Below are 72,089 nucleotides of genomic sequence, written 5' to 3' on the forward strand. Positions count from 1 at the left end.
GATATAAAGAAAGATTTGCAAAAATGTAAAACAGTGCCATTCTTCCCACTAACTTTGTTATTTATGTTAGTATGCAATGGGGTTATTAATGTAATTTTTGAAATAATAAATATATATTTTTTAATTTTAAAAAGTTTCAATAGCTATAACCCACATCAACAAGCTCTTTTGGGGGTACTCAATAATATTGAATGTGATATTGATTCCAAAAACTTAAGAACTGCTACCTTAATAAATTATTCTTGGGGAATTTTGCATGCGAATACCAAGTAAGTTAATGTATTCAGTAATAGAATAGGATGACCTGATTTGAATGTGAAATTGGGTGTAATGATCAATAACCATCACATAAATAATTGATTAAGAGAAGTCAAAGGAAAAGAACAGCTTGCAAAAGCCTCTTCAGTACTTTGTTCATGTGCACTGAAGACAGCGGCGAGCTTGGTTACTGCCATGTGATAGTGAAAGCAGCACGTGGTTTCCCAGTCAAGCTGTTTGCTTTGCTATGTCACACACACGCTTTTTCAATCCTAGCTTCTAGTCTTCTGTCTGGCTTCCTTGTGTTTAATACATCTGACATATGGCCTGTTTCTCTATCTGCCTTTTATTATGTTATTTCATCAGGGTACTTTGAAATTGGTATGAGGAATAATCAGCAGACTACAATTCAGTTTTAAGTGCCTTTCCTTATCAAAGAACATAGAATTATATGGCAGTCTTAGGACTCAGCACTTTAACTGATGACATATAATATAAAGTTGAATAAAACTATACAGCCTGACATAGTGAAGTCTATTATTACCTGATACAGAACATAAAATCAGAAAAGGGGAAAAGGGACAAGATTTTAATAGATAGCTAAGCAGCTGGGTGAACATAGCCAGAGAAAGAAAAGAAAGATGTTTCCCACTGCTTTTTTGATGTCAGTATTTCCCTTGCTGAGCTTTGAATGCTTCCATTTCCTCTCTCCCTAGGACTCTGGATTCTCAGAGTTTGACATAACTTAAGGGTTTAGTGAAGTTACTTGTGTCCCAATGCATCTTCACCACCTACTAGCTATGTGGCCTTGATCAGGTGACTTCAGCTGTTTGTACTCTATTTCCTTTTCTATAAAATGGGATAATAATAAGTGGGTCTACCTCATTGAATGAAGATTAAATGAAATAATCCATGTACCATGCTCAGCCTTCTGCTTTACACCCAGTGAGTCCTCCATGAAGATCAGCTATGACTATTCTTCTCCACTTTTACTCATTGGCACTTTTATCTTAACTGCACTTTAAACAGGTGGGAAAATAAAGAATAACATTAGATAATTCAACAAGTACATATTAAACTATTATATACCAGGTACCATACTAGAGCTGGGGATACAATGATGAATGACAGCAGTGTCTGTGAGGGCAGAGGCCATGTCCATGTAGCACATGACTCTATTTCTGGCCTCTGGCAGACTACCTGGCATATAGTAGATGTGTAACAAATATTTGCCAATAAGCAAATAACCAGCCTCAGGAGATAAGTATAGTTACCCTCACCATTTTACAGATGAAGAAACAGACTTTGAAAAGAAGAGTAATTCATTCAGTGTCATTTGGCTAATAAGCCACAGGATCAGACTTGAAACCACCTGGGCTTGACTCAGTCTAGAGCCCATACCTGTGCAGCCTCTCTAGGAAGGGTGTGCTCACACCAGCTCTCCATGCTGCTTGAGAGGTGTGCATTTGGCTGCCAATTTCTCATTTCTAAAGTGTAACATTGTCCTCAAGATAAACCACATGCTGATTAAATATTCCCCAAGTAAATATTGAATACTCACCGTCTTGCACATCATACGGTTCTAATTTTTGAGGGTTTAGCAGTTAACCTGAGAGATGTTAATGGAACTTACACTCTATCCAGAGAAACAGACGCTAAACAATTAATTATATGTGTGATCGCCCTTGTGATGGATGCTGTATGGGAGCAGGTGCCAGAGGTTCCGACTGAATCTAGTGCAATGGTCAGAAAGGCTTCCACAAGGAAGGGATTTTACAATTGAGCTCTGAAGAGTAGGTAAGCAAAAAATTAACTAGAAAAGAAATGAAAGAAGAGAATTTCTTGCAGAATAGTGTGTTTTCAAGACTAACTTGAGGCATTTCAGTAAAAGAAAAAAGGGAGGGAGGGAGGGAGGGAGAGAGAGAGAGAGAGAGAGAGAGAATGATGACATGAGACATAAAACTATAGAAACAAGTTAGAACAAAAATTTCTAGGGCTTCCAAAACAGGTTAATAACTTTGGCCTTATCCTAAGTACAGTGGATTTTAAAGAAGAAAATGGTGTGAAACATACACAATTTAGAAACATCACAATATGAAAGGAGACCAATGAGAACTCTATTGAAAGAAGAGTGCAGTGGTCCAGGATAGTAGCATGGGAGATGGAGATAAGTGGATAGATTTGAAAGATAGAGTCCATGGACTTGGTAACTTAGATCAGGGAGATGAGCAGGAGGCAGATCTAGGTTTTATGGGACCTGAAGCTTATGAAATTGGGGAACTCTTCCAGAAATGATTTACTGTATAAAGGAAGGTCCAAAAATGGCCAGCAAAGTCCTAGACATTGTTTACAAACCCAAAGAGTCTGGATGAAGAGGAGGGGCTTTCTTCACTGCATCTCTTTATATAAAGGAGAAATCCTTCCCCAGAATCCTTCCCACATTTCTCTCAAGTATAGGAGTTTGGTAAAGAAAATCGACAACCCCTTCCAATTCCAAGACTTTCTGCTTGGAATTTAGGCAAATGCATTTTAATCTGTAAGCCAAGAAGGCAGTCCATACTTATGCTCTAGTACAGCCGTGGGCAAACTACGGCCCTCGGGCCGGATCCAGCCCGTTTGAAAATGAATAAAACTAAAAAAAAAAAAAAAAAAAAAAAAAAAAAAAAGACTATACCCTTTTATGTAATGATGTTTACTTTGAATTTATATTAGTTCACACAAACACTCCATCCATGCTTTTGTTCCGGCCCTCCCGTCCAGTTTAAGAACCCATTGTGGCCCTCGAGTCAAAAAGTTTGCCCACCCCTGCTCTAGTAGCAGGGTATAATTATTGTCCAACAAGATACTTTTCAAGTAATAATTTATTCTCAGAAAACAGAGATAAACTGAGCTCCACTCAACAAAATGAAACAATAGCCACTCTTCTATTGTGAGCATGAGTGACTGGGTGGGTTCCCTCTTTCTTCCCACATCTCCGTTGTCTTCCCTCTTGAAGATGAGGTCCAACTCAGCCCTGTAGCACTGTTGGTGGGCTCTGACGTGTCTCCTCTTTGATAATGGTTGGTACCTGTTTTCTGTCAGCAGTGTGGTGCTGCAGCATTTTGTACTGAGGCAAGGAGGAGGCATGAGCTGCTGTCACAAATCATCAGGCACATGGCGATTACAAGTCTGACTTCTGATAGAACCCAGAATCGAGCTGGGGAATCATTAACTGAAGAGAAGTGGGACAACCTGCTCAAGGGCACATAGCTAAGAGATGGTAGAGCCAGGATTCAGATTCGCTTGTGGCTGATTCAAGAACCCACACCTCTAGCCACTTTTTGTTGCTGTTACATTTTCAGACCTTTTTTCCCCTTTAATGATTGGAACAATATAATTTATATCAATTAACCGACAAGCCTAAATCTTTTTCGTCTCTGGAGGTAAAAAATAGCATCAGAGCAAGATGGCATCAGATTCATGTCCTGAAGCTTATTGATTACTAGTAAAGAATGACTAGAAACAGGGCGTGGATGTTCAGATAAACAAGATGGGCTTAATCCACTGTGGGAGCCCTGTTGAGATGGATAAGATCTCACAGGTGGGCTTTCTGCATTCTAGTTCCCTCTGACAAGAGAATTTGAAACAACCCATACATTTCTCTTTCATTACAAATCCCTCTTATCTTAAAATTTTTTGTTCAAAATTTATACTCTCCAAGAAGTAGTTTGTAATAACTATAGTCACATCCTTGTCCATACATTGATGATAGAGCAATATTTATATAATATCTATATGTAACAATACAGGCATTACACATTGTACAATTGTATAAATTGCAAGCCAAACTCCAGGTAAACAAAAATTACTTCTTTTTTTATATAACAGAACTTTGTTTCTGTTAAAAGTTGCCATTCTAATAAGTGTTGTGAACTTGCTATCTGCCAATAAGTTTTCTTCCGTTACCCTAGGGTTGCATCTAGCTTTTGAGAGAGGCTAATGGAAGTACCAAGGCACTGGATTGGGTGGGGATGGGGGAGGGAGGAAAGCATGTCTGTTCTGAGTTATCTTCTACCAATGCCTTTCTTAGGTGAAATGTCCATTCTAGTCTTTGTGTAAGTCCTGTACTGATCAGTGTTACTGCATGCTACTTGTGTGTATATGTGAATCACTTCTGCTCTCTACTATTACTTCCTAAATAAACTACCCATACACAAGTTATTCCTTATCTGCAGCTCTGCGTACAGGAGGAACTAAGCTAAGACACACCTCTAAAAATGAAAATGTCCAGGCTTGGACAGGGTCTTTGTTTAGCTATGGGATCAGCATGAAGAGGTATATGGTTAAATACTGGCTTCTTTTTTTGTATTCCAGAATCAGCAAGGCACAATTTGAAAGGGGTGGTATTATTAGCGGGATGAAAAAATGAAACTTTTATTTTATTATTGAGTTGTTGACATAGTAAGGCTATGTAACAAACTACCCCAAAACTCAGTTGCTTACAACAAGCATTTATTCATTCTCACAAGTTGCCAAGATAACAAATGCAGCTTATATAGGCGGCACTTATCTGGACAGCTCTGTCTCGGGTTGTAAGTTGGCTGGGTTTGGTTCCAGAATGTCAATCTGCTACATATACATTTGTTCTGGAAACAGGCTGAAGAGGCAGTAATTCCCCGGGGCATACTCTTCTCAGAGCACTGAATCACTGAAAGCAAGAGCCAAGCCACACTGTGCAAGCACATTTAGGCCCTTGCTTACATCACATCCACTAATAATCCACTGACCAAAGCAAATCACGTGGTCAAGCTCAACATCAATGGGCCAGGAAAGTACACTCTCTCACAGGGGCAGAGGGAGTGGAGTGGATAATAATCGTTATCCTGTGTGTTAGTGCTATAGCCTTGCACAATTATGAGGCAGTTAGAAAACATTACTCTTCCTTCTTATGGGTTTAATTTGTATATAAGAGTTAATGTTTATCTTCGGGACATGTATATAGGTGTGTTTGTACTCTCGGCTTGCACGTGGTTAATCCAACAGTTACCAAATAGGCATTCAAAGGAAAGCTGAGGCATATCTTGAACCCTTCTGGTGGGAAGACTTTGAAGATGGCTGCATGTGGAGGACAGAGCTAGTTAGAACATTCTTTCTGGAATTCTTGAATAGAATATTTCTGTTTGACTGAATAAGTATGACTTAGAAGGAAGGAATAGAGTCTGAGGGAAAACCATCCACCCAGGTTAGGAAGATAAGTTTCAGACGTGGGGGTGGAAAGTCAGGGAGGCAGGTTTGGAGCAGGAGAGGAAAGTGGGCCAGAGGGCAGGGTGACAAGTTGGGAATTGGGGACTTCTGATGGGAAAGAAGGATTTGATGCTTAGCTGCTATAATCTGGCCTATAAACAAAGTCATGTAGTAAGACCCTTTCTCTCACAGGTAGTAAGTCCCTTTAGGTTTTTGTTTTTTTCTCAATACTTCAGTTAAGGCTCAGTTATAGAACTTTTTCTGTTGTCAAAAAGTGAAAGACTGAGTTACAAGGGAAAATAAAATATACCTATTCAAATAATTCTTAAATTGCCTTTAAGAAAGCCCATTATTCTACAAAGGAATTACCTTTTTAATGTAAACCATCAACTATTTTTTTTTACAGTTCATTGGGAAACACAATAAGAAAAAGAGACCCTATTTTTGTTGGAAACATGAGCTTTTTTCTTTTTGACTTTGTGAGAAATCATTTATTCTTCTGATTTATAAGCATATTTTACATATTCTGGTTAATACATCAAGTGTATAATGTGGGAGTTCCCTTAAGAATGCTAAAACCACACATGTTAAAGTCAGCTACACATTATGTTAGGCTATTAGATGTCACTTTTTAATCACAACACATACATATTATATTTTTTATTTTTACTAACAGAGGAACATGCCTTTCAAAAATATTTTATTGGACGAAACTTTCTTATTCTCAGGAAAATTTTTGTTCTTTAATATAATTTATTATACCTTTTAAAATTCTGTTTGATAAAAGCATTGCTACATTATAAATACCTGTAAAGAAAATATAATTTAAATTTTTGAGGGAAATAGTATATGTTTCTTCTCTTACATTTTCACAAAAATTCACACAGGCACTAAGAAAGACTGACAAAAATATTTTTTGTCTGAACAATATACTCCAGGTTGGAAACATTCAAACATGACTTTATTTAAATATCAAAGCTTCTCTAAAGTGAACCTTGGCTGCAATCCAATGAGCTAGTTGGGGGTTTAATCAGGAAAAGATTCTGTTAGAAGGATAAAAAAGAATGCTTCAGACAATTAGCAGTAGGCTAGGAATGGGGAAAGGATGAGCTTTCCTTTATGATTGTTTATTGTCCCCTCTGGGCCTTAGCTTTGATGTTGTTTTTAGTTGAAAATGTATCTCATTACTCCTGATCCTTTTCAGTTTTAGTACTTTTTGATGGGCTGAAATTTTAAAAATTCTATCTAACAGTTCATATCGAAGAGCATGTGAAACTTCCAAGAACATACTGATACTGTAATTCTTTTAGGAGAACATCCTTAAAGCTTTATGGGTACTGCTCTGGAGATAACCTTATTCTGCACAATTTCATATGGTGGAATAGGGGGTGAAATTTTGTGTTACAAACCATACTTCAAACCAAAGCACTTGAGAGACTCTAGTGTTCTCTTCTTGGTCTAGTTTATGTGTAGCCTGATAAAGTTCAAACTTTGTGGAAGAACAGCAAACAGCGAGCCCACTGGGAGAATGCCATTGTAGGTGACCAGAGCCTTTGTGAGCACAGAGAGAATGGGAAGCTAAGCGGTAGGAAGTTAATGAATTAGTGTAAATGGGCATCCAGGGAAGGGGAGGTTAAATGAACATGTCAGATTAGATATCAGAGGTACTTGCAGGAGTCTAAAATACCATTTGGGGGCCAATAATTTAATTAAGTCATGGAAAATTCTCATAATTATTATTATACAGATCCTGCCTGAAAGAAGTTGAAGATATTTTTTCCTAGTGCATTTACACTTTGAAAATGTTCATTTAGTTCAAGAGTGGGGCCAAATAAAAGGCCTATTGAGTGCTCATCAGTAAGGTGGCTGCCATAAGTAGCATGAAGCAGAGAGCCTTGGGGACCTGCCACTCAAGTTTAGCTACTTAGCTCCAGGCAACTGTTGCCATGATGGAAGATGGGTCTGAGTATCAGGTTTTATGTAAAATCTCATATTTTCAATAATCACTCACATTTAAAAAACATTTTACATGTCAAAAAGAAAAAACCTACCTGAAGGACAAATGTGGCCTGTGGGCTGCCACCTCGTGTCCTCTGAGTTGAAATTTGGAAGCCATTTGATGAGAATTTGGATACTATCAGCTATACCATTACAGAAGAGCCTTTAGTGTCAAGGAATGAATACTCAGTTTCAGGGATCCAGAAAAACCTATTCCAATGAATACAATTTTCAAAACAAACAAAACCTCCCATTGGCTCTCCCCTGTTATTATATTGGTTCTCCATGTTATGAGTGGTTTTCTGTTATTATTAATAATAAAAATTATGACTAGGAACTTGCTGAGTGCCAAGTGTAAGTTTATTCTAAGAAAGTAGCATAAATTAGTTCTCTCAGTATGCAGTTTGTGGCTAAGACAAGGGAGGAGGAAATGGAGGAAGACCAGAACACACAGCATGGGTCTCAGTCACCGTTGGATCAAAGAGGCCTCTTATGTGGCACACCAAGCAAGGAATGTTCTAACACAGCCCAAACCAGATCACACAGATTCTGAGGTCTGTTTATGGATCTAAGTACTACTCCCTGAATAAGTAGTACTTTGGAATAGAAAAGATGGGGTAGGGGTCTAATTATGAACACTTTCATTCGAGACTTTCCAAAGCTGTCTTTGGCATCAAAATTCCAAGAACCACAGAGCAAAGACAGGAGACAAGCTATCAGAACAGATTTCCTTCCTCTCATTCTTTGCAGATTACTTTTCAAATTTATCTATTGCCCCAGGTTATAACTTTTCTTTTGAGAAATGAAATGAAAGGGCTCAGGGAGGCATTCTAATGTGGCTTGAGGACCACGTGTGAACTGTGGCTCTGGAAAAAACAAACGCATTACTTGTGTAGGCAGGAAGAGGTGCTTGAAAAGATCCATGATCCATTCAGGAAGTTGGATTTACTGTTGGAGCTCATCTCTTTCAAATATCCATTTTGGGGAGAAAAAGAAAAAGTATAATAAAAGATATTATAAGCATAAGAATCAATGGCAAAAACAATCACTTCAGACACAGGCGAAATCTATGGGTAAGGAAGGAGCATGAATACTTCCAACTCAGGATCACAGACTCCTTTAGTTTTCCTCCCTCAGAATGTCCACCAGAGCTTGCAGCAGCCGGTCATCTCTGTGCTTGTAAGGTTTGGTGTTATAGAAAACATCGGCATAGTCGTTATACAGACTGTCCTCAGTGTCTTTAAGGTGGGAAGGTTTGTTCAGCTTTTCCAGGGCTTGGTAGAAATTTTCGTAAGGGATGTTGGGCTTTGCACTTGGAGACTTCTTTGGTGATTGCTTTGGTGGTGAGTTTCTTCTGAAGGCGCTTTGTAGGAGTCGCAGCATGGCCTCGGATGCGGCTCCCTCCACCTGCTCCTCCTCTCTGTCTCTCCCTCTGCTGCTGCTGAGGCTTTTTTCAGTCAGGGGCTTCTCATTCAGGTTCTCTTCTGTGAGCTGCTCCTGAAACACAGAAATCCACCCACAAAGGGAAGAAGGCTCATTATTTAGAGCTGGGCAGGCCAGCTGTAGTTCATGCCCACTGCTTCCCCCTCCCCTCCCCCACCCCCCCCGCACCCCCACCTCCTCCTGGCAGTTGGGGAGCAGAAAGAGCACAAGGCTTAGAGTTACACTAACTCAGTTTTCAGTCCTCAATTTTCCTCTTACTGTTATATCCCTGGCACCTTTTAATCTCCCTAATTTCACCTGTAAAATAGGAATAAGAATACCTCCACTTCTGGTGGATTTGAAAACGGAATAAGATGATGTATTATAAGTGCTCATACTTATTGGTCTCCTTCACTTTGATAAATGAAGTAGAATTCATGTTAGTGGATTCAATAATTTTGAATTCATTAATTTTAATTTCTAAATATGCAATGAATGAATGAATAAAACAATAGAGTTTCATCCTATGGAAAATAAACAATTTACCATTCCCACTCCCTTTCTTCTTTACCCATGTTTGACTCACTCCCCGCCTAAAAGTTAGGGGCAGCTTCACTCACTACATTGTCAATTTACAGTTCAAAAAAAGAGCATGCCAAGAAGAATCCAGCCACACAAACCTCCCCTGAGTCCACCACCTTCTCCACCCCTCTTCTGTCATTCTGCACGGTGTTGTAGGACGTGTACACGCGGGGCTGCTTCATGTGTTCTGGCTGAGAGGAGGTCCCGTGCAAAATCAGCTTCCAGTTCACAATTCTCCCTTCATTTTGCATTCTTCCAGACTGATGAATAAGCATATATATTTTAAGCAGGAATCTTTACAGCTGCCAATACTAAATTGCAACGTTAGCTGTCTTTAGGAGAAAGGCATTCTCAGAGAAAAAAGCAACAGTGTGTGTTCTGAGTAACATAAAACAAGATCCTTCAGACTATCAAAAAAGGATTTCATAGTCTAAATCTAATTTTAAAATTTTGTGCATTCCATATGTAGAGCTCTGTGTGAAAAGAAATATATCACTGGTAGGGGATAAATGGTGATGGAAGGAGGCTTGACTTGGGGAGATGAACACACAATACAATATACAGATAATGTATTATAGAATTGTACATCTGAAACCTATATAACCTAATTAACCAATGGTACTCCAATAAGAAAAAAGAAAAACACACATTTTAAAAAAGATAATAAAGGAAAAAACAAGGAAAAAAATCACTGGATTTATTCTTGCTATGAAAATTGACAGTTTACAGGCTCAAGGATTTAAAAAAATGATTAATTGCTTCATCATTTAATTAAAAAATCAGAACTCTTTATATTAATCTCTATATGGAATGTATTCTTGAAAAATTGACTGTACATCTATAAATAGAATTATATTAAACAATTATCAACTTTTAGAAACATTCCATTGGGGAAAAAAGTCAGCCTCAATGGAGTATTACAAATAGCCTTCAGCATTAATCAACCCTTAAAAACTGTACATTTATGGGAATAATACTTTTCAGAAGCTCAAAAACTATGTTTAAAATAATGTGCTGAAATCTAAAATGTCTAAAAAATATTCAAAAACATAAAGTCAAATTTTGCAGATTTATCTTGGTAAACAGTTTTTCTTAGCTTCCTGATGGTGAAACTGATTTAAAGAGTGGAGTCCACATTCAAGAACAAGACAATCTACTAAGAACATTTCCTGTTCTCCCCATGAGAGCAGGAATTTTTACAGATGCCAATACTAAATTTAGCTGTCTTTGGGAGAAAGATATTCTCAGAGAATAAAGTAACAATAACTATAGAATTTGTATTAATTTAATTGACATCTTCAGGAATAATTTCTTTTTAAAAAGCTATTTAGGCGGGTGTGGGTTAGAAGGGGTCAATGGGGGAAATAGGAGGACAACTATACTACTTTCAGCAATAAAGGTAAATCTCTCTATATAAAAGGCTAATATGCTAAATGTCCTTCCAACCATCTTACCAATCGCTATGAAACACACTGACAACCAGGGGGCATATGCTCAACACAGGAGCTGCCATGATGCACATTGGCCATTTACAAAGAAACAGCACCACGAACCTCCCCACCACCCCAGAGCGACAGCCCACCAAATTGCAGCCAATGCTGCCAAGACTCCATGGCACAATATGCAGCCCACAGCCCACCCCAGCCCAGAAATGGTCGCTGTGGGCACCAGGTAATGACATCACATAGCAACGTACGACTTCCTCTCCCTAGTGACTAGCCTCCTTGGAGTTTCTTCAGTCCAGGAACATGATTTGTTTTATAGCCAGGTGCAAACATTTTATACTTTAACCAAATGTCTGTGAAGCATTTTCCCGTGCCTCATCTCATTTGATCCTCACAGAAATCCTTGAGTAGGTAGGTAGAAGACTTGGTAGAATCCTATTTTCTTTTCATTAGCCGGAAAATGGAAATTTAGAAAGTTTAGAAACTTGACCCGACTGAAAAGAAGTAAGAAATGGTGGACCTTGAAAATTACTTCAGTTTTTCTCACTGTGCAGAATATAGTCAAATACTGCTGCAGTTAAATATTTTACCCTTTGTTCTCCCTGCGTGATCTACAATAATAATCTGCTTCATGTTGATATTTACTACTGTGTTGCTGACAATTACCTGAAAGAGAAGTTGTGGTGCTTCACTGGGCTGGAAAAAGTTTAGCCAAATCAGAAAGCAGGTCTAATTAAGCAAGTTTATTCTATATATATAAAAGGCTAAGTTGACTCGCACGTGCACAATACATATAAAGCTCTCGCTGGCGCCAGTGTGTTTCGATACGTTATTATCGAATGTGAATTTGGTTGACACTTGTATTATAGAGAAAGGGCAAATAGAGATATTAAAATATTTCTTCTAATTAATTTTCTTTCAAATGTGCACGAATCCGTGCACTGGGCCACTAGTTTTAAATTAAAAAATTATTTAGACATTGAAATCTGGCACTGCTGATACTTATAACATATCTCTCTCAGGAGGACTCAGACCAAAACCCCATTTATTTATATGCTCACCTTTAGAAAATGCTGGAGAAATGATGCAAAAATAAATAATTCAGCTGTATAAATCAGTGTAATTCAGCTGTATGAATAATTTGGTTTTTTGCTCTGACACCCCTTTATTTTTGTGACTGTATGTTATAATTATAGGAAGATATCAAAGAGTGTTAGTAAACATAGTGAAAGAACTGAGACAAAACAAAGTCATATTAAATAAGTCTTCTCTAATAAGTAAGCTACTTCTAAATGGCCACTGTAGTAAATATTTGTAAAAGTTCCTTCATGTGACTCCAGTGGAGTGTCATAAGCAAAGCTGGTCTAGCATTTCTCTATGGTTTTTTTTTTAAATATATTTTTATTGATTTCTGAGAGGAAGAGAGATGGAGAGAAATAGAAACATCAATGATGAGAGAGAATCATCGATTGGCTGCCTCCTGCACACCCACTATGGGGGACTGAGCCTGCAACCTGGGCATGTGCCCTGACCAGGAATCGAACCATGACCTCCTGGTTCATAGTTCGATGCTCAACCACTGAGCCATGCCAGTCTGGCTAACTATGTTTTTTAATACAGCTCATTCTGGTGAGTAGGTCATGTGGGACACTTGGATTTGTCCCACAATATGTCACACTGCATATCAGAATATCTTCTCTTTCTTCCACTATGGCCAGTGCCTAATATTTTTTAAATCTATGTAGCCAAGTGGCAGGACTTGAAACACTACATCTTGTCATTACTTCAACTACAGAGTGATCAAAGTTCCTTAGGGCCCTGATGAATGATGACACCAACCTTAAAACACCTTCAATGTTTTTAAAAGTAAGCTGGTGTTTCTATAGCCTTTCCTTCTTACTTACCATGTCTGTAATTTGCAAAGTCCAGGTGCCTACTGGGTTCTCTCCCCATGTGTGAACAGACATGAAGTCCCAATTTTTAAAGCCATTAGGAGATGTATCCCGCTCTCTTTCAGCCAACAGAACAGTGTTGGTTCCTATTTTCATACAAGAAATGCAAGTTAATAAATGTCCTAACAGCTCTGATAGGACACACTTTAGCATCTGATAATGAAAATGAAAGCTGGGAGAGATTAACCCTCCAAATGTTTTTATCCACAGTACATTGCACATTATCTGACATATAATAAGTTCTCAATCCATACTGTAGAAAACAAAATAATGAATGAATATAGCAAGGTTTATTTGAATAAGAACTCAGAGACCTACGTTTACAAACTAAATTAAAGAAGAGAATCAAAGACCTAAAATACATTTTGATGGAACTGTCATTTTGAAATATAAGAGGAAGTTTTGAGAATTTAATAGGTGCCTGAGTCTACAATCTTGTGTATACATTAAAAAGCTATGTTAATTTAATAATCTCTTGTCATATAAAACTAGTAATAGGAGTAACTCTAAATTTTCAAATCCAAGCTTTCTATAGAACAATAAATAATATTACTTTCTAAGTGAAAGGGTCAAAAAAACTACAGGGCCATTAATGAAAAAGCAGTCCACCAACCTTTCAAGACAATTCCAAGATATCTAGAAAGTGTAACTCCAAAATTAACAGAACCTATTCAAAAGCTGTAAGAAGTTCATATCCTGGAAGGACATTATGGAGATAGCTCATTTTTCCTCACACATCACCTACAGACATGGAATTTATTCAGAGACTGCATGTAGAAGAGTGCTGGGACAGCTTCTCTTGGTGGATTATGGTTTGTGTTCACAAGCTCTTCCCATCCAGAATCTCATCTGACTTAGTGCCCTCTCAGGAAAGAGCAACTGCCCATATATCACATCATCTGCCTTAATAATATCATTATAGGAAATTTGTTAGTCTTCTCAACCCTCTTTCATGGATCAGAAGTCTCAGTTTTTCAATTGATTCTGATGTATCTATCAGCTTTATTAAGTATCAGAGTAATTTTCACTAACATGTTACCTGAGAGAAAAGAATGATAGATCAGTGACCTGGAAAAATGAGCACAATTTGAAAATGTATATTATGGTATTCATTGACTCCAGAAAGGCTTATTAATTACATTATTATTTGAATAGACCTTGTTCTTTGCTTATCTAAGGACCTGTGGGAATGAGCAGGGCAGAATTCTGATGTTAAAAAAAGTGGGGGGGGGGGGGGGGGTTGGGGGGGGGGAGGAGAAGCATATTTTTTAAGACCTGAAAATATCTATTGGGAGACTTAGTTCTATAAAGAAACAAAAACTCATTGATTTGAAGTAATTGAATTTACATTTAAACAAATGGTTTAAAAGAACATTTTAAAGTTAAAAAAAAAATTTACCAAGAGCAGAAGTGAGTGTGACATGAAGGTCTCCTCTTCGGGAATATTCAATTGTTGCTTCAAATTGTACATGTTCCAGGGACTTGATAGCATTTTCCTGTCCCTCACAAGCTCTTGTTGGAATTTCAATGATAACTTCTCCATTAGCTTTCAGGGCTCTAAATATATTAATGAATCTCCATTGAATAAAGTGTATCTCTTCTTCCTTACACTTTATACAAATATGTACACATCTGTCTTGTACTTGATACTTAACTAAGCTTGTTGTCTCTCCCTATTATGAGTAGAACCTAATTCAGGATTAGCTATAAGTGAATAATGCATAGAAAATGGTAAGGCTTTTATAGAAATAGAAAAAAAAACCAATTCTACAGTTTCATCATAAATAGCAAAATCAATCCTGAGAAAAAAGAACAAAGCTGGAGGCATCATACGGCCTGATTTCAAAATATATTAGAAAGCTACAATAATCAAAACAGTATGGTACTGGCATAAAGACAGACATATAGGCCAGTGGAACAGAATACAGAACCCAGTTAAGTGTTCTTACCACAATAAAATAAAAAGAAAAGAAAATAGTAAAGAACACAGGTACTTGAAAAAAATGCTGTTTACTGTGGAATTGAATTCAGGCAGGTTTGCCTTGGATCCATCTAAAAGTGGTCTATTATTGCAATGGACATGTCTTCCATGCCTTCTACCCTTGGGTATTTTGTGTGAGTGGGTCTTCAGTATAATCATGTTGTGATAGGATTAACAAGACAGTCATAGCAGATTCTGCTTCCGGAGCTAGATGTGGTGGGTCAGATGTGGTCTGTGTAAAAGCAGTATGATAAAGATTCCTTCATGGAAGAAAGATGATGAATCACACAGCACTGTGGTATGAAGTGAGGCTCTTGAGGTTTGGATAATACTTATTGGCGAGTACTGTATTTCATCAATTCTAAGATGCATTTTTTCAACATTTTACCATCTTTGAATTTGGGATAAATCTTAAAATTGATGATTGATAATAGTTTAAGTAGCTATGATTGTTCTTAGTGCTACATAAAACAATGGTACACCTTAAACATAATGCTAGATGGTAGGTAGGCTATGAGAGGAAAATGCAAATATGCTAACATGATTTACAGATCTTTGATCTCAATATTCCCCCTGGACCCATAGCGAACACTGGCAAATGCTACCTCCATCTACTTCAGAAAGGAAGGTGAGAAAAAAATTAGACAAAGTTGCCGAAACCGGTTTGGCTCGGTGGATAGAGCGTCAGCCTGCGCACTGAAAGGTCCCAGGTTCGATTCCGGTCAGGGGCACGTGCGTTGGTTGCGGGCACATCCCCAGTGGGAGATGTGCAGGAGGCAGCTGATCGATGTTTCTCTCTCATCGATGTTTCTAACTCTCTATCCCTCTCCCTTCCTCTCTGTAAAAAATCAATAAAAAAAATATATTTAAAAAAAAATTAGACAAAGTGACAAACATATCAAATAGTGCCATGGGCACACAGTAATTCAAAATTCCCGAGACACTTACCTGGGCTCAAAGTCATTGTCCTTTATCACACACTCTTTCTTCTCAGGCACACTGTTCCAGGTTCTAGGATCAGCTAAGTCCACCAGAGCTTTGGCATTTAGCAGCCCAAATCCAAACCGACTGTTCACCATCAAGCCTGCGCCATTCTTTTTCCATCCAGGGTTATTGGCCAGTGGGTCATACTCAGAGGTCCAGACAACCAAGTGCTGCATATCTCGCCAGGTTAGATTTGGACTGGATGGAAAGTGACCCAAAACATCTTTCAGGGACAAAATGAAGTTTCCTTGCAAAAGCAAGTGCTAAGAACAAGCATTTCTATTCAGAAATTATGAAGTACCTTTTGTAACTGTACTTAATGTAATTCTAGCATTACTATTTGTATGTCTTTTCATTTAGAAATCAAAATACAGTATGGAAAACTTCTCTTCATACCATGCAAGTTAAGTTCTTATCATTAGTAAAATTTTGTCTTCAGCATTGTAGAAATATAGGACTTGGTTCATGATTCCTAATCAGTTAAGTTTACCTGGAGCAAAAATAAAAATGACAGCACCTCCTTTCATTCTTTCAGTCTTCTGCTGTCCATTAACATCCTTGGCATTTTTAGCATTATTAACAAAGTCCTCAACTTTCTTCTTGAGAAGACTCAGATTTTAAAGATATGGGCTGGCTTCCTACTCAAGTAGTTTTTGTTTCTTTTCTTTATATATCAAAAGTGTCAAGAAACTCTTAGCTACTTGAGATCACTCTTGTAAGATCACTATGCTTAATACTGTGGGGATATTTAAAGAGGTGGTTCTTGTTTTTAAGAAGCTTACACTCCAGTAAAAAACTAAGGTTATTTTTTTATTACTATAATATATCTGCTGAATAATGTGTTTATGGCATAATGCACTGCAGGAGTTTAGTAGAGAGATAATTATTTCAGGTTGGGAAGATCTAGCGAGATTTTGCTGGGAGGAAATATTTGAGCTGAACTTTAAAGAGTGGGTAGAATGTCAAGAAGTGGAGTGAGAGAAAAGAGAATGAGGCAATGGAGCAAAACCTGTGTGGTGGGGGGAGGAGGGGGGAGGGGGTGAAGTACATCATGTGGCTCAAGTACAGTGAATAGTCTGGTTTGCTGGAGCAGGAAGAGGTGATAAGGAGTACTGAGCCAGATGGTGAAGGCCTTGACTGCCAGGTAAGGGGCTTATACTTTATCATTTGGGCAATGGGGAATCATTGAAAAATTTTGAGCAAAGAAGTGGTTTAACCAGAAGTCTTGATACAATTAATTTAGCAACAATATAAAGATAATCATAGGGTTGTTAGGTCTATTATAATGCACATAGAGCCTTTCCCAATCATCCTATGTAAAATTTCAGTTCTCCCAACGCTCCTGAGCATTATTCTCCTGCTCTACTGTTTTCTTTTATAGCATTTATCACCCTCTAACATATTGGGTAATACATTTGTTTTATATATCATTAATGTCTGTCTCCCCTGCTAGATTTAGCCATGAGAAGGGCTGAGATTTTAATCAGTCTTGTTCTCTGATGTGTACCTAGAACTCAGAAGAATTGCAGGCACAGAGTATAAGCTGAGTAAATATTGGATGGCTGAATGATTGAATGTGACTACATGTTAACTAGCCCCCAAATATAATTTTAAAACTTACTGCAATTAATCAGTAGAGTCTTTCAAGATCTCCAGCTTTCCCTTAGCTTTGAGACTTGCATTGTGTCTATTAAGCCAGTCAAGCATTAGTCCTCAAGGTTTCTAGCTTATCACTAGGTTGTGAAACAACCCTCAGGAAATCTGGCTCAATTTGCTGTTTTCTTCCTAGAGTCAATAGCATAGTGGTTAAAATGTCTTCTGGTAGGTATTGCAAAGGATACCTGGCAGGCCTCCCAGGGAAGCTCCCTCCCCACATCAGCCTGGGTGTAGAGCCCATGCAACTAGGTCTCTCTAGGGCAGTGGTTCTCAACCTTCCTAATGCCGCGACCTTTTAATACAGTTCCTCATGTTGTGGTGACCCCCAATTTCATTGTTACAAATAGAACATAATTAAAGCATAGTGATTAATCACAAAAACAATATGTAATTATATATGAGGTCTCTGCTAAGGCCTCCTTATGGGGGGAGTGGGAGAAACCTTAAAGACATTTTCCCCCCTCTACTTTTCCACTCCTAGCCTTCCCCAAGCCCCACCCCACCCCAGAATCCATATAACTACCAGAGCCTTTTTTTGTTGGGGGTGGGGGGTCCCTCAACAGTGAGAAGACCCTCATGAATGTGATGCTTCACCTGACCTGTGACTGGGGCACCATTCTTGGCGGGCGGGGGGGGGGGGGGGGGGGGGAATGGACTAGGGTAGTCATTGTTTCCTCTTGTTTTAGATTTTGCCAGTGTGGTAAGAGATTAAAGGCTTAACTCTTTCACTTTTGGTTTATTGCTTTAATTTGCTACTCTGACACCTAGAAGCTCAGTAGATTCACTCTCGTATCAGCTGATCTCCTGACAAACATACCAGCCAGAGAGTGACTGATGGAGGCCTTAGAAAGACTCCAGTTCAGTGATTCTCATGGGTTCCAAATTCCTTGCACCATAATCTGGGACACTTGTAAATATTGAAAATTCCCACGTCCTATCCTAAACCTACTGAATCAATATAGCAGGGTAGAGCATTATTTTATAATCATATTTGAAAAAACTAACCAGTTCTATGTTATAGCTAAAATAATGAGTTGGAAGAAAGAATACAAACATATAACTAAGACAATTAGAAGTCATTTCAAATCATGGAGGACAGAATAGGGAGTAATAAAAGGCATATTACACTATATCTACTACCAAAGACCCGTGTGGCTTTAAGCAAGTCACTTTATTTCCCTGGTCCTGAGTTGACTTATTTATAAGAATAGAGGGATGAGTATAATAATCTCCAGAATTCCTTAGTGTTCAGACCTCCTATCTGCCCAGTATCATAAATACCTCATCTTGTCTCCACCTTGGCCATCCCACATTTAGGAATAATTAACTAGCTGAGGAGAAATGACTATTTTTTGAATGCAGACATTAATTCTGTCCTATAAAGCATTTTATTGAAATTCTTGCATCTTTCCAGTCCTTTAAATGGAGTTTTAGGTAAAAAGCCTTTTATCAAGGTGATCAATGGGCAACTCACCACTTTCTGATTTGACCATCTATGTGACAGGTGTTTGTTTGGAGGTTGGGATGAAGAAGTGTACTAAGGAAGCATAAGGCAGGGTCTTGATAATCAAACACAAAGCATAGACTTCCTGTATTTCTATAGTAGAACATTTGTTTTTATATTTAATTGCATGTTTTATTTTTTTAATTTTCTTTTACCTATTCTTTACAAAATATTCAAGGGGGTTTCATTGCCATGCAATTTGGAAAATTAAGCCTATTTTCCCAACAGAGTTATTCTTCATTTGTGTGATTGCATTTCATAAATGAAAAGGAGCTGCTAATAATCGTACATTTCATTCCTGACAGCCTCCCTTTGTTAATTAGTGCTCAACAGCACCACAATAATTAAAAATTTTAAAGCTGCATTAGGTTGCAAATCAAGAATATATTTATAGAAAATAAGGGTTGTGGAATTAAACATTGAAATTAAGCATTGCTTCTAATTAGAAGAGTGTAGGTAAAGTAATTGGAAACAAAATTCTAAAGTGAAAGAGTCCTAGAGGCTGTCTCATTCTGCCACTAATCGCAACTAGGTAAGTCCAGTATGTTGAAGATTTCCTAATCTGGAGACTTTCCAACATTTCACAACCCACTGAGTCAAGGATTTCTTTGATGTGGTTTACCCAGAGGTTTCATGCAGCATTGAAAGTTTATTTTCCTTTCTCTAGCCTTTAATGAAAATAGAAGATTGGTTCATCTGTTTATTTAATACCTCCAAACATGTCAAGGGATTCAGTGTTTCACTACAGAATTTGTGTTCTCTATTAAAAATTACTCTGATTTCCCTTGCTCTCACCACAGAAGACTGAGGTTATTGTCTGCCATCTTTCTAACGTATACTCACTACATGACAATAATGGTACCATAGGCATTTATCGAAGGAATTCCTATCTTTTTTTATGCCTATTGAGTACCGGAATGAACATCTTGGCAATTACAGCTAGATGAGGTTGCAGGAAAAAACAGTTGTAAATTAACTCTTTATAGCAGTGTTTCTCAAAATTTGGTTAAGCTAGCTACTAGCATTCAAACTGCCTAGGACACTTATTAAAAATGGAGGTTTCTAGGCCAAATACCAGAAACTTCTGAATCTGAGTTGATGGCAATGGGACATAGGAATCTGCATACTACATAAAACTCTGAAAGTGATTATTATCTAAGCTGGTGTTTGAGAAACACTCTTCTAGGGAAGAAAATTCCTCTATACATATTTGAGCCAGAAACTATTCTTCCTCCTTCCCTCTCCTCTTCTCATTCCCCAGTGCTCCAGCTAAGTCATATTTAATGCAACATAAGTAGTTTGCTTGTGACAAAGAGTCTTTTATGAGGAACTCATAAAGCATGAGAGTTAGGATGTTCCTTTATCAGCCTCAATCTTATTAACTTCCCTTTGTTTGAGAGGATGAGCAGCTACCATTCAACATTTCCTCTGCACCAGGGCCATAGGAGGCAGCATAATGTACTGGTTGATAGCACAGGCTTTTCCCAGATTTGCTCTTTCCTTACCAGCCATCTTTCCAGCCCATCCAAGTAGGTAGACTCTTGGTATGGGTTTTGCTAGGCCTGTCTTGCTTAGCCACTGTGGCCGTCTCATAGCTGAGATATTTGGGACTAAATTGTAGCTCCACAGGTGCTCCAGGGCTCTTGGAACTACCCTGGTTTAATCCTCTTAGACAAAGACTCAGCAACTTCTGGGCTCTTCCAGCTGTGGCACGAGCCAAAGTGTTCGGTTCTCTTCTGCTACTGTGAACCTCATTTACTGAACATGACATGAGGGGACTGCTTTGTCTTCTCTAGAGAATATGGATGTTCTTCTAAGATAAACTCCTTAGTAGGAAGGGTAATAGTAATTTTAAAGTTTAATCACTTTCTTGATCATGCAACCACTCCACCTGATGTGACATTTAAATATTTCTCACCACACAACACTAGAAACTAGAAATGAGGACAAATAAAAATCTGTGAGACAGTTGGATTTCCCCCCTCTGTGTTAAGTATTAGACTATCAGTCATTATTATAAGGGAAAAACGTTGTTAAATCCCTTTTTAACATCATACACTAAAATAAATTCCAGGGTGATTTAGGACTTAAATATGGCAAAAGAATAATAATAAAAGACATATAGATAAATGTTTAATCTAATTTTGAGTTGTAAATATTTTTCTGAATGTAAAAACAAAGGAAAAAACTTTTAGAAAAGACTGGCAAATGTAACTGTATACATATTGACTTAATTACTTTAAAATTACATATAAATAAAATTAAAAGGTAAATGTCTAACCAACCAAACTAAACTAAGGCATAAAACAAAATCAAGGCCATAAAAAAACAATTACAGATGGTAAATGGCCAAAGAATATAAAATACTGAGCTTCATTAGTAATGAAATAAAAGTGTATGAAGATTAGATACCATTTGCATGTATCAAAATAGCAAAAACTTTAAAAGTTAATAAACCATACTGAGGGCTTAGGAAAATGGTACTTTCATACATATAATGCTGGTGGAAATATAAAATGCTACAGTTTTTCTAGACAGTAACTTGTCAATATGTATTAAAATCATTGAAACATTCATACCCTTTGACCCAGAAATTCCAATTAGGAGTGTTTATCCTGCGGAAATTATCAGAGATGACAATCAATATTTATGGACAAGGGTGTCTAAGCATGATTATATAATTTTAATAAAATCTGCATTTATATAACAGAATACTATGAAAAGATAAAAATTTTGTTTTTAATGCTCATTCCTCTAAGACTGGGATTATATAATATGAAAAAAGGATGTTTTATAAACTTATCATTCCTAATACTACCCACAGAAATTATCTATATACAGTATTTCCTGATGGGAATAAACAGAAGTGAGAAGGCCTTGGAACTGAGTGGGAGGAGCACTTGGAGGAGACCATGAGTTTTTGAAGGTCAAGGAACATTGATTTACACAAGAGAAAATGCTCTTAACATATTATAGGGAGGATTTAAAAACATCACAAAATAATGTATATGTGAAGATTCAGTTTTGTAAGATATGTGTGTACTAAATCTACATCGAGATGTTAACTGGAAGAGAGTTTATTTTATTATTATTTATAGTTTTCTACTGTAACCATGTATTCAGAAAACAATATGTGTTATTAAAAAGGAGGAGGAGAAGCAGCCTTAGTATGGCGATCAGAAGCTTTCGGGGCCTTACTTTGCTTCCAGGGCCAGAGCGAAGATGCCAGCAGCCAGGGGTGCCGAGGCCGAGGTGCCTGTGTGGGTCCCTGTACAGTCATTGTGCAGGTCAGCACTCGTCTGTGTGGCGCCAGAAGGGGAGAGAAACGTGGGAGAACATGTGAGGAGTGTGGTCCTGTCCCTGGGGAAACCATACCGAGGGCCGCATCTGCTATGATCAGGAAACTGAGCTGATTCGATTCCCTGCTTCCTTCTCTAAACCACAGGCGGGTGTTTGCCATCTGCTGATATTTTAGTTCACTCTCCTCTCCATGCAACTTGTCTATAATTCTGGCATCAGGGTGCCTTTTGGGGGGATGAAGTACTCCCACTATGAATATTTTCTGCTCTGAGATTCCCAAACGAAATGCTGTCTGTAAAAAAGGGACTGTTTCAAAATCACTGTGAATCATGCTGGCCCATTAATCATCAGATCCATTGTGTTTGGTCTGGCATATTTAGAACTTCTGCCTCATGAAAATTCCCTGTTGCCTTCAGATTGACATTCGACTGCCTCTTCGGTACAAGAATATAAAGCCATTCTGATTTCGGCCACTTGAACTAGTTGTTCAAAACTTGTTTAGTGTGTAGTTTGCACTCACTGTTGATGTAATTTGATGCCCATGAGTTAGTGTCCACATCGGCACATTGATGAAAATGGTGTTTTTTCCAAATGGAAAGTGTGCTAGACTTAGATCTAGTACACTGAATTCTAAAACTGCTCTTCAGTAGATGTATTCCCAGGGCAAGGCACTTGGTTTCCCCATCTGTAAAATGAGGTTGACATTTCCTGACTCAGATTCTGAGGCTGGAATGAGACCCTGCTTATGAAAGCATCTTTACACAATATTATTGAACATAAAGAATTACCTAGGCTTATTTTAGCTTAATTAAGAAGCGGTTGCTGAGACGAAGGGAAGAAACCAAAGTGACTTCCAACCTGTCTGCCTGAAGAACCACAGTACTGCTGGTAGAACAAGCAGTTGGGACAAAGGATTACTAACAAGACTCCACCCAGGCTCCTGCTCTCTGGCTTTTAGCTAGTGATTTCAATGTATGGGAGGGAGGTGTTAAAAACTAATTTATTCTATTATCACCTCCTTTGGCTTCCCACTTGGAGTGGCTGAATTTCTCCAGTTACGGTGGCTCTGCTCCTCAGAGGTTGCGGAAGCAAGGCTGCCCCTTTTACCCATTGACGCAAGTGAGCCCCCGGAGATGACTGTGCTGAGGAAGAGGTTTGCGCAAGACAAAGACTATTTATTGCCACCATCTCAAATAGAATTCACCATCTGTCTCTATGGCTGATTTACCTAAGGAATGATCTTTACAAAGATGGAAATTCTTCCTCCTACTTCAGAGCAGAGCAGCTCAGATGTGGGACAGTCTATGAAATGGTGACTCTGAAATGCATAGCGGACTGTTTTTTCAAAAGCAATTCTGGACAACAGCCAGGAACTCCGACCACCGAGGAAAATATGTCCGATATGCTCCTTTCAAAGGCACTAAAATATGCCCGCCATAAAAAATCCCTTGGTAGCCCTGGCCGAAGTGGCTCAGTCGGTAGGGAGTCATCCTGTGTACTGAAAGGTTGCTAGTTCAATTCCCTGTCAGGGCACATACCTGGGTTGTGGGCTTGATACCTGGTAGGGGGCATGCAGGAGGCAGCCAGTCCATGTTTTGCTCTTATATGGATGTTCTCTCTCTCTCTCTCTCTCTCTCTCTCTCTCTCTCTCTCTCTCTCTCTCTGTGTGTCTCTCTGTCTCTCTCTCCCCTGTCTAAAAAATAAATTAAAAAAAAAGACTCCCTGGGCAGACTGTCACTATTGTTTGTGTAACTGAAGATATGGGCATGAGGGGGAGGTCAATGCTTTTAAGTTGAGACCACAGTTTTACTGTCGAAATTAGAGTAGTTGACAGAAGCAGGCAGAGTTCCAGAATTGTGATCCAGTAGGAAGAAGACAGTAATCCTGACAATTTTGTTGAGATGCTATTAGCATGAATTTTACAAACTTTTCAAAGTCTAGTCATCTAAATGACCTGCTCTCTCACTGAGATTAGAATATACATACTTTAGCTAGTTGGCTCTTTCTGTGTCAGAAGTTAAATGTGGGACTTTAAAATTTTCAAATTAAAAGTACCTCTCTGTTCTCAAAGCTCCACATGGCCCTTGAAGGAAAATCCAATAATTGTCCTTGGCAGTCTGACTCATGGATGCGGAGACACAGCCACACGTGGGCTGGAGATGCTCTCTGAGCATATACCCTTCCTTAGCTGCTTATTCGGATGCTGAGAAGTTCACCTCAGGGGAAATGTAGCCTGTTATTTTCCTGTAGGTCGTTTGTTCTTAGGAGACATCGCTGGTGTATGCTCTGTATTTTTATCATCTGCTAAAGGGCAAGCCAGACTATATCCCTGCTATTAAAGGATCAGCAAGTACAGGGTGATAGAGCCCCTACAATCCTGAGATGCCCTTTAAGGCTGTTTTCAGGGTGGCATCACACAAGCTGACTAGACGTTTAGATTCTTGGCTGAGGTAATGACTGACTGGTGGCTTCTCAGGGCTGAGTTTAAAAATGACTGAGAGACAACATCTTCCGGGCAGAAGCGTAATTATCCCCGAGAGAGAAAACTTCCCAATATATGCCAGCCTTTCAAGTGAGCAAAGGACGAGTCTCCCCAATTGAGCTATCACGCTTAAACAAATCAATTTTACCAAAGGATTCTTATGAATGCAAGTCATGCTCTTCTACCTAAGCAGAGAGAGTTAGACAAAAGCAACATACGATTCGCTGGTCAGTGTAATCCCCGCTGCTGTACGAGGTGGCCAGCGTGGAGGAGCACTTCTCCGCGTACCAGGGCGACAGGCCCTGCTGCGAGGCACTGCTGATGGAGATGGTGTAGATGCTGTCTGTGTACCCATCGCAGTCACAGTTATCTCCCTGACGCCCCCCGTTTCCAGATGCCCAGACGAAGATGGAGCCCTTTCCTTGTCTCCCCTGAAAGAAAAACCTGAATATATCACATCTATTATCATCTATTGGAGTCACTGTCACACCTCCATAACATCCCCAACAAATACATGCTGAGACAGTTATTGTGGCCTTTTTCACCTCTAGGTACTCCAGCATCAATGCTGGAAGTCTTGTGACACTTCCTACTGTGAAGCCACGGGCTTCTGGCTCTGCCAGTCCTTTCTCTGGGCCCTTTCTGGGGTGGGGCAGAGCTGGGGCTTTCTTTTGCAGATTCGTAATCTGGCCCTTAGCACTTGCTCATTTTTTTTCACTCTTCCCTTGCCTTATGTCACTACATTTGAATCTTTGAACTTCCTATCCTTTCTGCTTGAATCTTCTGGTTTGCTAATAGAACGAAAAAATCCGGCATTATTCAGATCTGCTTTGCAGCTGCACTGAAAGGGACTCTTCTATTGAATGGACCTCGTCAAGGCTACTCTCTCTGTGATTTTTCAATATGTGCTCTCCAGAGTTTCTACTTTTGTTCCATCCTGTGCAGAACAAGGCCATAGAATACTGGCAAGAATGCAATAAACCCAAGGCACACGTATTCACCAGGCACGTGCAGAGGGGGAGGTAGCACCCTGTTATATTTATATTTAAGGATGCATTTTCAGAGCATTTGAAGGAAGTCTGGGTAATAATTTAGTGTGAAAATTCAAAACAGCAGGAAAATGAGAAAGGACATAATCCAGAATATTTTTTTAAGTATATGTTTTAAGAGTAATAAATCTCTGTTGAGTGTCAGACCCAAATGGGGGAAAATATCTCAGCCCTTCTATCCCTCTTGAAGAATGATTTGGCTCTCTGAATGCATTTCAAATCATAAGCAACTGCAAGAAATTGACAACCATTTCTTTCCATATAAGCTCAATGTTCTTCCCTTCTCAACATATCCACAGTCAGGTTTCATTCCAGGTGGGTCTGCGTTAAGCATCTCACCTGTTTAACACCATATTCAAATGCCTTCTGGGCTAGTCGACCAGGCCCCTCCACAGTTTTCCCATCGTCGTTCGGGCCCCAGCTCGCACTGTAAATGTCCACATGGCCAGGATTGAATCCAATTGAACTGGCTTCAATAGCATCGGTCACAATGCCATCCAACATTCTTATGCCTGAAGCAAAACACACAAATAATAAGTTGGTGTCAGGATGTACATGTAGAATGGCATAATGCTCTTAATGTTTATTTTTTAAAAGGACTGTCAAAAGAGTCAAAAACAGGGTAACCACTGGATGTCCCAAATGCCTATGGCCTGCTGCTAACAGCACAAAGGAAAGATACAATCACTGCCTCCATAAACTTTCTTACCCGCTTTTATAGATAACTATGTGCTTTGCAGTAGCCATGGTTATCGTGGATTACAAAATGTCCCACCTCCCCCCACTACTCCAATAACCTAGAAATGACAGGATAGCCTTTAGAAAGAGGCACCAAACAGCCCTCCCTTGACATACCTGCTCATGACTATACCACGAACGGCTGTGGCCCAACCTGTGCCATAAAAATGACTCTGTACAGGAAACCTTGGAACTTGCAAAGGTCTACCCATGATAGGAAACTAACAAATAGGAAAAGAACTCTTGTTTCTAAGCACTGATTAAAAATAACCCAGAGGCCGAAACCGGTTTGGCTCAGTGGATAGAGCGTCGGCCTGCGGACTGAAAGGTCCCGGGTTCGATTCCGGTCAAGGGCATGTGCCTGGGTTGTGGGCACATCCCCAGTGGGAGGTGTGCAGGAGGCAGCTGATCGATGTTTCTCTCTCATCGATGTTTCTAACTCTCTATCTCTCTCCCTTCCTCTCTGTGGAAAATCAATAAAATATATTTAAAAAAATAAATAAATAAAAATAAAAATAAAAATAACCCAGAGGCCATTCTTTTATGTGTTTGCTAAGAAACATTTTCAAGGAACATGCTTCCTTTTCTTCTAAATAATCTCAAGGATGAAATCATTGCCATGGATTTTCCTCCCGAGGGAGAATCGTTTTTTCATCAGCAGAAGGCAGACTCGGTAGCTCCTTGTGCTTTACTACAGGCTGCCACCCATCATCAGACTCATGTACTCAAGTGCTAGGAAGGCAAAAGCAATTTAGACGGATACAGGAAGCTACCTGGTTATTCCTGGCTTCAGGCTGATAATGCAACAGAATGCACAGCTTCAGATTTTCACACTATTATTTACAATGGAGCACAGGTAAAAAAAAAAAACACGTAATTGACATGAAAGTCATATTTATTTTCTTTAAAAATACATTTGGGGGGAAATTCCAGCTCTTCAATTTATGAGGTGCATGATTTTGGGGGCAAGTCACTTAACTTTCCTCTACCTCAGTTTCTTCAACTATAAAATGGGGATAATAACAGCTCACATGTATTGATGATATACTATATGCTGCTACCATTCTTCAGGCTTGAAACTTATAAACTCATCTATCCTTATGACAACGATTTGAGGCAGGTTCTATAATTCTCCCCATTTTAGAGGTGGAGAGACTGAGGTCAGAGATGGACAGTGCCTTGCTCAAGGCCACACAGATTGAAATTGGGAAGCCAGGACTTGAGTACCCAAATATGTCCTGTTGAATTCCAGGACACACTGTCTATAGTGTGTTGTTGGATAAGTGATGGCCATACGGTAGATGCTTAAAATGAAAATTATTATATAAAAATGCACTTGGGGCTAGACTGTCAAAGGGTAGAGTAATGGAAGAAAATCAATAGACTTGGAATGAGAAGTCTTGTATTTTAGCTCTACACTGCCGGAAACTGTTACCTTGAGAATCTTGCTTCTGATTCCTCCTTCATAAAATACAGAGATCAGATGATTCTCTCATAAACTATAGGTACTTAGTTTATTATCATTTAAAAAGTGAATTCTTTTTCTAGGTGATTACATAATCTGTACTTCTTCATTTTCATTAAATTAACATGGCACTTTGATGGTGTTAGTGTCAAAGTAATTAGGAATGACAAAATCTAAGAGTGTGCTGTATTAGGGAGAGAGACCTTATATATGCCAAGATGGATATTTATTTTATTTATAAAAAGGAATACAGTCTCTGTGAGCTCTTTTGGATCCAGTCTCCACCACCCTTATCCACAGGAACTGCATCAATGGGTTCTCTTGTCTTCCCACTGGGTTCCACCAACTGAGGACAGCAACAGGAGGTTGGGGGATGAGGGGAAAGTGCGGTACTCACTCCCCTGATTCCTTCTTGCCTGGAAATAGCTTGGTGGCTGTACTCAAGGCTGTAGCTCCTGTCCAGTGATTCTTTCCTATGGCCACAGCTTTCTGTCTCCAGTTTCCACTGACTCCTTCCACTTGTTCCTTTGGGCCTAAAGGTGGTAACATCTGCCTACATCTGTTAGCCCTTGTTGGTTTCCTTTGAACTCTGGTAAACAGTTCCTTTATTTAATTGCCCTGATGGAACTTACCATATGTTTCCCCACAAAAACACTGACTGAAACAACTAGAGATTGTAAATTCTTGCTATTGAAGATAACCTTTGGCTTCTTAATATAACAAGCATGTATTCTTTTTATTTTTAAAAGCTGTTCTTTGCCATGAAATGAAGAACTGCAGAATTCAGAGGCAGGGAAATTCTTTGCCTAAATTTCTCCTCCTCTTGTTCCCTGAATAAGCACACAACACGAAAACCTTCTAAATCAGAACATAGAGAAAATTAGGTTTGTTTTAAAAGCTATTCAGCATCTCAAACCCCCTCCCCATATGTATTGGCTTATATTCAGCTACCATTTTCTAGGAATCCAGATCTTTTGATTCATTTGCAAATCACACCCAAGTTCTACAGCACATTTTGTATGGAGTCCATTTCTTCCTCTGGTTGTTGAAAGCCCCCGCCCCCACTCTCCCCACCTCATTTACACCAGGTAATGCAAGACTCAAGTTAAAAGTGCAAAACTAGCCTGGGCAGTGTGGTTCAGTGGTTGAGCATTGACCTATGAACCAGGAGGTCACGGTTCAATTCCCGGTCACAGCATATGCCTGGATTGCAGTAGGGTGCATGGAGGAGGCAAAATCAATGATTCTCTCTCATCATTGATGTTTCTCTCATGCCCTCTCACTTCCTCTCTGAAATCAATAAAAAAATATATTTTTAAAGTGCAAAACTACAGGAACAGCCCTCTGCTTTACCTCCAACTTTGGCATCATATGCAACTCCGACCCCACACTTGTAATTATTTGCTTGCATGGCAATTTCTCCTGCGCATCTGGTCCCGTGTCTGAAGATTAAAAAATAGGAATTATAAAACATAAATGAGGACAAACATTTGTTCTGTATATGAATCCATGGTACATGGATATGTTAACTTTTTGTCTGCCTTTTCTCTGGTTTCTTCCCATCAGCATTAGATGAAATATAGGTGTCATGTGAAGGGAATAGGCACAGGAGCCAGAGTATATGAGTATATGAGTTCACATTTTAGCTTCCGCCACTAACTAGTGGTGTGACCATGGGTAAGTGTCCTCAAAGGGTTGTGAGGTCACATGAGATACTGTGTATAGAGTGGTTAGAATAGTGGTTGGTACATAGTGGTTGGACTTTTTTGGATTAGGTTACCCTGGACCAGCTCCAGGAGGATATGATAGAACAGAATCTTCTCCCACGATATCCTCCTCCTCTAACCACACACCAAACTAAAACATTTGAGGGTTTCCTGGTACTAAGAGAAGTCTGAGATTTTAAGAAGACACTACAGGCTAATTGGGAAACCAGGAGACTTCTGCAACTCTGATTGGGACCAGAGGCCTAAACAAGATGGGGTTTGCAATCAGGCAAAAAGGGTAATTCTTGATTTCTGAGTATTTGGAGGGGAAAAAATCCATCTCTAATTCAGACCAAAGCCCGTCCTCGTTAGTATGGCTCAGTTGGTTGGGCGTCATCCTGTGCACAAAAGGGTTTCTGGTTCGATTCCAGGTCAGGGCACATGCCCAGGTTGTGGGCTTGATCTCCCCCCCTCCTCCCCCCCCCCCCCCCACACACACACTAGGGGGCATGCAGGAGGAAGCCAAGCAATATTCTGCTCTCACATCTATGTTTCTCTCTCCTTCCCTTCCTCTCTCTCTCTAAACATCTATTTAAAATAAAAATGAAAAATGAAACAGAACAAAGCCCACCATTAAAGCATCAATTCTGAAATTTTCGGGATAATAATTGCCTTTTCCCACCCTGACCTCAGAAGGGCCTATAAATTAAGAGAACTTTAATGTAAATTTGTTGATTTTATGATTATATTCTATTATGCAAGCACCTGGGAGCATTGTGAAGGCTGTTGGTGCCTTGGAGGAGCTGTTGACCAGATATGCTGACATAGAGGAAAAGAGAAGAAGGGTGAGCTAGTGCTGAGCAACTCTGTCAGCCAGCTACTTTTATAAGCTATGACACTAGACGTCTATTAATTTTGCCTGGTAAGAAATATATAAATCCAAAATTAACTGGGTAATCCAAAATAATTGTTTCACTTATCTCTTTTTCCTAAAGTACCAGAGATGATTTCCCACTAAATGATAGTCCTGCTTCTTCTGAATATTGGCTAAGAATCCTGCGTCAGAACAATGTAATTATCTTTAAGTCGGGGTCTTCCCTAGTGCAGCAGACATCTGCTTCTTTTTTGCCTCCTAGAATTTTCCCCTTTTGGGAAGTGGCCTCCCTCACTCCTTGTGATTCTTTTTCTCTCTCGAGGCTCCTTCTCCCAGACAAGCTTTCAAGGATTAATGCAGAATATAAAGAGATTTCTATTCTTTCTCCAGAATCTTCAGCTTTAGGTTCCATCTGAGCCACGTGGATCTTGTTGCTAGGCAAAATTCTGTTGAGAATGAAGCTGTTAGGTGAGCAGCACTAGGAGATGGAGACAGAGTATTTGGTGTCTTGATGGCACATTACTTGAGCTCCTGGATCTTGCAATGCTCGAAGCTAGAGCATCCCTTGGGTAAAATTATTTTTAATACGTATATTACTTCATCTTTGAGTTAGGATTCTCTCACTTGCAGCTGAAACTACCCTGACAACTATACCCATTTTCTAAGAAATGTGTTCAAATTGAATACATAAAAGGTGGCTTGTTTGATTGATTAACCCTCTTTGCCTTTCTAAAAGGAAAAATTCAATTGCCATCCTCCAGGAAATCTATTCCCAACAGTCACCACTGCCTATATTTAAATAGTATGGGAGACAGGGCCCAGGATAGCAAAATCTCTAATCTGAGCCAACAGAATCAACCTGTTTGAAAACAGCCCTAGCAGTGTACACCTGTCCTGTAAGTGATGCAATGTGACATGACCTATTATTTATCTCTCTTTACACATTGAGGACTATTTTCCTGAAAGGTGTAGTAGGATCATACTACAAATAGGGGTTAGTATTTTTTCCTCCACTTATCCTCAGTTTCCACTTCCATACTTTGAAAAAGAAGGAAGACTTTATCAAAGTGGTTCTACATCATTCTTTATAGACGTGTAGCCTCCTCTCTTTCCTTAAATCAGGTTTGAGGTAAAATAACCCTCTGTTATCTTAGAACAATGGTAGCAACTGACATTTAAACAAATTGACTTTTAGAAAAGTATTCCACAAGATAGTTTAAAGACTACTATTATACTGGTTAACATTTCCTTGTCACACATGTTATTTAACTAGAATCTGTAATTAGTATTGAAATATGAATACAGATTCATGCCAGCTTAATAGTAAGAGTTACCTGCACCTTTAAGATTTTATTATTTAGTGATTCCTCATTTGATTTGCAGAGGAGAATTCAAATGCAGCTTCTATTAATCTCATTTACATATTACTTCAGCTCCTGAATCTTGCACTGCTTAAAGCTAGAGCATTCCTGGGGTTAAATTGTTTTTTAATCCCTATATTACTTAATCTTTGAGTTACAGCAGCAACACAGATAGTTTGGAGCCATAATGCCCTGGAATTGGGTGATAATAGGTCTCAAACTGTTATAAGGCCAAGATAACATGGGGCCATTCATTTTCCAGACCTGAGGGATTTATTTCTGACAACATGCTTGAAGAAATTTTTTATAATATCCCTTGATAAATGATGAGGATGCTACATTTCTGGTTGATAGTCAAGAGGATCCTGAGAGATAGTTGCTTATAATTTTCAGATAGTAGATTCTGAACTGGCTCAGAAAATTTGACTTGTCTCTGCTATCTCCTATCACATTCTTGTCATGCTGATTTCTCACTGAAAAGAGGTGTATCTTAGTTGTTATATGAGAAGCTTTAATCATCGTCATAGCAAATACAACTTTTTGTTTGTTGCAGGCACTATGCAAGCCAATTACATATATAAACTCATTTAATCTCTATCGTAACCCAATAAAATAGTTACTACTACTATTATCCCTTTTTAATAGGTGATAAAATTGAGGCAAAAGAAATTAAATAATTTACTTAGTCACTTAACTATTAAGTGACAGATCTAATACTTGATCTCAATCTAGCTGCAAAGTCTGTACGTAACTGTTTGGCTACTCTATTCTCTCTTTGTACTATGTGGGAGATCCAGGCTATGCTCTGAAACTCAAGAGTTTTCAGGTACAAAATAAGTACATTTATATGGGCTACTTCCTTATGGGCCTTTGGAGCTCTGTGACTTGGAAGAATCTATAATAATAAAAGCATAATATGCAAATCAATTGAACGACCAAACAGCAGAATGACCATCCAGATGACCTTCCGGACGACCATGCTATGACACGCACTGGTGCCAGGCCAGCCAAGGCGGGTGCGATGCAATTTGTTGGGGGGCCCCACCATTGCACCATGATCACCCCACAGAGGGAGGCCCAGGCCACCGGCCAGTGATGCTGTGGCAGTGTGTGGGCTGGCCAGCAATCACCCTGCAGAGGGAGGCCCAGGCCAGCCAAGCGATCGCACCCCACACCTGTCGCCTGCAGAGGTAGGCGACCCTTAGCAGGAGAGGGGGGGGCAGTGCCACACAGATGGCAAGCAGTGGCAACAGCGGGGGCGGGGCCAGCTGCTGGCAGCCAGGGGAAGGAAAGCCCCGATAGGCCCTGATCCTCGGCCAGGCCTAGGGACCCTACCTGAGGAGTCCCGGATTGTGAGAGGGTGCAGGCTGGACTGAGGGACACCTCCCCATCCCATGCATGAATTTCATGCACCGGGCCCCTAGTTATATTATAAATACTGTGTTTATTATAAATACTGTGATGTGAGATTTACTCTTTTGGGAGAAGGATAGAGGGAAATCTGTATCCCTCTTCTCATGAGTAGAAAAATTCTAGAGAATATCATTTCATTAGGTATTCACCTATCATGCAGCCATCACCAATGTTGGATCCAGGGGCCAGACCCAGAGTACACTGCCTGGGGAGAAGGCAACACCTCCAGCTAACAGCCTCCTCTACTGCACCCATGTGTCTGCTGGCATATTTCCTCTTACTCTTGACCAAGTGGGTGAGGTGAGAGTTGTTATTTTTACTAAATTCCAAGAAGGGCACTCCTTTCTTTCAAGCACTTATTGCCATTTCTTTAGGAAGTTCCTTTCAGGGGGCAAGGAAGAGATGCTTTGTCGCCCACTTTAGGAGAAAAAAAATAAAAAATAGAGCCAGAGAGGTGATGTCCTCAGGTCACTCTCAATACTGGTAATGAGCAAAGTTATGACAATCAGCCAGGCTAACATCACACAGTAATGTCCCAAAAGAGCAGATGTTCTTCCTGGTCCTGCACTGCCTTGACTCAGAAAATGGCTGAAAATTTACATGGGGACCCTGCTGTGAGTTCCAGAAACATCTCACTTTCCACAAGGACACTCCCTCACAGTTCTTGTTGTATTGTTAATAGATGTTCTAACCTCTCATGGGTGTTTGCAGTTAACCCCTTTAAGAAATAAACCCTAGAAGAAGTAAGTGGTATTGAAAGAAGCAGTATCTTGGAACCCTCCCCAATCCTCCTCTTCTCCCATAGCAGGAAATAGACACCCAGAAGTTGAAGCCAAGTCCATGAGCTCCAGCCTCCCTTCCTGGGTTTTGTCGGCCCCTGGAGGGGAAACCATTCAAAGAAACAACTTTAGGTCAAAATTATTCCATCAGCCACATTGGAATTCTGAGAGAGAATAAGGGATAAGGAAAGTGAAAGTGAGAGAGAGGAGAGAGAACTTGATTGACCTGAGTTGGATAGTAGTCCAAGAGAGAGAAAGCCATGTGAAGAGAAGAGGGAAGCACTTTATGGGGCATCCACAAAAGCTTTTTGTGGCTTGCTCTTTCCATTCCCACTTGTAATAGCAAGCCCTAATTTTGCCTTGGCTTGATCTGTTTTGATGTAAGTCTCTTCTAGGTGGAGCAAATAAAGAGGAAAGTGTGCATGTCTCCTTACAGTCTATGAGATATATCATTATACACAAAGATGAGTTCACACATGGACATTGACACTTGAGGCCACGTGCCTAGAGGGTGAAGTTTCTTTGGGGTTAGGAAAGAAGGTTAAACTGTCTTTGATCTTTACTTGGCTTCCTGCTTTGGCAGATCTGGCTTTTTGACCTCCCTCATCACCCTGTAGCTGCTATGGAGAGTCAATATAGGAGTCAGAAGATATCCTCTTTTTCCCCTTTAAAATATCCAGCAGGAGCTCTGGAACAGGGTGTTAACTAATCCAATGACCCAGAGCCCGTGCTGAATTTGACGACCATGCCTCAAGGTACTTTTCTCTTGTATGATGTCTGGCACTGCTCTTCTGAAGGAACTGGTCAGCAGGGTTGTGGCCACCATAGGAAGCTTTGGGGATTTATTATTTGGGCATCTGTATTTCTTTTCATGACTAACATCAAGCATGTTTCTAATATGGGAAGATTAATAGAGGAATAGGGAACAGGGGTGGGCTAAACATTTTTACTCTTTATGCCCCAAGCATTCTTTTTAAAGCTATAACTATTCAGTAACATTTGAGGGGAGTATCCTATATAATAAAAGGGTAATATGCAAAGTGACCCTAACGGCAGAATGACAGGGAATGACTGGTTACTATGATGCACACTGACCACCAGGGAGCAGATGTTCAATGCAGGAGCTGCCCCCGCGTAGTCAGTGCGCTTCCACAGGGGGAGCCCCATTCAGCCACAAGCTGGGCTGATGGCTGCAAGCACAGCTCCTTTTCTCTTTATTTGCACACTTTCCTCTTTATTTGCTCCACCTAGAAGAGACTTACATCAAAACAGATCAAGCCATCAGCAGCCATCCTTAGAGCCTCGGCAGCTCTAAGGATGTCCAACTGTGGCTTAGGCTCGATCCCCTGGGGAGCAGACCTAAGCTAGCAGGTGGACATCCCTCAAGGGGTCCCGGACTGTGAGAGGGCACAGGCTGGGCTGAGCACTGCTCCCCCTCCCACAAGAGTGCATGAATTTCCGTGCACCGGGCCTCTAGTTTTATAATATAAGAAGAAATTTTAATTGAAATATGGTTCTATAAGCCAAAAGAGAAGTTTGGGTTTCTGTTTTAAAAGCAGTACAATATTGTGGTATGGATAGTGTGCATGAACAGTTCTGAGAGCTCAAATAAAAGCACTTTAAAGTACTACACCCCTGGCCCCCATCCCCCTGGATAATCCACATTTACTCACTTGTTCTCATTTGTGGGATCATATCGGGGAAATGGATCATGGTCATTATCATTAAAATCATAGCTAGCCTCTGGATCCTGAAAAGACAACAAAAATAACACTGTAGCATCATAAAAAAATGACACAGCACTTCCCAAGCCTTCTACCCCTATCCCCTTTCCAGACTAGCTGACAGCTTGAGAGTCTGCATTTCAGAGTTTCTGGCCCAGTGGTTGGTCATTTGTTATACCCATAAACCAGGAAGAGACAGAGAATCAAGCCAGCATCTAATTCTCAGTGAATGTTACCAAACTGATAGCTGATAGACACTCATAGGATACTAAAACCGGAGGAATCAGTTCAGTTAATTCTATCACCTTATTTTCCACATGAGAAAGTTGAGGTCCAGAGAAGTTGAATGGCATAACTAAGCTATAGAGCAAGTTAGCAACACTGTGACACTCATCTCTCTTACGAATATAGGTGAAAAGAGGTGGATCAGGTTCACAGCGATCTCTTTCCGCTTCCCCAGGTATACCAAGTAAACGTGTAATTTAACTAAAGAGAGTGGGCTGAAAATTCAAGACAAGCTTCCAGGTCCACCCCCTTTTCAACCAGATTGCTACACTTAAACTCCCACTAGGAATTCTATCACACTACGGCCACTTCTGTATATTTTCATAACCTTTCATAATTCCTACTTTCTGCTAATCTTTATCTCTTCCTTCCCCTCTCCTCCCCTTTGCTCTTTGGCTGTGGAATGTAGCTGAGTGGAAAGGATAAGAGAAAGACAAGGGACAATGTTAAAGATAAAGCACTAATATAAATAAAGGCCTAAGCTATTATGGAAAGCTTCATAAACAATTAAGTAAATACTTTTCATTTACTTATTTCCCACTTCTAATAAGCTTTTTTTTCTCAGCTTGTCCTTTTTGCACTATGTGATGCACACTTGGAATCTGCATGGAAGGCATCCTGTTCACGTAGCTTCACAGTGTGAGAGATGCTGACTCATGAGGGAGGTGAAGAGGAAGACTGTGAACATGATCTTGGGCATCAGGCTTGATTTGATTACTTTAATGTCACCCGTACTGAATGGCATGGAGTCTGAATGACTTTTCATAATTTACTTGGTGTAGGTGCCTTTTCGCACCCCCAGTACATATGACTTTGTACAGTCCTTAAATTCTTTCGATGTCCCCTGATACAGTAAATTCATATGGGCTGCCAGGGAGGTGAAGGAAATAAAAAAACCTTGGCCCATCATTCTCTGGGCCAACATCTGAGCAACTTCCTGATTGAGGGAAGGAAAGTCCTAACTGTCTCTGTAGACAGCTCCAAGACTCACATAATTGGCATAGATGTCTGTGTGATTCCACTCCAAGCCATCATCCAATACAGTGATAACAACTCCTTTGCCAGTGATGCCTTTTTGCCAAACAGGTATCACATGGAGATCCAGCTTGGGCAGGGATGCAGTCATCCTAGTATCTTGCTGGTAAAGAAACACAAAGAAGCATTGGTAAAGGCATAATTTGCTTGCTACAAAATGAGAAGTGAAGCCACAGTCCAGAGACCCATCTTTGTTTTTCCTGAGGTCACTCTCCTCTTTAGAAGAAGGCAATTAGGTGAAATAAAAAACAAAGTTGAGGGTAGGGCCCGGTGAATCATCAGAGTGCTGCTCTTCCCAGTTGTTTCAATGGAAAATCACTCCAAAGAATGAATCACCCTGTGCCCTTCTCTTTGAGCTACATGGCTTTGGAGAAGACCTTTGTCCCTAACTTTCATTTATAATGACGTGTTCCAGCCTTTCCTCTACCTAAGCTTTATCTGATAGCCCATGTTTCTATCTCCCCCAAATCCTAAGCTTCTATTGCCACAACAAACCTACTTTATATTGTCTTGTTCACAGTCATTTGTGAATGGTCTTTATAACTTTTTTGAAAGGAAAAAACAGAACTGAGAATGACCAGGATGCTGTGGTCTCACCAGGACTTGCAATTTAGTTGTCTATTTGCAAATATTAGTGATTTAGGGAGTAAGTATCCGTGGGAGGGAACTTGGGGTTTTCTTTTGCAGATAGGATTTCTGAAATGTGTGGGACTATGGGAGAGAAGAGCTGAACAGCAAGGGAACACAGACCTGAGCACATTCCCGTGCATTTGAGAGAAGTACATTAGAAGTGTGCCAGGTTTATGGTAAAGGGGTCAATAAGACATTTATAAATAACAATCAAAAGTGTCAATGAACAGACTGCTGATACGTCTCAGAAAGAGGTTGGGGAAGACCTTAGTAACCAACATGAAGCTGAGTTACAGGAGGCTGGAACTACAGGCATGTGATTGGCTAAAGCCGGGGAAGAAGGCCTCTAAGTCAGTCACAAGAACAACCATAGAATGTGGTTGTTAAGAGTAGGGCCTCTGGAGCTCTGAATTATGAGCCACTAGTAACCAGGTGACTTTGGCAAGTTATTCAACTTGCCAGTGTCTCTGCATCTTCATCTGTTAAATGGGAAGAATTGCTATATCTACAACATAATGTTATTGTAAGAATTAAGTGAGTTCATTCACGTCAAATAGTATAGAATAGTATTTGGCACATAGTAAATGCACAGATGTTAGCTAATGAGACTCTTTTTCAACGAGCAAGTGATGCTTAGGTTAAGAGAGAGTCAAAAGGAATTGATCCCCTTTGCGATCCATTATGCACCAAGGATGTCTAAGCCTTAGCTTATGACCATCATAAAAATTTATCTTTTATAATATTGTTAGCATATATTACTACTCTGGAGGCTTTATACTAAAACAGAAGGGAGAACCCTTTGTAGGCTAGCAATGCCCACATACCAATAAGGATTTGGTAACTATCTTAAAGGTAGAATGGTTTGCAAAACTGGACATATGCAAATAGATATCTTTTGTCTTTCCTTGTATTCCTTGCCTTGTTCAGAAATTCTTACCTGTAAGCACATAAGAATTGTCACTCAGAGGTTTATATACAGAATCATGTTTACTGTATTCTTTGAGTGATGTTCTCAAGAGTAACTTTAACGAAATGTGTTGTTATTTTTTTTGCATTAATACTGTTTTGGAACCCCTAACTTGCAAGACATGGTTCTTCTGCATAACTCCAGGTAAACTTAAGAAGACATGAAGGTAACCCCCACAACCATAGCAGCTGAAGATCTGTGTTTCAGACACTCTCACCTAGTAAAACAGAAGATCCAGATCATGGAAGGTCCCATTAGCCCTGATCTCCAAGTAACATAGCCCTTGCTGAATTCTCCATCATTAAAACAAATCTATTGTGCAGATGTAACAAAATAAAAAATGAGGGTCCCACACAGTCCTGCAGGTACTTACCAAGTACCACTGCTGCTTCCACATCGGATCATTGAAGAGATTTACTGCTGAGTCTCTCAGAACTGAACGTTTACTTCTCTCCTTTCCATACTGTTGTTCAGCCCATATAACCTACAAGGAGTTTTATAGCAAAAAAAATCAACAGTCAAACAGCAACCTCTGTGTAATCATCTTTCCTCTAACTAGGCCTAATACCCTTCCCATCAGAGTTTAGGCAGCTCCACAATGTTTATGTTTAACTGCAGATCAAACTGGCAGCTCAGTGAGAAGGATTTGCCCACTGGGGAGATGAACATTTCCTCTATTACAGTAAAGTGAACCTTTAGGGGGAGGAGAAGGCGTCAGTAAAGTGATGATTGCCTCAAATTATTTACACTGTGATTACAGTGGAAGTAAAAGTTCAGCCTGCTTTCATCAGCAAATGGACCATAATACCCATTTTTATATTGAGGTTCCAGGACTCTGTAGGTGAAAATTTGTTCATGGAATGAGTCAACAGGCTAAGAGATCCCAGAGACTGTTTTTATGATGCTCTTACAGCTTAATTTCTCTTCCATTACACACAAAAGGTAGAAATAGCAATGTTACACAAGACATGTCTTTGCAAATCTGGCTCCCCTGTGCTTCAACCTCCTACTTAAGAGTATTTAATATAAGAAACAGATCCAGGGTGATGAATGAGCACTATTGACCATGCACACTTACCATTAATTTAGTCTCATGTATTATGCAAAGAGATCTGACAGTACAAAAATTACCTGCCCCACATTTATGGCATAATCCTATTACACTTGAGGTCCTGAGATGGAGAGGGGCTGCCTTGTGGAGATATTCATTAGGAGATAATATCCTGCTCTTATTTTGCTGAGCAACAAGACTGTTTCCTACCCAAAGCATAGCCTCTCTGTTGTAAACATGATGACAGTCCAGGGTGTGTTGGGATATTGTTAATGTGACGATACTTATGAGTCATCTAAAACTAAAAACTAAAATATAATTTGCAACTGAAGGATAAAACTATCCACTAAGACTGAATTTGCAATTAGAAAATATACTGCAAGCCAATTATAAATATTGGAGGGACTTGAGAGCTAGAAATTAGTCACTATAATTTATTTTTTTTAACTGCCTGTATTTTCAAGCTTAATTGTTTGGCTTAAAATACCCAATGCTTGGAATATACTGCCTGCTTCTGAGTCAGTCTTTGAAAGCTGGCTGCTAGGGAATAAGAACTAATTTTTGAGGAAGAGAGTAACTTACAGTTCGAGATTTCATCAACAGTCATAAAGATAGAGGGTTGCTGCATTTCAGAGGGCTAATTTGAAAGGATATCATTCCCCCATCAAAAAAAGGCAATAAAATGACAAAAGCAATTTTTTTTAAATGGAATATAAAAAGAGGCACTCTGACATTCAATTGTTGGAAACTGTTGTGATCAGTGTCACTGACTGCAGATCCCTTATTAATCTCTGAAGGAGCAAACCAAGTAGAACAGAATAAAATGGTGGTCTTACTATTAGGTGTATAATAGGTATTATGCACTTAGTTTTGTAAATAATCCTTTTGATAGGGAAAGAGCATTAAAGATCACTTAGTCCACCCATCCACTCAAGTTTCTATGGGTTCTAGGATTTTTCCTACAATTAAATTATTCTGGAGATAATTTTATAGGATCATACAGACTTATTTCTTACGAAGTGATGTTAGAGAGTACATTCTTAGCTCTTCTTCATTGCTTCTTGAGATTTATCCCCAAAATCAACTATTAAGGAAATATCTAAAGAACGGAACTGGTGCATCTGTTCATTTTAGTGAGATCATTTTAAATAATAACAACAGCTAGGGATGCTCCATTCTGTCCAGTTTTCTCCTATGAAGATGAGAAGGGAGGTCAGTTTGATTTCCTTGTACATTGCTGCCAGGCATGCCTTTAATAAACAAAGAAGTCTCTCTCTTGTTTTGCCCAAGGACTAAGCTTAGCCAGAGTCCTGAAAGTTGTCCTTCTTCCCAGAGCCCACAGATAGTAAGCTGTCTGTTAAGGGATGGTGAAGGAAAGTCTTCACTAGACAAGAAACTTTTAAAGTAGTGTTCCGGGCTCTGATTTGATCTCCCACTTCTAGCCATTAATGCCAGTAAAAGCCAGCAATGGGTGTGTGTGAGCTGTGTTTCACTGTCTGTGGTCCTGAGAGAGCACTCTTTGTCAGGGTATGGTTGCATTTTACATCGGAACAGTAGTAACTCAGATCCAATTATTCCCTATCCTCATAATCTGTCTTATTATTTTCTTAAAAATTTTTAAACCTCACCCAAGGATATGTTGCTATTGATTTTTTTTAAAGAGAGAAGAAGAGGTGGAAGAGAGAGAGAGAGAGAGAGAGAGGAGAGAGAGAGACCCTCCTCCCTCCTGTACATGCTCTGACTGGAGATTGAACAGAAATCTAGGCATGTGCCTTGATGGAGAATTGAACCCACAACCCTTTGGCACATGGGATGGCCCTCCAACCAACTGAACTATCTGGCCAAGGCTGTCTTATTCTCTTTTTAAAATTCTATTAGTTGCAGAACAAATGAAAAAGTAAATTATTTCACAGAGTTTATGAATTCCATTTACTTTCAACAGTTCTATCACCTTTCTTTCACTTATACATTTCTTTCTAGGAAGTTGAAAGTTTGTGTTCTGTCTCTCACAAAACTTCTGTAAGTCTCTAGATTGTCCTAGGCAACAGAAATCATGTGTACAGATATTAGCCTAGCCAGGATAAATTTCCATCAGTATGCCAATTTTCAAGAAAAGGCAACATTGTGTATGCAAACTGCCAATACTCCCAATATAGTCACCATTTCTATTAATAATGTTTGCTGACCTTAAAACAGACTTCAAAAATCAATAGTTATATTATACATACATTCAAATTATCCCCATGTTATTTACCTATATTCATTCTAGACATTTCCTGCTGTTGCCTAATCATTGAATATGTATTCAAACGAGGCTAAAAAGAGATAACATGTTTTGGATCAAACAATATAATACTTAGGAAAACATTTACTTATGAGACATGGATTTAAAGCTTCCTCATAAATACTAGTTTCCTGTACAACCAAACTAAATAGAAATGGCAGAATGTCATTTTCAATTACAGTGAAATGTTATTAAAAGCAAGGTTCATATATTTCTTTGGCATCCCCACATGAGATATTGAAGTGCTTGGTACATAATAGGCATAACATAAAAGGTTGTTGATTGATTGTATTGTCAAACATTTTAATTAGTGCTGCCACTTTATTTTCAATATTTACTTTCATGCCTTTAGACTGGATTTGTGAGCGTGTGTGTGTGTGTGTGTGTGTGTGTAATTTAGATAATTCAACCAATTCAATTCAATCCAGTTATTATGTATAATTTCCACAACCCTGTGGAAATAACAAGAAAAACTACAGATGAATAATTGTGATCATAATAAAGAAGAATCACATTTGCAAAGTGCTTTTGCTCTTGTGGGCAATCATATAGAGAGCAGATAAGTCAGGTTGGTTTGAAGACAAATGCACAACACTTACACGATCATCATCAGATAATCTCTTAGTGATATGAAGGGCACTCCTTCGAGACCTCCGGGGATGGTTTTTATGTCTGAGTAAGTAATGATTTTCGAGTGATCCAATCTATAAAATAAAAGAAATTAAAAATAAAATCCACTTTCCAAAATAAATATATGGAGTCAATTGAAACCAAGCTAAATTAGAGACAGCTTTTATTAAGCCCATTCCTTGTACATGAAGTTAACTTTTTTGTCATGAAGAAGATACTGATAGAAGCCATCCCTCTCTGGTTAGTGTGTTGAGTGAGATGAACTTCATGAAGTTATCACTTGGGCTCCCACTATACTTGGGGGCTGACGGTGCTTCTGTTTCACACATTTCAAAGGAACTCATTTGTTTTTCTATGAGACAATATTGTGTATTTGGGTAGACATTTCTTTTTTTAAAACCCATTTTATCAAATTCATTCTTTCAGAGAACAATAATCTGTAGAAAGCAAGCAAAACCTTTGTATACTATATATGGTCAGTGCCACATTCACTTGCAACAATTTGTTGTTGTTATCAAATATAACCATTGACTCCATAGTGATAATTGTTACAAGCTACTAGTAGAGACCATTAGACTTTCCACTAGTTTACAGCTTTGAGGGGAAAGCCAACATATCACATTTAGGGCAGATGTAAACTCCTCTGGGTGACATCAACACCTTTGGTCCACTTAGAACTATGTTCATTATTCTTTTAAGCTATGTCCCTTTATTCAAAAGAGTAGTTAATTTGAAGCTACCAAATTCTCTAGATACCCTGTATTTCTTTTTAAATTAAGAGACAAATAATTGACAATGGGTTATTTCAGAAGAATTGTATTCTTTAATTTGGTGGTTCTCATCACCTAGATGATTTTTTTTAATCCTCACCCAAAGATATGCTTATTGATTTTAGAGAGGTGGAAGGGAGGGAGAGAGAGGGAGAGAGAGAGAGAGAGAGAGAGAGAGAGAGAGAGAGAGAGAGAATGAACACATCAATTGGTTGCTCTGATTGGGGGTGGAACCTGAAACCCAGGTATGTGTCCTGACCAGGAATCAAACCCATAAGCTTTTGTTATATGGGAGGATGCTCCAACCAGCTGAGCCATACCAGCCAGGGTATCACCTAGAGAATTATTAAATAGAGATCCTTAGGCCCTGCTCAAATCCTAAACTTCAGGGAGTAAATCTGTTATAAGTTCTAGACTGAGTTGGGGAGGAAAAACAGTAGCTATAGGAAAGATCGCCAATGCTTAGCTCTATATCTGCTATTAAACTGGTTTTGCTCACCCCCCAATCCTGAGGCCTTAAAGAGCTCAGCTAACTTAGTATAAACAGAGGGAGAAATAAGCAGAACCAGGAAAGCATTATTAGTTTTTCACAAAGAACTGTTATTTTTTGAACATTTGTTAATAATGTCACTTTGACTGGAAATGGCTACAGAAAATATAGCATATGCAAATCATGTGTAAATATAGTATTTCCTACTATTTTTTAAAGCTTGTGACTATGCCATCCCTTCCTTGAGGATCCTACCAAGAATTCTGATTTATTGTTTTTTAGTTTTGGTATTTATGAATTTGAAAGGCAATTCCCATAACGAATGGTCCAGGTTTGGATGTATGCCTGGGGCTAATAGGTGAGAAAAGGAAGAGGGGTTATATTTCGCTCTCTCCCACAATCTCCTTCCACAGTTACCAGTGTTATTTAGCTGTCCAACGGTTATAGGATTAAGCCCCTAGTCTGCCCCCCATCCTCATAGGACACATAGGATCTCCCTGATGCCCCGATACACACCAGTACGATTCCACTCAACACACACTCACTCTCTCAAATACAATTCCTTGCAGTTTCCAGATTACTACTAAGCAGCTTTCTTTGTATCTCCCTGTTTCCCACCAGCGATTTTCGATGTCTGGAGTACCTCTCCAATCTCATCATGCTTTCCTATCAAACTTTGGCTTCTTCCTAAACACAGTGCACGTGTTTCCTCCTCTGTGCTGTCCTCTTTCACCCCTCCCCAATTCCCTTCCAACTTCAATCCACAAATATGGAGACTCTGGGTCCAGCTATTACTACACCAATTACATGCCACTACAACCATTTGTTTCTAAACCAGTCTCCTCTAGATGCTTGACTTTTTGAAAGTCTTTTCCTCCTAGTCCTCAGCCCCTAACACGGAGCCTGGCACAGAATAAGGTGTGAACAAAAGCAAAAGTCTTGGTCTGCTGCTGGGACACGGAGAAGGCGATCTGTGTTCTGACGTTTCTACTGGGCATTTCAAAGACAGCTTGGCTCATAAAGTTGGAGAATGAAGCTTCTGGCAAAGGGAAGGCGTATTCCCCAGTGGATTCGCTCTATGGCGTAGCCTATGCCCACGCAGATTACTCATCTGTGACTTCAGCCACAGCTCTACCACCACCTCCAGAAAAAACCGCGCCAAAATGTTTACAACTCCCTCCTCCTCCGCTCAACTCCCAAGGCAAGAGGTGCGGGCTTGATTCTAAGCCAAGGGACACTTAGATTAGAACTCACATCCCCTGGTTTTCTCCCCTGAATTACGCAGCTAAGCAGCCCATCCCGTCCCCCTGCCCCTGCCCCCCCCCCCCTCCCCGCCTACCCCGCCCGCAGCTGTCTATTGACCCAGTCCTCACTTGGAGGCAAGTTTCCCTCACAAGCTGAAAACCCCAGGGAAGCTATTATGCATTTGGCTGTGGGACAGGAAATAAATAAATCCTTTCCCCACAGTCAGTTTTGAAGTTTGACCCCCTTTGGGTGGGGGTGGTAGTGTTGGCCAAGCAAAGTTGTGAAGCTCGGACTTTCCAAGTTTTCGGTGAATTCCCCGGGCGTGAACAGTTGGTCCATATCTTTTACCCATCTTTTCTCCCGCCAGCTCCCCAGGCCCCCCAGCGACCCCCAACCTCTGGATCGCTAGTCCCGGCCACTGGCGCTCTCCCAACGCCCCAGACGCGCCCCCAAAGGCTTCCGCGGACACCTCCAAGCCTATTTAGCCCCTTGCAACAGGACGTGGGTCTGATGCTGCCATATTGAAAGGAAGGAAACAGCCGGCTCCTGACGCAGACTGGCTGAGTCCCAGGGGAGAGAGCGCACTGCCTCTCCCGGGGGCGCTTTGCTGGGAAGAGCTTGCGTGCATCTCAAGTTCGGTGAATAAGTGTGGAGGGATTTTTTCTTCAAGCCGTGCGGGAACGGATTTCAATTCCAGAGCGAACAACAGCAAGAATAAGCTCTACCCAGCTGCAGCGGCTGCGTTCAGCCTGGCTGCGCCCAGCCCAAACAATAAAGAATGCAAGCGTTTTCGCTCCGAGCCCTCAGGGGCGAGAGCCGAAGAAGCTCCCTGTTCTTTGCCGCGGGGCTGAGGAGAATGCAACCTGGGGCTCACTCTTGGGAGATCGCGCTTCAGTCCCGCCCGTCCCCGGGGCCCCAGAAAGTTTCTTGAAAGTGCAAACTCTTACCTGACCCAAAAGGTCGTAGCCCAGCTCTTCGGCTATGGCCGAGGCTGCCTCTGGTCCCCCGGGGATCTCCGCTGCCCATTCGTTCACAAACTGCCTCTTCGCTTTTACACTGTTCGATGCACACCAAGCGCAAAAGAGAGCGAAAGCAGTGCACTGCAGAGTCCAGGCTCCTCGCTGCATGGCTCACAAGCTCGCTGGCACAGAAGTAGGAAGCAGAAGGGGGGAAGAAGCCAGACAGGAGAAAAGCCAGACAGATTCGCTCTTTCCACACTCGGGCTCAGGACCACCTCTCGCCCCGGTTGCTCTGGGAGAAGAGTGGAGGGACTCGAGGAGAGGCTGGGCGGTGGCGAGCGCTGAGTGCAGTTCTTTGGTCTCTGGCTGAGCGGAGCCCCAGCCCTTCCCCGCTGGAATGGAAATGAGTGTTTACACGTCAAATCTACGAAAGCCATCTCTTGACGTCAGATCTACCTGGACTAAGATCTGGATGGTATTCCTGGCGGGGTGGAGAGGAGGCTAAAATTAGCAGCGAGGGATTAAGAAAAGGAAGGAACCATTTGCTGGGATCAGTTAGCACTGTCCCTGTCTGGTCATAAATTCTGTAGCTGTGAGAAACACCTTTACTTCTAAGTGCCCCATTTGATGGAACTATTAAGAACCAAAGGCTGGGAGTGCAGTACACTTCCCCTCCCTTCTGTCCGTTTTCCTTACATTTATTTGATTATCTCTTGGGGGAGGGGAGAGAAGGATTTTTATAATGACCCTGGGGATGTCAATCAGCACCTGCTGTAAAGACCAGGGAGTTTAAATCTTTCCAACGGGACAGGGGCTGGGAGGGCAGTAGAAGGAAAGCGTCTACTCCCCAGATTCTGATCTAAATTGCCTAAGAAAATGAGCATGTCTGGAAAACAATGTTAGAGCAATGTTTTTTAAAATGTATTTTAAACCATCCAAACCATCTTAATGAGCAAGTTTACTTTTTTCTTTCCTCTGTCTCTCAATCTCAGTAAAACAATGTCTAAAATTCTGTTCTAGATATTGCAGAGCCCACTATCACCCACTTTATAATGCCTATTGGAAAAATGATTAAGCACATGTTGTTGTTTTTTTAAACAGAAAATTATTTCTTTATTCACAAACCAGGAAGGGACTAGGGACCCAAATGCTGTTGTGTTGACTGGGCAGAGAAAGAGCAGGTTTCGTTAACTCCTAACTTTCCATTTTCCTTCAATAGAGCTCTTCACTTTGGTTTTGAACTGAAACTATGCCATTACTTTCACATAAAATGCACATTGTCTCCTTGTGGAAGAATGTTTTTCCATGGAAAGCGAATTATCAAATGTCTAAATGAACCCCCGCCCCAGGGAATGAGTTTAGTCTACCGTGGCGGAGCCATTCCGATTCTGGGGGTTGAACCCGGCGGGAAAAGCCCTGGTGTGTAGTATTCAGCACCGAGGAATGGACAGCGCCACACGCGCTTGTGGTCAGAGCTGCCCTTCCTTCTGATCCGGGACTGCAGCTCTTCTCCAACTGGCTAGAGCCGATCTGTTTTTCTTTTTTCCCGTGCCTTTCTTCTCTTTTAAGTAGAAAATGGGATTCGACCGCAGGGGAGAAGTGTGGTTAGTTTCATGATCGCCACTACTTACATGGAACTCACGGGAACGTGTTGGACTCAGCCCAAAAGTAAAATTGCAAGGGATCAAATCTATGCGAAAGGTTTTCTTTCTTTTTCTTTTTTAAACTCCCAACCGCCGGGGGGCGCAATCAATTTTAGAGAAAGAGAAGAAAAGGGATGAGATTGGAAAGAAGGCATGTTAGTTTGTGAAGTAAGGAAGCAAAAGATATCCTTTACAGAAGCAAATGAAACTTGGTGGAGAAAGCAGCTGAGTAGTACTAATTATTCAGTTGCCTCCATGTTTGCAGACATTTGGACTGCATTGATAATTTCTTTAAACATAAAGCTAAAAAAAATGCCAACGTTAATGAGCCATGTGATGCAGTTAAGTGTATCACAATAACGGGAGTAACTCACATGAGATGTTGTGAAATGGTCTCAGATGGATGGCTCTTCTGTCTGCTCTGTAAATTCACATGTGTGAGTGTTGGTGGCTGCATAAACTGTCTTCTTTCCCTTTCATGCCTCAGCCTGAATTGTGGCCTCAAACTCTCTAGGGTGTTTCATTTTCACAGTAGACAGATGCTGTGTGCTAGCAAAGCAAAAGAAACTGTGGCAAATGTTTGATAGTGGTAGATATGGTTAGAGCTGAAATAGTTTGCCCTTTCTTATTATTGTTTGAGAAAATCAATTTGGCAGAGTGTTGGCAATGAGACCAGGGTCTCATTAATGAAACATTTGTCTTAAATGGAGCACCCTGCAAGCCTGGAATAAACATTTGGTCGATGTACTTAATAGGGTAAACTACTTCTCATAGTAAGAAGGTACTATCCCCACCCAAACAATATATATGAGTACTTTATTCTGAAATTGTCTGAATTTTATCTGATGAGCATTATATGCCAGTTTCTGGGATGTAGAAGAAATGAATGTTTACTAAGGCTAGGGGTGCACATCAAAATGTAGGATCCGCCCTAGCCGGTTTGGCTCAGTGGATAGAGCATCAGCCTGCGGACTCAAGGGTCCCAGGTTTGATTCCGGTCAGGGCCATGTACCTTGGTTGTGGGGCACATACCCAGTGGGAAATGTGCAGGAGGCAGCTAATTGATGTTTCTCTCTCATCGATGTTTCTGGCTCTCTCTCTCTCTCTCTCTCTCTCTCCCTTCCTCTCTGTAAAAAATCAATAAAATATATTTTAAAAAAATAAAAAATAAATAAAATGTAGGATCCATCTTAACTTTGTCAAATTAAGGGCGAACTAGCCTATCCTGATGTGTGGATCATAATAATAACCTACAGGCCCATAAGTTTTGTATTTATATCATGAATTAGAAGAGCCAAGTTAGTTTTAATAGCATTTGCTTCATTTGCTTAATTTAAATATAAAACAGGATAATTAAGAAACTGAAGAAGATTGTAATTCTGTTGTGAATTATCCAGTGAGTATCATGCCTTTCATGATTGCTCCCATCTGCCCAGTGATACAGTTAATTATTTATTAAGTTTTCTTAGAGAGTAATAAAAGCAAGGCTAGTATGAACAAGAAGTAAGAATATGTTCAAAGACATGTAGATCAACATATCTCTTTAGTCTTAGAAAACAAAATTTTAAACCCTTTGTTACTGTGAAATGAAGTATTTACACTACTAGTCAAGTGCCCAGAACAATGTGCTCAATAATTTATCACAAAGTGAACACTGTGTAGCCATTCAGATCAAGAAAAAGAACATTGCTAGCCCTTCAGAATAATATTCCAAGATTTTCAAGGGGCATAGGAGAAGGAGTGAGGACATAACTTAGATTTAACATTTTCTAGCTGTGCAGACTTACCTGTTTCCTGTGGGTAAATACTAACTGTATATTAAGACAATTCTGTAATTAACTAGTCTGTAATGAAACTAGAAGATATCCGGTAACAGAACATTTTATAAAGGCAAATCTACCGATAGCAGTGTTTCCCAACATAAAAAATAACATTTTTTATATGGCATGCTGGGATAAACTGGAGGAAATTTGGGGAGACCTGTATGAGGCTTGGTGAAGAGATTCATTACTTTTTTTTTCTAAAGACATTTTATTATATTTTTTTTATCCTTACCGGAGGATATTTTTCCATTAGTTTTTAGAGAGAGTGGAAGGGAGGGGGAGAGACAGAGAGAAATATCAATGTGAGATTCCCAGGGCTGGGGATCGAGCCTGCAACCAAGGTACTTGCCTTTGACCAAAATCGAACCCAGATATTTCAGTCTGTGGGCTGACGCTCTATACACTGAGCCAAACTGTCTAGGGCTCATTACATTTTCTTTATATAAAACAATTTTGGTAAGAAAATAGAATATAATATTTGGGCAGTATATTAAAACTGAATATATATTACTTTGAATTGAGAAATATGAATATACTTGCATCCATATAACTTTTTGCCTCAAATCAAATTTTATGTTTGAAAACCTATGTACTATTTCTAATAAAAAAATATTTTAATCAAAATCTTCTCAAATTCTTGATAGCTGCTGTCAATGAAAAATTTTATTTGCATAAATAAAGAATAAACATTTTGAAATAACTTTTATAACCATTAAAACATTTGCAAAATTTGATTTTAAATATAGCAACTCTTCCTTTTACTTCCTTACCAAATTTACCATTGGAATGTCATAAAAGAATGCTATAGGGTTTAAAATCCACCTAAATTTTGTATGTCAAGTCTTACAATTTACATTGCAATTCTAAATTTAAAAATACACACAGTTGTCCATGTCCATGAAAAAATAAGATAAAATAAATTTTAAAAATACACATACCTTTTAGAGATGTTACCATGTACTTACTTTGCTGCAAATGGGTAAACATGTTTAATCTATGGAAAGGCTGATATTAGGACCATCACCTAAAGATACATGGCTGACTTTTTTTATACCCCATGGCCTAATTTTGGTGGGTATGCTATGCTAATTAAGCACTCAGAACTTGAACTTCTCCAGCAGATACACAGATCCTTTTCCCATGATGGAAAAGGACATGCTTGCAGCAAGTTGCTGAAGTAGATTTCAAGGTGATGGACATTCATTAAGCTCGATTGAGCCCACTGCCATGAGGCCAGACCAATGAGGGCTAGGTGTCACTGATTATGATTGGGTGACTGACAATCTGGTTGGGTTTTTTCCCCAGGAGGCCAGGGTTAAACAACTTGCCTGTCTTTTCCAAAGGATGAGAAGATCAAATATCATGAGGGACATCTATAATTCCACTAGTTGGGAAGTTCTGTTCTATAGAAATGGGGGTAAGAGAATAATAAAGCAAAGTCTGTACACTGAAAGTCTCTGAGGTAGATAACTAATCATAAAGGATTTTTGTTGAATAAACTAGACAAACAGTTAAAGTCTTGAATTTAATATATAATTAAATTATTAGAATTGAAGAAATGAGTGCTGTAAATTACAATTATTGAAAATGACCAGTCATTTCTAATGAAAGTGGATAATTAAATGTAGTCATATAAAAGTATTAACAATTTTTATTTAATTAGAACAGCTTATTTTTGTCTGTTTTGGTTGTTCATTTGTTGCTTTTATTTTATACCTCACATATTCTTTTTCAAATATATTTTATTGATTTTTTACAGAGAGGAAGGGAGAGAGATAGAGAGTTAGAAACATCGATGAGAGAGAAACATCAACCAGCTGCCTCCTGCACATCTCCTACTGGGGATGTGCCCACAACCCAGGTACATGCCCTTGACTGGAATCGGACCCGGGACCTCTCAGTCCGCAGGCCGACGCTCTATCCACCGAGCCAAACCGGTTTCGGCTATTTTATACCTCACATATTAGTGAAATTATGCAGTTCGTATTTTTTTCCATCTGACTTATTTCACTTAGCATAATACTCTCAAGATTGATCTATGTTGTCACAAATGGCAACATTTCATCTTTTTATGGCTGAGTAGTATCCCTTTGTATATATGTACCATGCCTGCTTTATCTAATCATCAATCCAAGGATGCTTGGGTTATTTCTATGTTTGGGCTAGTATAAATAGCTAGAGGCCTGATGCACGGATTCATGCACATTGAAAGGAAATTAATTAGAAGGTGGCTGGCAGGGCAGGACTGGGCTAGATGGGCCTGACATGCCCTGGAGCCAACCTCCTGCAGTCCCTCCCAGGCCAGCTGCACCTGGGGCTGCGCCAGGTCTCGAAGGGCATCTGCAGAGTGAGCAGGGTCCCTCTGGCAGGTGGGGTCCTTCTGCCTGGCCTGCATCAGCTTGTTTTTTGTTGTTGTTGTTGAGTTTTATGGTTTTTTAAAATATATTTTGGCTATTAGCCCTTTACCAAAGATATTGTTTGCAAATATCTTCCTCCATTCATTTGGTTGCAGTTTTGTTTTGCTGATGGTTTATTTTGCTATGAGGAAACTTTTTTAGTTGGATGTAGTCCCATTTATTCACTTTTGCTTATACTTCCCTTGCCTTTGGGGTCAAGTTCACAAAGACTCCTCTGAGACCAAGGTCCATGTTTAGTGCCTATATTTTCTTCTATGAATCTTATTGTTTAAGGTTTTATATTCAAGTCTTTAATCCATTTTGACTTAATTTTTGTGTATGGCGTCAGATAGCAGTCTAGTTTTGTTCTTTTGCATGTGGCTTTCCAGTTTTCCCAACACTATTAAAGCTATTTTCCTTTCTCCATTGTATGTTTTTGGCTCCTTTGTTGAAAATTAGTTGCTAGTATATGTATGGGTTTATATCTGGGCTCCCAATTCTGTTTCATTGGTCTGTTTGTCTGGTTTTCTGTCAATACCATTCTGTTTTGATTACTGTAGATTTGTAATATAGTTTAGTCAGAGATTGTGACACCCCCAGCTTTTTGGAACAGGTTATTTTAAAATATGCATTCACTAAATGAGTTTTGGAATATTCCTGCTTCTGTTTCCATGCAATGCTCCTGCTTCCTCTATGCTCTCTAACACTGCCATTTTCACATGGGAAACTCAGGATATAACTGCTTTCTCCCTGAAGTGTATTTTCCCATGAGAATTAGAGATTCTCAGTATTGAAAAGTGACTTTAAGAGCTTTCTAGTTCCTTGTTTCTCAGAGTGTGGTCCACACACCATCATGATAGGTATCACTTTGGAACTTGTTAGAAATTCAGTCTGTCAGCCCTCACTCGAGCTACTGAATCAAAATCTGCATTTTTAATGAGTCCCTGGGGATTCATATGCAATTAAAGTCTGAGGAGCATTGATCTAGTTAACACTCCCTAAGTGTATGACACTCTTTGCAAATAGTCTCAAGTGGTTAAGTAATTTAGGGTCTCCCCAAACAACCCATTCTTTAGTTTTGATTGGCTCAAATGATTACAAAGTCCTCCTTTTTGTGACATAAATCTTTCCTCATTACCTACCTGTAGGCAAGCATACTGATTTTGCCTTGTAGCACCACACTAATGAATCTCAAGCTCTTTTTTATATAACAGCTTTTCAGACTTTGCCTAACTTTTTTCTACTCATGGTTAAACATCTTTAGTTTTTTAAAAATAATTGCATCCTGGTTACTCTTGTCTAGACAGGATCTTTTTAATGTACATTTAAAAATATGGCACCCATGCTCTAGCCAGTTGGCCTGCAGACTGAAGGGTCTGGGGTTCGATTCCAGTCAAGGGCACATATCTAGTTTGTGGGCTCAATCCCTGGCCCTGGTTGGGGCACATGCAGGAGGCAACCAATAAATGTGTCTCTCTCACATCAATATTTCTCTCTCTCAGTCTCTCCCCCTCCTTTACATTCTTTCTAAAAACCAATGGAAAAATATCCCTGGGTAAGGATTAGCTAACTAAAGGGTGTCCCAAAATTCACGCAAGAAGTAATTTTGATAGAAAACACAGGTTTATAATTAAAAATTGTAAATTTTTTATTGATTCATAAAGTATACAGTATAAGGTTATGTATGGAATAGCATATCGGGTAAATGGCCTCCACGGCTTTGCTGGCACATACGTACTCTTTTGTTATTGCCTGAGCAGCCACATTTTCGAAGAAGAATGGTCCAATGATGCCTCCAGCCCAAAATCCGCACCAAACAGTGACACGTTGTGGATGCATTTGTTTCTCAACAATCACTCGTGGATTTTCTGAACCCCAAATGCGACAATTTTGTCAATTAACCAAGCCATCAAGATGAAAATGAGCCTCATCAAAATTCAGCCACATTTATACAAAACGGTCATAGAAAATTTCAACAAAAGAGTGCGTATGTGCCAGCAAAACCATGGAGGCCATTTACCCGATATGCGATTCCATACATAACCCTATACTGTATACTTTATGAATCAATAAAAAATTTACAATTTTTCATTATAAACCTGTGTTTTCTATCAAAATTACTTCTTGTATGAATGTGTGAATTCTGGGACACGCTTTAACTAACTGACTAAATAAATAAATAAATAAATAAATAAAATATGGCACCCAGAATTAAATGTAGTATAGTTGGCTACACATGTCTGATTAGAGCAAGAATTTTACCTCTTTTTGGAAACTATCCTGCCACTGCAGCCTAGAATTGAAGTAGATTTATTTATTTATTGATTGATTGAAATAATAGTTTACTAGAATCTCTATTTGTAATCACATGTGCTGCAATTAAGCCACATTTCTACCCTGACTCACGCTGTTTTTATGTTTCTGTTATCTATGTGTAAGTGTAAGACTACTTTTATTTCCCTGACTGAATTTTAACCTCTCAGGATGTCTGAAATCTTGATTTTTTTTAAAATATATTTTTATTGATTTTTTACAGAGAGGAAAGGAGAAGGATAGAGAGTTAGAAACATCGATGAGAGAGAAACATCGACCAGCTGCCTCCTGCACACCTCCTACTGGGGATGTGCCCGCAACCAAGGTATATGCCCTTGACCGGAATCAAACCTGGGACCCTTGAGTCTGCAGGCCGACGCTCTATCCACTGAGCCAAACCGGTTTTGGCTGAAATCTTGATTTTATCATCCAACAATTTGCTGCTAGCTTCATGCTATATTCAAATGCAGTTATTTTTTTCTTGGTGTCTTTATTCAGGCTATTATTAAAAAGATTTACAAAGACAGAAGATAGAGACACCAGAAACTGCCCTACAAGTTAATTGATTTAATAATCATTATGCTTTAGAAACAGTTGCTAATTTACCTTAACAGTGACTGTTCAAAGGATAGTAGAAAGACCTTGTCACATGATATGCTGAAGTCCAGATACATAGCGTCTGTAGAACTGACTCTTGCTGACAATGGTATTACTTCTATGTCATGCTGGTGCTAGAGATGAATATTTATTTTGTCGGGGATACAAACCAAATTTTTTAAAACTCATTCTGAAATTGATGGTAGTCTCTTGATCTAGTTCATAGAACTTTCTTTTCATTCTTGGAACTGAGAATTTTTGACCATTTCTAGTCTTTCAGCACCGATTCTTGTCCTGCTTTCTAATATTCCTCAGTGATCTTTAACACTGGATCAGGTATCTCCCTTTTAGAATAAATTTATTGTTAAACTAAAATTTATCCATATTGCCTGTCCACTCCTCTTGAATCAGCCCCAAGAAGTAGTGATATAAACAATATCATAATATATACATATATACACTTGAGGCCCAGTGCACAATATTTGGGCACTGGAGGGGGGCGGGGGTGGGGGTTCTCAGCCCGGCCTACACCCTCTCATAATCCAGGACCCCTCGGGGGATGTCTGGGACCACTCGCCTCTAACCGCTTACCTGCCTGCTAGCCCCTAACCACTTGCCTGCCTGCCTGCTTGCCCCTAACTGCTCGCCTGCCTGCCTGCTCAGTATGTGTCATAGCAACCGATTGTTCCAGTCCTAACGGTCACTTAAGCATACACACACACACACACACACACACACACATATATAAAGGGTGTCCCAAAATTCACGCAAGATTTGAATTTTATGCCATTTGTGCCGTAAAGTGTTGCCAATGAAAAAAAAAAGATAGCGTGACAGCTGACAGTTCAGGGTTATTAAAAATGGAGTGCTACATGAAAGAACAATGCGTTTTCATTGTTGAACAATATTTTTAAAATAATGAAGGTTTGGCAGCTACAGTTTGCAATTTTCGTGCAAAATATGGTCAGAATAGAGATTTAACTTCATCAACTGTGAAGAGATTAATTTAAAAATTTAGGGAGACTGGATCAATTAGTGATCTTAAACACTCTGGCCGTTCTTCAACAAGTCGTTCAACACAAAACATCGAAGCAGTTCGTGAGAGTGTTGCTGAGAGTCCAGGGACATCAGTTCGGCACCGTGGTCAAGAATTGGACATTTCGAGAAGCTCTCTACAGCGTATTCTCATGAAAGATTTGCATCTTCATGCTTACAAAGTTCAATTGACTCAAGAACTGAAGCCTACTGACCACATACAGCAAATAGAGTTTGTTGAATGGATTATGGAGCAACAACAAGTGGATGCTGATTTTTCGAACAAAATCATCTTCAGCGATGAGACTCATTTTCATCTTGATGGCTTGGTTAATCGACAAAATTGTTGCATTTGGGGTTCAGAAAATCCACGAGTGATTGTTGAGAAACAAATGCATCCACAACGTGTCACTGTTTGGTGCGGATTTTGGGCTGGAGGCATCATTGGACCATTCTTCTTCGAAAATGTGGCTGCTCAGGCAATAACAAAAGAGTACGTATGTGCCAGCAAAGCCGTGGAGGCCATTTACCCGATATGCTATTCCATACATAACCTTATACTGTATACTTTATGAATCAATAAAAAATTTACAATTTTTAATTATAAACCTGTGTTTTCTATCAAAATTACTTCTTGCGTGAATTTTGGGACAACCTTTATATATGGTCATCTTGGATGAATCAAAATTATTTGGTTTCAAAAGAAAAAGAGCTGTGTTTTAACTAAAACTAGCTTAAGCAAGAAAAGGGAAATTTATTAGTTTGTGTAATTAAAGCATGAAAAAAAAAATGTACATTTGGCCAAGGAGATTAGAACAGAGATATTAAATACATTAGATCTGGCCAAGGAGGTTGAACTAGAGACTTAAATAGCATTAGCAAGTATTCTCCCTTTCCCTCCCCTCCCCTCCCCTCCCCTCCTCTCCCCTCCCCTCCCTTTCCCTTCCTTTCTCTCTCTCCCCTCACTTCTCAGCTTCTACATCTTTGCAGCTCTCATTTCTCAGGTTCTTCCACAGTATGAAGTACACAGCTATTGGTACTTCTGGGATCACAGTTTCCAGTTTATAATGCAGAGAGAAAAAGGACTTCCTTTCCTTGCTCACTCCAAGATCCCAGAGAAGAAGTCAAGGTGCAAGGCTTGGCCAATATGTTTGCCCAGGACCGATCACTGTAGCAGGAAAGTTTTAGTATTATTATTATTGGCCAGATTTGGGCCATGTGGTCAACCTGGCATTTGAAAATGGGGTGAAGGTATTAGCTTTCCTGTGACTTGCAGCCATGATTATTTCAGTGTTTTCAATAAGAAAAGAGCCATTTCCAAAGGAAGTGTGGGGAAGAGGTCCCATAATAAAGGAAGCAAAGTGTTAGGAAACTTAAACTACCATCAACATGCCCGTTAGAGAGTAAGTAAAGAATAGGCATTGACAATCTATATTTTCCCATTATAAATATTATTCTTTCTGTAGTTCATGCATTTAAGCATCATTCAACATTGAAAAGCAAATATCAATGTTGAATTACTTAATTTAGACAAAATAATAGAAAGATAGCATGTAATTAATTTAAATCCTTTGAAAGTGTTTAAAATAGACTTAGGGAGTAGGATTATGAAAAAAAGATAATTTCTTTTTATAACTTTTTATTTTGAAATAATATTAGAGTACAAAAGCTGCAAAAACAGTACACAGAGCTTTTGTATACCCTTCACTCAACTTTCCCAAAGGTTTACATCTCACGTATCTATAGTACAATTAGTTAAACTAGGAGGTTAATATTGCTATGATGATAGTAGCAATCCTACAGACCTTCTTCAAGTTTTTTCATGATTAGATTGGAATTCCGCATCTTTTAGCAAGGAGTGATGGTGTGCTGTTTTCAGTGCCTTGATTCAGGAGGTATAGATATCCATATGTCTAATTCTAATGATCCTATCTCAGTTCACTTGGTTAAAGTGGCATTGGCCAGGTTATTGTCAACCATAAAGTTACTAATTAAGAAATAATATTTTTATTAAAAAGTAATTGCTGAAGTCATGATGAGAATACAGTATACTAATAGTGAATGACCCACATCCCACGTGGTTCAGGGTTCGGGATCTGGAGAAGGGGCCGCATGCAAATGAAAGAGACGAGATGAGAAATAATAATTTGGAAATATTGGGGCCAGGCAGGCAAGCCAAATGCCAGAGAAAGGACTTCCACTGGTGCCCAGGCCTCGCCAGCCTTTTATTCAATTTTGGATACACATCTAGCTCTTAGGCAGGTAATTGCGGTAACAGACAGACTATTTTAAAGGTCAGTATATATTAGAAAGATTTACTCTGAGACTATTTGGTCAGGAAATTGCTTGAGCCCCCATTGTCTGGACTAAACAATCAGCGAATAGCTCTGGCCCTTGCCAGGGGCTCAAGGTTCGCCAACGTTCTAGGATCCTTGTTTACACTTCTCTGATAGTGAAGACAATGGGTGGCTTCCCACAACTAATAATACCCAAATTTCTATTTTTTGGGGAAAATGGAAATTTTATTTTCATGGACATTTGTATTCATGACCCTTGTTATTTCACTTATGAAGAGATTGCTTTTCAGTATTACTGATTCTATTTGTTGCTTGTCCTATCTGTGATGAAGGTTGGCCCACTCTTTTAACTGCAATTAGAGACAGTTGTTTGAAGCCTGCTTTCTCTTGCCTGTTTACTACAGCTTCAGTATAGTTCTTCAACCATAAGCAGATTAATTCCAGTATTCTCTAGAGAGAGATAAGAAGCAAAGGTAGGTTAGATCAATCCATGTTGTTTATTCCTCAGTGGTTCTGTTAGAAAGAAAGCCTGAAGATGACCAATCCTACAGCTGGGAGGGGTGGGAGAGCTTACGCTGACAGACAGCTGTTCTCAGTTGTTTATCTCTCTGCTCTGCCCTCCTGGGCCTCTTTGACCACCTCCAGCTGGAAAGAGAAAACAAATCTGTGAAAGCAGAATCGATCCACAGCACATTACTTTAAAAATTCTAAATTGTTTTCCGACACTTAAACTCAGGAGATGTCATATAAAAATCTGGTTTCCTGGCTTCTTTTAAAAACTGGAAAATATGGGTCTGAATTCCTTTATAGCAACAGTCATTCCAACATTCTCAGATACTGAGATAAAGTGTCAATTTCTGCAATAATGTTTACACCCACTTTTTTTTCTTATGACAGAGTGTAGGTATCCTTAACTGTATCAAAAGTGGGAAGACAAAACAGCAGAGGGAATCAGTTTGAAGACAATTTACTCTTACGCCTGACTACTCCATTTCCTTATGGCACCTGCCTGAATCCTCTGCGCATTTGTGTCTGCAGCTCTTTCCCTACTTCCTCCTGCAGACTCTTTCCAATGCTGTTTTGACCCTGTAGCCATAGCTCTTTATTCACAGCAAGAAGGAGGCAAACACCAGTGGGTCTAGTATTTTAAGTAAACATGTATTGGCTAGGTCTGGGCTGTTACATCCCAGGGAGAAACTAACAGGTGGTAATAGTTCATTCCTAGTCCTGGAACTTGGAAGAGATGGACTTGTGTGTGTTAGGGGCAGGGTGGGGAGGACGTTAACAAGGCAGAGGGGTCCATTTAAGGTCACTCATATTCTTCTGACTCCCTAGTCCAGACTAATCAGAAATCTAGGGTGGGGCTACACGGGGAAATGTGAAGGTTGGGATTGGGAAAGCTCGGGAAAAATGAGTGTGAGAATGTTTTGTGCTGTGCAATGGCTGGTGATCCAGTTTCTCCTTTCCTGGTGCTGTTAATCCACAACACAGAAGGAGTGGCTTTCATTTTATTTATAAGGTGAGTTAAGAGTTGACTGGAAACCTACATCATTTGAAACACTGGGCCCAAACTCTAGTTGGACACTCTTTTGAAAAGCAGTGAACACAGAGGTATGCAGAGCCGACTCTGGAGCCGGACTACCAGGGATTGAATCCCAGCTCTCCCACCGATTAGCTGGGAGGTTTGGACATGTTTTTGACCCTTCTTTGTTTTAGTTTCCTCATTTGTAAAACGAGGTTGTAATAGTAACTTGCCTGATGCAGTGATTATATAAAACATGCCTATAACATTGTCTAGTACAGTGGTTCTCAACCTTCTGGCCCTTTAAATACAGTTCCTCATGTTGTGACCCAACCATAAAATTATTTTCGTTGCTACTTCATAGCTGTAATGTTGCTACTGTTATGACTCGTAATGTAAATATCTGATATGCAGGATGGTCTTAGGCGACCTCTGTGAAAGTGTTGTTCGACCGCCAAAGGGGTCGCGACCCACAGGTTGAGAACCGCTGGTCTAGTACAAATAAATGATTGTTATTTTTATTGAGAAAATAGTGGTGATCCCAGAATCACCACAGTTTGTCATTAAAATGTTTTCAGGAAAACAGAAGATGGCGGCGATATAGGCAGACGCGTCCCAGGTCTTGTCCCGGAGCAAACGGAGTAAGCAGCTGAAACTAATAACACCCACCCCGAATTGGCAAATTTACTCAGCTGGTGAGACGGCTTGCAGCCTGGAAGGGCAGACCTCCCCTGGAAAGGTTAAAAACCAGGGATCTGGGCAGGAAAGTTTGCCAGACCTGAGCCCAGAGGGTCGGAGGGAGACCGCATGGCAGACAGCCGCGTCTCTTGGGACAGACACAGACCCTGACCAGGGTAAGGAGTTCCGCGGGTTTGCTGGCGCCAGGAGATTTGAGATTTGGATTTTGTGATTGCGGAGAACTGAGACTAAAGGGGGCATCCTGAGGAACTGATCAGACCATGCAGTGCCCATAAGAGAGGAGCGTTTCCCAGACCATGCAGTGCTGGTAAGAGAAGAGCGTTTCCCAGACCGGTAAGAGGAGCGTTTCCGCGGCCGGCCGGCGTTTGTCTGTTTCTTTGTTTTCACTGAACCCTGCTCATAGGACAGTTCGGATACAGACACTCACCTGTGCTGAAGAGAGGGTGAAGGTGCAGACGAGGGGAATCTGGGGAGAGGCTGAGGAAAGAGGGGGAGCCGGAGGAGGTGGCAGCGAATTGAGTGCTGAGACACCCCTGGGCCCAGGACTGGGGCAGCCATTCCTCCAGAGGGTGGAATTCCTCCCCCCAACCCCCCAGGCAAGGAGCACAGCCACTCCCAGATTCCACCCTGTATGAGATAAAGGACTAAAACAAGCTGATTAGTCCCTGGGAGTTACCAGGGTCTGGCCTATAGAGGGATTTTCAGTCCCACCAACAACACAGAGCAGGGTAAGGATTAAAAAAGGATAGAGAAGCTGTATAGCCTCAGAGGCCAACCCAAAAACACTGCCACCCAGAGGCTGAGCCACAAACTGACTCTTAGGGGAATACAAATTAAGGCAAACTGGATCACAAATACGGCCTGCTTTAAAATCAGGACTGTGATTTACAACACGGAGGAACAGTGTAATGCAGGCAAATTCAACACTCTCCTAAATACCTGGCAGGACTAAGGCGAACCAGGCTGAAGAGTAGAAGAACCGAAAGACCATCACTACTGCAAATTTTTTCTTTTTCTTTTTCTTTTTAATTTTTTCACCTTTTTACTAAGAAACCAATTTTTTTTTTCTCTTTTTCTTCTTTTTCCATCACCTGATTTTACCCTTTAAATTACCACATTTTTATTTTTAACCAGTATTATTACTCCTACCATTTTACCATTTTTTAAAGTGCCATTTTATTTTCTCTTTATTTTCTTTTGGGATTAGTGTTCTCCATTCTATTTTCATCGTTCCTTTAGCATTAATTTTCCCTATCTCAATTCCACCTCTTTGCTAAAACCCTCTTCCTTACTTTTCCCCTTTTGGTGTCCTGTTTCTCCTACCCTATTCCTGCTCCAGACTTTCCCAATTCCCTCTTTTTACCCCCTGTCTAATTCCACCCTACTTATATATCCTATTTCCAATCTACTGCTCTAAATCCTTATACACCTATTCTTTATCCTTCTTCACTTTCCAACCATTTTTTTCTCTCTTATCTTTCTATTGTTTTCTTGATTGTTGAATATATTGGGCTTTTTTTTTTTTTTTTTTTTTTTTTTTTTTTAATTTGTTTGTTTGTTTTGTTTTGTGTTTTTTCTTCTTTTTTAGGACTGGTTGTGAGGTTGTTTTTCTTTTTCTTTTTCTTTTTCTTTTTCTTTTTTTCCTGCTGGTTTTTCCCTTCCCTCCCCCACCCCACCCCAGTTATTTTTGTGCTTCTGTTTTCCCTTACCCCTCTGGATATTATTGGTGGTTTGTAGTTTGCATTCATCTCCAGGGATCTGTTGCTGGAATTTGTTGAGATTAGTGGCAGTTCTATTGGAGTTTGCTCCTCATACGGGGAGTCTCTTCCCCGCTTCTACTTCATTCTCTTTTTTCGCTCTCTTTTTTTCCCCCCTCTTTTTTCCCAATTCTATTTTTGCACTCCTTTTTTGTTTGTTTTTTTCTTATTTTTCTTTTCTGTTCTCTCTTTTATCTTCTTCTCTTCTTTCTCCCTTATCCCCTAATTCTCTTAATTCGGGTGGTCACCTTTATTTGGGGTTATTAATATTGTGAATATACTTGTGTTCAGTGCCTGGTACGTTGTGCCTTGCTCTGTTGTATTTTGTGCCTTTAAATCAACGCAGCAGGTCCAAGCAACAGCAGCCCCCTGATCACCGCAGCCTCCTGATCACCACAGCCTCCTGATCACCACACCCTCTGTCTGTGGAACAGCAACTGTACGTGAAGCCTCCCCCCACCAGCCAGAAGAGCCAACACAGCTGTGAACAACACCCACCAGAGGAGCTGCTGCCAACTGGAAAGCAGCTGCTACCGCAACCGTCTGAGCAGCAACCACAACCCAAGGAGCCCCTGCCACCCAGGGAGCAGCCACTGAACATCTCAACATCTACATATGTCAGCGAGATCAAACATGGGTAGGCAAAGAAACCCCCAAAGGAAAGAAAAGGAGGACTCGCCAGAAAAGCAGCTAAGTGAGACAGAGATATGCAACATGACGGAAAAAGAATTCAGAATAAGGTTCCTAGAGTACATGCACCAGATGTTCAAGAAGCAAGAAGAAACAGATGAAAAACTCAACTACTTATGCAAGAAGCTAGAAGAAACAGATGAAAAAATCAACAACTTAAGTAAGTCCCAAGAAGAAATGAAGAGTGACATAGCTTCAATAAAAAACTCCATTGAAAGTATCAACAGTAGACTGGGAGAAGCGGAGGACCGAATTAGTGAATTAGAAGACAAGGAAGCAAAACACACTCAAACTGTACGGCAAATGGAGAAAAAAATTAAAAGACAGGAGGAGAGCCTAAGGGAGCTTTGGGACAACATGAAACGAAACAACATACGAATAATAGGGGTGCCAGAACAACAGAAAGATGAACATGGATTAGAAAACCTATTCGAAGAAATAATATCAGAAAACTTCCCTGAGGTGGGGAAGAAAAAAGTCACACAAGCCCAGAGAGTCCCAAACAAGGTGAACCCGAAAAGACCCACACCAAGACACATCATAATTACCATGGCAAATGTTCAGGATAAAGAGAGAATCTTACAGGCTGCAAGAGAGAGGCGGAAAGTAACATACAAGGGATCTCCCATTAGATTATCAAATGATTTCTCAACAGAAACACATCAGGCCAGAAAAGAATGGACGGAAATCTACAAAGTGATGCAAAGCAAAGGACTGAATCCAAGAATACTCTATCCAGCAAGGCTATCATTCAAAATTGAAGGGGAAATAAGAAGCTTCACAGACAAAAAAGGGCTAAGGGAGTTTATCACCACCAAGCCAGCCATGCAAGAAATGCTAAAGGGACTGGTGTAAAAAGAAGAAATATCAAGCTCAGAAAGAAAACAGCCACACACACACACAAAAAAAGAAATGGCTACAAACAAATACCTTTCAATAATAACTTTAAATGTAAATGGACTAAATGCTCCAACCAAAAGACATCGAGTGGCTGAATGGATAAAAAAACATGACCCATACATCTGCTGTCTACAAGAGACCCACCTCATTAGAAGGGACTCACACAGACTGAAAGTGAAGGGATGGAAAAATATCTTTCACGCAAATGGAAAGGAAAAGAAAGCTGGGGTAGCAATACTTATATCTGACAAAATACATCTCAAAGTGAAGGCCATAACCAGAGATAAGGAAGGCCACTTCATAATACTAAAGGGATCAATACAACAAGAAGATATAACCCTGGTAAACATATATGCACCCAATGCAGGAGCACCCACATACATAAGAAAACTTCTGGAAGATATCAGGGGAGAGATCGACAACAATACAATCATAGTAGGGGACTTTAATACACCACTGACATCACTGGATAAATCCGCTAGACAAAAACTCAGCAAAGAAACAGCAATCCTAAATGACTCACTAGATCAGATGGACTTAATTGACATCTTCAGAACACTTCACCCCACAGCTGCAGAATATACATTCCTCTCAGGTGCTCATGGGACATATTCAAAAATAGACCACATATTGGGTCACAAGCAAAGTCTCCACAAATTCAAGAAGATTGAAATCATAAAAAGCTTCTTCGCAGACCACGATGGCATAATGTTAGAAATAAACTACAATAAAAACAACCCAAAATACTCAAACACTTGGAAGTTGAATAGCATGTTATTAAATATTGATTGGGTTACCGATGACATCAAAGAAGAAATTAAAAACATCCTGGACACTAATGACAATGAAAACACAACAATCCAAAACCTCTGGGACACAATGAAAGCAGTCCTGAGAGGGAAGTTTATAGCTCTACAGGCCTATCTCAAAAAACAAGAAAAAATGGTAGTCAATCATCTAACTCTACAACTCAAAGAATTAGAAAGAGAGCAACAAGAAAACCCCAGAGTGAGCAGAAGGAAGGAGATAATAAAGATTAGAGCAGAAATCAATGAAATAGAGACCAAAAAAACAATACAGAAAATCAATGAAACCAAGAGCTGGTTCTTTGAAAGGATAAACAAGATTGACAAACCCCTAGCCAGGCTCACCAAGAAGCAAAGAGAGAGGTCCCAAATAAACCAAATCAGAAATGATAGAGGCGAAATAACAACAGACCCCACAGAAATACAAATGATTGTTAAACAATACTACGAGCAACTCTACTCCAACAAACTGGACAACCTGGAGGAAATGGACAAATTCCTAGAAAAATACAACATTCCAAAACTCAATCAGGAAGAATCTAAAAACCTCAATAGGCCAATAACTATGGAAGAAATTGAAGTAGTCATCAGAAAGCTTCCAGCAAACAAAAGCCCAGGGCCAGACGGCTTCACAGGGGAGTTCTACCAAACATTCAAGGAAGAACTAAAACCTACCCTCCTCAGACTACTACAAAAAATTCAAGAGGAAGGAACGCTTCCAAGCTCATTCTATGAAGCCAGCATCACCCTAATACCAAAACCAGGTAAAGACATCACAGTGAAAGAGAATTACAGGCCCATATCCCTCATGAACATAGATGCCAAAATCCTCAACAAAATCTTAGCAAATCGGATCCAGCAGTACATCAGAAGGATCATACACCATGACCAAGTAGGATTCATCCCAGAGATGCAAGGATGGTACAACATCCGTAAATCAATAAATGTGATACATCACATAAACAAATTGAAAGAAAAAAACCACATGGTCATATCAATTGATGCAGAAAAAGCATTCGACAAAATCCAACACCCATTTTTGATAAAAACTCTCAGAAAGGTGGGAATAGAAGGATCATACCTCAACATAATAAAAGCCATATATGACAGGCCCACAGCCAACATCATACTCAATGGACAAAAACTAACACCATTTCCCCTAAGAACAGGAACAAGACAGGGATGCCCACTCTCACCACTCCTGTTCAACATAGTACTGGAAGTATTAGCCATTGCAATTAGGCAAGAAGAAGAAATAAAAGGCATCCAAATTGGAAAAGAGGAAGTAAAACTGTCCTTATTTGCAGATGACATGATATTATACATACAAAACCCTAGAGACTCCATCCAAAAGCTACTAGACTTAATACATGAATTTGGCAATGTAGCAGGATACAAAATTAACCCCAAGAAATCTGAGGCATTTCTATACACCAACAGTGAACTTTCAGAAAGGGAGATCAGAAAAACAATCCCATTTACCATCGCACCAAAAAAATTAAGATACCTAGGAATAAACTTAACTAAAGAGGTTAAAGACCTCTACTCAGAAAACTACAGGACGTTGAAAAAAGAGATAGAGGAAGACATAAACAGATGGAAGAACATACCATGTTCTTGGATTGGTAGAATCAACATCATTAAAATGTCCATACTACCCAAAGCAATCTATACATTCAACGCACTTCCCATTAAAATACCAATGGCCTTCTTCAAAGATCTAGAACGAACTCTCCAAAAATTCATCTGGAATAAAAAAAGACCCCGAATAGCTGCAACGATCCTGAGAAAGAACAAAGTAGGTGGGATCTCAATGCCAGATATCAAGCTGTATTACAAAGCCACTGTTCTCAAAACTGCCTGGTACTGGCACAAGAACAGACATATAGATCAGTGGAATAGAATAGAGAGTCCAGAAATTAGCGCAAACCAATATGCTCAATTAATTTTTGACAAAGGAGGCATGAACATACAATGGAGCCAAGATAGTCTCTTCAATAAATGGTGTTGGGAAAATTGGACAGACATATGCAAGAAAATGAAACTAGACCACCAACTTACACCATACACAAGAATAAACTCAAAATGGATAAAGGACTTAAATGTACGACAGGAAACCATAAAAATTCTAGAAGAATACAAAGGCAACAAAATCTCAGACTTATGCCAAAACAATTTCTTCACTGATACAGCTCCTAGGGCAGTTGAAACTAAAGAGAAACTGAACAAATGGGACCACATCAAAATAAAAAGCTTCTGCACAGCAAAAGAAACCATCAACAAAACAACAAGAAAACCCACCTCGTGGGAAAACATATTTGCCAACGTCATATCTGATAAGGGCTTAATCTCCAAAATTTATAGGGAACTCATACAACTTAACAAAAAGAAGATAAACAATCCAATCAAAAAATGGGCAAAGGATCTAAATAGACACCTTTCAAAAGAGGACATTCAGAAAGCCAAGAGACATATGAAAACATGCTCAAAGTCACTAATCATCCGAGAGATGCAAATCAAAACAACAATGAGGTACCATCTCACACCTGTCAGAATGGCCATCATCAACAAATCAACAAACGACATGTGCTGGAGAGGATGTGGAGAAAAAGGAACACTTGTGCACTGCTGGTGGGAATGCAGACTGGTGCAGCCACTATGGAAGGCAGTATGGAGGTTCCTCAAAAAATTGGAAATGGAACTCCCATTTGACCCTGTGATCCCACTTCTAGGAATATATCCCAAGAAACCAGAAACACCAATCAGAAAGGATATATGCACCCAGATGTTCATAGCAGCACAATTCACCATAGCTAAGATCTGGAAACAGCCTAAGTGCCCATCAGTAGATGAATGGATTAGAAAACTGTGGTACATCTACACGATGGAATACTATGCTGCTGTTAAAAAGAAGGAACTCCTACCATTTGCAACATCATGGATGGAACTGGAGAGCATTATGCTAAGTGAAACAAGCCAGTCAATGAAGGAAAAATACCACATGATCTCACTCATTCATGGATAATAAAGACCATTACAAACTTTTGAACAATAATAGATACAGAGGCAGAGCTGCCTCAAACTGATTGTCAAACTGCAGTGGGAAGGCCAGAGAGAGTTGGGGTGCAGGAGGGAGGGGAGTAAGAGATCAACCGAAGGACTTGTATGCATGCATATAAGCATAACTAATGGACATAAGACACTGGGGGGTAAGGGAGGGTAGGGGTTTGTCAAGGGCGGGGGGGGGGGGGGGAAGGATTCTTATGTAATACCCTTTGTAATACTTTAAGCGAATAAAAAAAAAAAAAAAAAAAAAAAAATTCATAAAATGTTTTCAAGTGGGGAGAAGATTGTGTGGTTGTGGACGCACGTTGGATGGGGTGATGACTTCAGAGCTTAAACCTGCTCAGCTCTGGCATCCAATTCTCATGTGTCTCTCCTCTTGGACTACTCACTAGTTTACAAAGTGCTACCCTTCCTTTTTTATTTCTTTACATCCTACTCTTGCTTATTCTTGGTGGGTTTTTCCCATAAGCATGCTGAGAGAAGCAGAATAGATTTGATTGGCTCCAGTTCACTGAAATGCAGATTAGTGAAGACATTTACCTACGGCTCCACAGCTGACTTCACCAATTTGAGCAGTTGGATTTGATTTCATAGTGGAGGATAAACGGTGACTAAGGGTAATAGGAAGACCTAGAGTGTTGCTCCCTCTAAAACAGTGGTTCTCAACCTGTGTCGCGACCATCGGAACACACATATAGCATATCAGATATGTACATTACGATTCATAACAGTAGCAAAATTACAGTTATGAAGTAGCAATGAAAATAATTTTATGGTTGGGGGTCACCACAACATGAGGAACTGTATTAAAGGGTCGTGACATTAGGAAGGTTCTAAACACATTCTTTAAAACTGGCACCTTAAAAAAATAAGGTACCGTGTACACTCAACATCATTATCAGTAAGTATAATGGAAAAGTATTGTGTGAAAGCATGAGTCAGTGTGTCCAACAATCAACATCAGGAGTGGTGGTCAGACCTGGGGGCTCACAGAGAAAATAGTCAAAGGGGCACCTTTTTAAAAAATTTACTTATTCTTGTCCTGGCCAGGTTGCTCAGTCGGTTGGAGCATTGTCCTGAGCACTAAAAGGTTGCGAGTTTGATTCCCAGTCAGGGCACATACCTAAGTTGCAGGTTTGATTCCCATTCAGGGATGTATGGGAGCCAACCAATTGATGTTTCTCTCAGATCAAAGTTTCTCTCTTGCACTCTCTAAAAAAAAAAAAAATCAATAAAAGCATATCCTCTAGTGAGGATTTTTAAAAATTTACTTACTCTTCCACCTTGTCCTTGTGATATTAGAACCAGCCTGTGATCCTACCTGTGATTGAATAGTAACACACTACTGTATTTCCATTTCCTAACTTTATGTGGGAACAGCTAGATCTAGCCCTGTGCACCATGATTATGGGAGTATGATGGTAACTGACATTTATATGGTACTTTATACTTTTCACAATGATTTCTCATCTACTGGCTTCTCATTATACCATTGATACCAATCCCATTTCACAGACAAGTAACCTAAATCCCAGCAGGTGAGGCCATCAAAGTTTGCATTATTAAAACTACAGACCTAAAACTGGAACCAGGCCTGCAGTGCTTCTATTTCTGTTGGCATGCAATATTTTGATATTTAGTAGTTTGAGCACTTGAGGGTGTGAGTCCTCTCTGCCCCTTATTAGCATTGTTAATTAGAACAATTTGCTTAACCTGAAGCTCCAGCTTTTTTGTCTGCTGAAGCAGGGGAAATAATATTGACTACTGCTTATGAGGACTGAAGGTGACTAGATCATGTAAACCAGTCAGAACAGGATGCGGCACACCTTACATGCTCAGGAAAGGCTAGCAGTCGTAATTATTGGTCTGTCTTCTCTTGTCACTATCTTGGCTTTGCATCAAAGAGAACTGCCCATTGTTTGAGATTAATCCCAGAAGCGCCATGTCTCTGAGTTTATACTATCTTTAAGTATTATTACCATTTTTTGGTAAGACTGCAAGGTTGGAAAATAAATGAGTTAAATTGAACAGCACCTCTGGTTTTAGTACCCAGCGTATCGTGGGCCATAATTTTCAAATAGTTTATTATGCATCAAACTCACCTGGGGTGCTTCTTTAAAATTCAGATTTCTAAGCATCTCTCTTCCCATTATGATTCTGGGATAGTGTGGAGAATAGGAATCTACAGACTTTAACATATACCCTTGGAGGTCATAAGATCATAAAGACTCTTAACTAGTGTTGGCTCCTCCCCTACTGCTGCTGCAGCTTCTCTTCCTTCTCACCACCCTCCTCCTCTCTTCTTCCTTCTTCCTTTTTCATTGTCACAGCCATCATCATCTTCTTCTCTATCTTCTCATTTCTTTCTTCTTCTCCCCCAACCGCTTCCTTTCCCCATCTCCTGCTTCTTAGCATTTCAAATAGGCTGTCCGAGGTTATTTTCCACTATTAGGCTAGCTCTATTATTATCTCTTTAGAGGAAATGCCACTGAGCCTAGGGGGGAAATACAGGGTAATTATTGAAAGAAAATATATATATAACTTCCCTGGAGCCAATTAGGAAAAAATCATTAGGTTGGAGTGATACTTTGCCTACACATTGCTGTGGGGCTCTAGCCCTCTTACTAAGAGTCAAATAGCCCATATTTGTTCCCAGAGCTCATTAATGAATGTTGGAGCCAAACTTAATGCCCTGACAGTACATTTTAAAGTCTTTCTATAAAGATGCATAACTAGATATAGAATTATTATCCATACAATCCAATAGAAATCTTACTTATATTACTCTTTTGCTTCAAGTCAGATAGGTATTCCAAGAAAAATGTTATCAGTCCCCAGTCCTCACTCCAATCCCCAACATATGATGCCTACGCGCTGGGAAACTGGGGGAGAGAACCAAGTGCCCAATAGGAAACTACTTAAGCTTATAAGATACAGTCATCTGTTTGGGCACTATGACTACATCGCTTCAAAGAAAGTAGGTAGTCACAATTCTTGTTGCTGGTAGAAATGGGTCCTTGCAGTGTCATGAGAAAAGCATTTTGGGGGACCACACATGGGAGGGTGAGGTATGGTAGTAAGATGTATTGAAGCTGGAGCAGACACAAATGTGCTGTCCTAGGTTCAGCTCTGCCCCACTATGGAAGAAGTCCAGCCTTGTCTTCATCAAGCTCAGAAGAAAGGCTAAAGTCCAGGAATTCTGTGTCATTGGTTCAGTCCATGTCAAGGCTTAGTCCAGTTCAGCCTGTCCTGTCTGGCTAGCTAGTCTCTATTCCCAGCTGTACTGTGGCCAGCCCTGCATTACTGTATCCAGGCTTGCACTTTGGGGCCACATGGCTGCTAGACCAGCATGGCTACTACAAACAAATGGGGCATGAGGCAAGTGCATTTTACCTGGAGTAAGGGAGAAAAGAAGAGAGAGAGAGAGAGAGAGAGAGAGAGAGAGAGAGAGGAGATTATATTCTCTCAGGCTTGGGAAGGACCAGGCGCTCTTTCAAACTAACCAACCAACTTCCCAATCCTTCCCATGAGCTGGTGCTGGGTCCTCCCCGTCACCAATCCATTTCCTAGATCTCCCAAAGTTCTGTGTTCCTTATCCAATCCGAACCTTTTCCCAGATTAGACAGGTCTTAATGTCACCATTTTGGTTCCTACTGTCCATGCCTCATAGTAGAATGCCCCCCCCCCCCCACACCCGTGCCATCTTGGCTTCTACTTGGCATGTGCCCAGGAGAGGAATTTATCCTTTATTGTTTTATCTCTCCCTTGGTAACCCTGGATAATGACTGGTAATGATCCTTCCTGCCCACTTTGGGGATTAGGTATGGTGGTGGGAGGATGCAGCAGTCCCCTGAGGACTGTGTGAAGCTGTAGCTTCTCAGTGAAGCAGCCTTATTGTCTGATTCAGCTCCCTAGTTTATTGGGATTACTAATGTCTGATTCCCTTTGCCCTCTTCCTTTATTAATATCTAGCTATCTACCCTAACATTGCTAGCTTTTAAATAAATATAGTCATTCAAAGTGTTATTTAGCCCAAGTTATAGATGTGATTATCAGTAGTTGTCAATTAATGTTGCACATTAGAATCATTTCAGTAGCTTTTAAACAATACTGATGCCATGGCCCTATACCAAGAGATTTTGATTGAATTGGTGTGGCATAGAGTATGTTTAGGTGGTTCTACTGAACACCACGCAATGAAATGACGAATAGACCTGGATCAAATTTACTTGACAAGCCCTGGTCGGGTATCTCAGTGGGTTAGAGTGTTGTCCCAATACGCCAAAGTTGTAGGTTCATACAA

The 72,089-nt window shown here is 39.9% G+C and overlaps 1 protein-coding gene across 1 annotated transcript; it reads right to left on the reverse strand.

Moving 5' to 3' along the window:
* Nucleotides 1-4,757: 4,757 nt before the first annotated feature.
* Nucleotides 4,758-46,594, reverse strand: PCSK1 (proprotein convertase subtilisin/kexin type 1). Its single transcript, XM_070412363.1, has 14 exons — nucleotides 46,231-46,594; nucleotides 42,748-42,852; nucleotides 39,187-39,297; nucleotides 37,173-37,319; nucleotides 35,846-35,922; nucleotides 29,393-29,481; nucleotides 26,176-26,348; nucleotides 25,006-25,218; nucleotides 22,204-22,304; nucleotides 15,810-16,043; nucleotides 14,280-14,437; nucleotides 12,833-12,966; nucleotides 9,582-9,743; nucleotides 4,758-8,976 (listed from the first exon to the last, which is right to left on the reverse strand). The coding sequence occupies exons 1-14, from the start codon at nucleotides 46,408-46,410 to the stop codon at nucleotides 8,599-8,601; spliced, it is 2,262 nt and encodes a 753-aa protein (XP_070268464.1). The 5' UTR covers nucleotides 46,411-46,594; the 3' UTR covers nucleotides 4,758-8,598.
* Nucleotides 46,595-72,089: the final 25,495 nt, after the last annotated feature.

Source organism: Myotis yumanensis, unplaced genomic scaffold (assembly GCF_028538775.1).
Source record: "Myotis yumanensis isolate MYYU_CA2020_CCGP unplaced genomic scaffold, mMyoYum1.0.hap1 SCAF_4, whole genome shotgun sequence".
Classification (NCBI taxonomy): Eukaryota; Metazoa; Chordata; class Mammalia; order Chiroptera; family Vespertilionidae; genus Myotis; species Myotis yumanensis.

Bases quoted from the DNA above. Each gene is read 5' to 3' on its own strand.
- PCSK1 (XM_070412363.1), bottom strand. From the start codon at position 46,410: ATGCAGCGAGGAGCCTGGACTCTGCAGTGCACTGCTTTCGCTCTCTTT. The intron at 22,305-25,005 runs GTATGTTGCTTT...GGCGCCACACAG, and splicing joins ATTACACTGACCAGCGAATC to ACGAGTGCTGACCTGCACAA. The intron at 8,977-9,581 runs GTTTGTGTGGCT...TCTGTGTTTCAG, and splicing joins AGGTGGTGGACTCAGGGGAG to GAGCAGCTCACAGAAGAGAA.